Source organism: Mchenga conophoros, linkage group LG3, assembly GCF_057382185.1.
Source record: "Mchenga conophoros isolate Kocher_MC1m ecotype Shallow Benthic linkage group LG3, M_conophoros_male_GT1.1, whole genome shotgun sequence".
Taxonomy (NCBI): Eukaryota; Metazoa; Chordata; class Actinopteri; order Cichliformes; family Cichlidae; genus Mchenga; species Mchenga conophoros.
In genome coordinates, this window is record NC_140528.1 from 75,407,821 (window position 1) to 75,467,088 (window position 59,268).

Sequence of the window (59,268 nt, forward strand, 5' to 3'; positions counted from 1 at the left end):
TGCTTTTGAAATGGATTGAATCGCTACAATCCTTTTAAAAACAGGACTTACCATTTAATATGGTCAGCGTCCTAGGTAGGTGAATTTCCTCAGAAGCCCGTTGTAATCTAGAGAAGCTCACCTTATATTTGCTCTCAATTAAAGTATTTTATAGCGCTTTTACTTCCAATCTTGCAGGCCTGCTTTTAAATCATCAACACACAAAATCTGCATCACTTTCAATAGAATCAATAATTTTATTTTTCTTCTATAATCCCAAACTTCAGGTACTGGAATGAAATAACTCAAATCTATGTAAACTATTTACATACCATTTTAAAGGTGAAAGCTGTCAGCGTGATTTGTTGTGACAATATTTTTTTGTGTTGCAACTCACTTTTCTCCTGTGTTTAAGATGAGCAGGGTTAAGAGTTCTGTCTACTTGTGGGGTCTCTGGTTTCTACCTTCGCTGTCAAACCTGCATATAATCAAACTCATCACTGACTGGACCTGAGGACCATCAGAAACCTCTAATATCTCTAAAATTTAGAGTCATTCTCCTCACATACAAGGTCTTGAATAAACAGGTCTCATCTTATATTAAAGACCTCATAACACATTACCACCATAAAAAAACCCACCTGTGCATTGAATCATTAGTTGCTATTATTGAACTCTGGCTCTTTCCCATAGGGTCTTTTATCCTCTGCTCTTTTCTTTTTCTCCTCACCCCTAACATCTTGCAGGAGATTGCTGCCTGTCCCTGAGCAAGACTCTGCTGGAGGGTTCTTCCTGTTAAAAGGGAAAACACTGCCACTGAGTTTTTTTCTTTAATATTTTAGGGTCAATATAAATTACACATTATGGAGAAATACAAAACTAGATAAAAGATCTCTTCATCTGGTTTAAAGAATAACGAAGTAATGTAATCTATTTATCTGTATCTAACAAAGCTCTTATTTTCTCCAGATCTTTCACTGGCCTGCTAAAGATGCAACTAGAGCTATTTCTTAGCTTTAACCAATGACTTTATAGTAAATAGTGTGGCTCAACATGTTACAGTACTGAAAATTCTACAACAGCTTGTGCATCTTGCTCCGTGCAGACAGATGCAATGAAGTAAAAAATCATCTCACCCTGAGCAGGGACTTCTCATTATCAGCGCTGCGGTGCGTTCACGGTACATTGGTAAACTCAAAACTCAACACACAGTAACATTTAAAATAAAATAAAAATAAAATACCATTGCCAATAAAATAACCCTGGGTTACACTCAGGAAAGCAAGCCTGAGCTCTGCGTGATCCGCTAATGATGCTACTACTGAGAGTAAAGTCTGGCTACACAAATACGTGAAATGTATAAAAGCCATTAATACAGGAAACCAGTAAAGGTACACAGCAAAATCTCCAGTGTTAAATTAACACTAGAGAGTGTCTATATGGGTCCACACCTCTGAGTGTTAAATACAACACTGTTGAGTGTTAAATTAACACTTTTGACAGTGTTATATGTTTAAAAGTAACCCAGTCAGTTTTGAAGATTAACAATGGCTAACACTAAGCAGTGCTGGTTTTCTAACACTGGAATATTTCTAACATTTTGAGTTATTTTCCAGTGGACCCATATAGACACTCTCTAGTGTTAATTTAACACTGGAGATTTTGCTGTGTATAAATATAGATGGAACATGATGCTTATGAATGTACATCATGGACAAATAACGCCAGTATTATGGCTTTCATAATAAAGATGTCTGTGCTATTGACACGCAGATGTGGTTAGCCCAATTCAATGCAAAAATATGAATGCTGCAAATTACCATAAAAAATAAATGAATAAATAAATGATGAAAACATTCACAACAAGAATAATAATAATAATAATAATAATAATATCATTTATATGATAAACATCAGCATAAACTTTCTGGTGAGGGCATACTTGCATTTCACAAGAATGTGAGCAGGTTATTAGTCTGTCATCTTATTGCTGAAGAATAGAAACAATAACAGTAGTAGGTAAATGTCTTTATTGTGTGGCAGTTTGCAGTTTACATAAACATTGTTTCCACTTCTATATTTAAGTAATGGCAGAAAAATAAGTAACTTCTGGAAATGTATTCTTAAAAGTTGTCATCAGCACATATGAGTCTGCGCACAATGGTAGCTGATAGTGAAATGTTTTTTCTTTTTTTTATATCAGACAGTAAAGAAGAATGACAGCTCTAAAAAAAGTTAAACTGAAGTTAAGAGAAGCTGTACTATATGAAATAGAAACTAACCACAGATATAAAAGATGCATTATTAGAGAAAGATCAAATGACTGACATGGGATTTACAATTCAGCTTGCTTTTCCTCGAGCACTTCAATAATTCTTTTCAGTTGTCCCAGTTTCTTTTCACTTTCCTCTATTTTCTCACCCAACTCCTCATTCTCCCTGTCAGTGTTAGCCTTACTTTCCTTGACGGAATTCTTAATGTTCTCCATAAATGTATCAACTCGAGGAAAACCATCAGGTAAAACTTTTGCAGATTTCTTCACCAGTGCGATCAACGGGTCCATAAGGCTCAAGTATTCACTCAACAGTTCAGAACCGAAGTTCACTCCTTCCTCACGCTCAGCCTGATGGGATAAAATGTAACAGTTTCATATTACAGGAATGCAGTTTACTATGTTGTAACGTTATACTGGTCACATATATCCACAAGTTGCTCATAGCGGTTCTCTGAACATGCACTGACCTTCAGTCTGTCCATTTGTTGTTTTATGTTCTGATAGTTTTCTTTGAGTTGTTTCTGAAAATCCAGCATATACAGTTATTAAAAGAATTTAAATTACACCAGCAACTTTGTTTGTGGTGACTCGCAAAATTACTGAAGCTTAAGAAAAAACAATTTACCAGCTGGTCCTTGTCTATCAGTGCACTTGAAAGGCAAACCAGAGACAGCAGGGTGAAGATGAGGAACAAGCCTTTGGTGGTGCTGCAAACAGTCACTGATGCCATTGCTGTTCTTAGTAACTCTGTCTCTAAGTCAAAGTTGTACAGCGTTAAAATTTGAATGGAAGGTTTACAAACTGCAGCTGACTGTCTTCATTATCCAGTGGAGTTATCATTCAAAAAAGTGCAACTTTAAGGATTCACAAAGAATCACAACTGAAAAACTCAAATTACAAATCAATCCGAAACATTTTAATTTCTACATTAAAAAAAATGTGAAGTCTGTATAAACCATGTTACAGTGATTTACTTACCTGTGATGTCAAAAGAAGCTGATGAAGGAAGAAATGAAAATACGGCACATCACAAAGTTCTTTTATACATGCTTGTGGTTACACCTCCCATTTTGCGCAACTGTTTGTGTGTGTGTGTGTGTGTGTGTGTGTGTGTGTGTGTGTGTCACTGTCAGTGTAAAAAGTGGGATAATGGGTATTACACATCCTGTGTGTGGCATTCTTTCATTTCATGAGAAACTTTACTTATTGCTTGTTTTTGTTTTTTTTACAGGAAAATGAAACTACATTTACAGGAAAACAAGATTCACAAAGGTGAGGATTTATGGCCTTGGCAACTCTCATTGTGTGAGTGCTTGTTTCTTTTGCTCTCCTCCACTCGTTGCCATCTGGTGTGAGTGTGGCTGTGAATGACAGGTGTAGCAGCCCTTGGCATCAAGAACAATAGAAGAGTCTCTAACGGGTGCAGCCATTTATTTCCTCACCAAACACGGCTCATTCTCTGGACATCGTTGAGCACCGTGAAAACTATAAAATAAGAAAAAATTGATACCTGTACAGTCCCCTTGAACCTTAACAATAAGCAATATCAACAAATGCGCTTAAACTAAATCAGGTAAATTTAAAGAAAAAAATTTAAGTAATTCTGAGATTTACAGTCACTGCTTAAATAAAGCAAAAAAAAAAGGCTGCTTAATCGGCATCAAGGTGTTTCACAGTTAAGTAAAAGTATAACATCAGATCACATTGCATCACTGTCAGAGTATTTTTGCTTTCTAAGATTTTATTATTCATATAATGATCAGCTAAGAGTGTTTATATTTCTGTTCTGTACTCAACCAGCTGCATATTTTAATTGCTGGCTCCCTACTTTATAACGGAAACTGCTTGCCTTCACATTATCAGTCTTTGCCTTCACATTGTCACTGTTTGCCTTCACACTAGCAGGAAACCGCCACCCACGAGTAAGAAACAACCTTGTAGAGAACACGAAGTTTTTTGATAAACCACACCTGTTTTTTTGACAGAATAGGCATGTTCTTACAAATTATTCGCTAAAGTTTCAAAATTTATAGTGTGTATTGCATTGTTACGAATTTGTTTCCAAATCAACAAAATAAAATAATCACTACCCACCCAGCCACATACATGACTGACAGCACTGATTTGCATGTGCAGGAAGACAGTGAAAACTGAGATATAGAGCACATCTATAGTAACAACTAATAAGCCAAACCCTGTAGACAACAGCTAAAGTTACAGGATTGTGAAGCTGAATTAAATATGTGGACACCGCTAAGTTGATGAGCATGTTACACATTTTCTTTTATTTTTTATTTATTTGTTTTTAGAGCAGAAGCTGCATAAAAGCCAACACATGCAGCTGTCTGTGAGCTCAGTTTTCCCTCACATGTCTGCTCTGTTTCAGTAGCAGCATTTTTCTTTTTGGGTCCTGACTCATGTATGTTTTCGGTTTTGTTTGATTATTTTATTTTGTTGATTTGGAAACAAATTCGTGACAATACTTGTTTAAAATATGTAAGATGTGTGAGATGTGTGAATTCTTTGAAAAACTAGAAATTATCTAAAAATGCCTCAAGTGAGAATGTAATGTTCCATCTATAGAGAAGAAAAAAAAAAATCTTGCTGGAAGTGATCACCTTGCCAAAACAATTGGCACTGTGCACATGTGGAGCACATCAAAAAGACAATTATATTGTCACAAAAGGAAATAATTTTGCAGAACAAGCAGCAAAACAGGCTGCAAACAATCGGCAGAGCTACTAGAAACCAACTACTGCCTACAAATACCACTTGATGTACTAAAAACCGAACAACAAGCTGCAACAATCACTGAACAAAACAAGTGGCTGAAATGTGGAGTAAACTGAAAGATGACTTAATGGTCTGTGATGGAAAACCTATATTAACAGAGTCATTACACAGGACAGCGGTTGTAGTGACACATGAGGTAAACACCTGTGTCAACAGGAGGGAGATATAGTATAGATAAACAATGCAATACACACTATAAATTTTGAAACTTTAGCGAATAATTTGTAAGAACATGCCTATTCTGTCAAAAAAACAAAAAACAAAAAAAACAACACAACTCACAAGGAAACTTAAGACCTAAGAGAGGCTAGTTTTCCATACAATCCACATGGATTTTATTGAACTTAACGAATGCCAAGCATCAAGATATGCTCTAGTAATTATAGATGTATTTTCAAAATGGCCAGAAATCTATCCAGTAAAAAAGAGCAGATGCAATATCAGTGGCAAAGTGTTTATGCAATCACTTCATCCCCACATATGGCATTCCCAGTCTGATAAGGTCAGACAATGGAACACATTTTGTTAATGACATCATCAGCAAAGTCTCTGAAGCTCTAGGATTTAGCATCAAACATCACTGTGCATATCACCCACAAAGCGCAGGATTAGTGGAAAGAACTAACGGCACAATAAAACAGAGATTAAGAAAATGCATGGAAGAAACAGGAAGACCATGGCCTGAATGTCTAGGCCTAGTAAAGATGTGGATGAGAATAACACAAGGTTCTCAGAAACTTACACCTTTTGAAATCATCCACGGGAGAGCGTTTCCATTGCCAATTACCAGTGAACCTATTAATAAATCAATAAGGGAAACTACCCTAGCAGAATGGATGACTAAACTGTTTGAAAATAAAGAGATTGTGTTAAACAACCAACTGCCGAGTGATTTCTCTCCAGTGTCTTGCAGGTTACAACCAGGTGATTGGATCCTGATCAAAGTACTCCAGAGAAAGAATTGGAGTTCACCAAGGTGGGAGGGCCCATACCAAGTCCTACTTACCACACCCACCGCCTGCAAAATAGCAGAAAGACCATCTTGGATCCACCACAGCCACTGTAAAAAAGTGAGTGACAATCCAGACGCTTAGACGCCGGCTCCCCTGGCTTCTAGGTGATCTATTGGTGAAGGGAAGGGCTGATTGGGTATATCCCGCCCTTTTTTACTTCTCGCCAATAGTCTACTCACCAGAAGTCTAGGTGTGCCTGGTCATCATGAAGACACTTGTCCTCCTAGTGGCCAGCATTGCGCTCCTAGTGAGCCTACTAACACTCACCCAGATGAGAGGAAATAAACAACACCACCTGCAAAAAAGATGGACACATGATAATTCGCATCTACGTGACCTGAACCAAGACCATAACCACCCATGGATGAACAACGCGTGGTATAGATATGTGTATGATAGAACACGCACCGACAACAGCACGGAATGCTATGTATGTTCACATATGCCAACAACAGCCGTACACGCAACAATATATGGAAAGGCACCTGAACTTGACGAAGCGATGTGTGTGTTCAACAAAGCAACAACTGGCAATTGCACACGCAGAGATTTGATGGCAACAGGACTGACCCTAAAAGGTCAAAGCACAAAGAAAGAAGACCTAATTCCATGGTGTAGTGACACAGACGTCAAACGTGTCACGAAACCACTTTCACAACGACGTATCCTAATTGAACAGACAACCCCTTGTGCCTACAATCTGACGAACTGGAACTACACCTGCAACGAAAAACATTGGGTAAACGTCAAAGCCAACAACACAAAAAACAAATCATTCGCCATAGTTTTGCCGCCGGACATACAGCACCCAATGTGTTTCAACTTCTCCGATGGAAACAGGAAACTTGGACGAAACCGCAACTGCACACAGACACTTGACCTGACCCAATCCAAAGGAATACACACCTTCAAAAATTGAACTTTCTGGGTCCAGGGAGCCGCTTGGGCCTGCGGGCCTAAAACCTACTTCATGCTCCCACCGAACTCCACCGGTCTGTGTGCACCAGTACTAATTTCAGACCACACCTTCAAGATCACAGCAGAGACACACACGTCAAGAGCAAAACGTGAAGTTGCTGAAGTCACTGAAGTAATGCCACATGACTCAATCTATGGATCAGATGTGCCCAAAAACTTCAAACTATGGACTGATGGTCAGAAAGTCCTCCACTCCTTGTTCCCTTGGGTAGGAGTTGGGAAAAACATGCTGAGGATCGAGACACATGACTATCGATTTGGACTGTTCCTAAATGCTTCAATGAAAATCAACAAAGCGCAAAATGAAGAAATCGACGCAATACGCATTGTAGTGATGCAACACAGAGTCGCACTAGACATGATTATAGCTGAAAAAGGAGGTTTGTGTGTATTGTTTGACACTACATGTTGTACATACATCCCAGACAACATACACTCACAAAACATGACCGACGCTTTGAACACCTTGAGAAAGATTGAAGATGCTGAACAACAAGACTATGTCACAAGCACTGATGATTGGTTGACATGGTTACTAGGTGGTTCATGGAAGTCCCTTCTGATTAAAGGACTTGTTGGAATAGCATGTTTGCTTTTACTGTTATGTGTTTTCACAACATGTGTAGTACCCTGTCTGAAGAAAATGGTATCAAACATGGTGACAACTTCTATCAATGCTTATGTGATGACGTCTCAAATGGAAGAAATTTTGAAAGATGATCCATACAGTAATGTTTAGTTTAATTGAACACAGGACTGTTTTATGACGTTCAAACCGAAAATGTTTAGACAAGAGGTTATGAACTGACAAAAATAACAGTACTGTCATGTAAGAAATCTAAACAACAGGAGGGAATGTCAGAGTATTTTTGCTTTCTAAGATTTTATTATTCATATAATGATCAGCTAAGAGTGTTTATATTTCTGTTCTGTACTCAACCAGCTGCATATTTTAATTGCTGGCTCCCTACTTTATAACGGAAACTGCTTGCCTTCACATTATCAGTCTTTGCCTTCACATTGTCACTGTTTGCCTTCACACTAGCAGGAAACCGCCACCCACGAGTAAGAAACAACCTTGTAGAGAACACGAAGTTTTTTGATAAACCACACCTGTTTTCTTGACAAGATAAGGATGATATTTCCTTTTTTGTATGCTTCATGATGTGTATAAATAAAGCCAGACTGCACCAAGGAGGTGTGTGAGTCTCTCCCTGAGTCTCTCACCCGTGCACGTTTAAAACTGCTCTAAGTGTCTGAGTGATATTTCATTGCATCTGAGTACTTTGATAATAGAATATCTTTAACAATCACATACCTCAGTCCACTTGCCAAGGGTGCAAACTCCCGTGAACATGTAAACATTCGTCCTGTTTCTCATGGGGCGCTGCTAGCTTGAGCGACACACGTCTAAGTTATAAAGGGTTCAGAAAGTGTGCTTCTTAAACTAAAAAGGAAAAAATATTCCCATGTACCTAGGGAACCTGTTCTGCCGTCATCCATTGGGGGCACACTGCACAGTTTGCCTGCCACCCGGGGGTAAGCAGAACTATTTCTTTACTTAGATGCTATTTTTGGTGGGACAATCTGGAGAAAGATGTGAGGAACTATCTCACGGCCTATTCCATCTGCGCCCGGAGAAAGAGTAGCACATCTCGAGCTGCCACGTTGCTGAAACCGTCTACCCACATTCAAGTAAGACGGTCATCCTCTTGGTTATAGACAGATCCCCGAAGGCTGCCCGCTTCATTGCTCTCAATAAACTTCCCACTGCTTCTGAAACTGCTAAAATCTTAGTAAACCATGTTTTCAGACTCCGCAGAATCCGTACAGAAATAGTTTCTGACAGGGGGCCTCAATTTGTCCCCCAAGCCTGGAAGGTTTTTTCCTGCTCTTCCTTAGGAGCCAAAGTCTGCCTGAGCTGTGGATTCAACTTCCAAACCAATGGGCACACAGAGAGGCTTAGACAAGAGCTTGAGGCCGCCCTGCAGCCCCAACCTATAACCCTTCCACTTGGCCTACTCAGTTGCCCTGGATTGGTTGCTGACAACTTTTTAACCTCTTTGGCTACAGGTCAGTCTCCGTTAAAAGCTTCTGTGGATTATGAACCATCTTTGTTCTCTTCTACAGAGTTAGATCTCACAGTGCGTTCTGTACAACTCCAATGTCAGCAGGTTTGTACATCCTCGCACCGCTTATGATAGAATATAAATTGCACTAAATGTGGACGTACATGGTGACGAAGGCCAACTGACATTAAATTTGCCAGTGCACCCACATGCAGGCATTGCTGCACAACTAGAGCATATTTAAGAATTATATCTTTTTAAAGTAATCACATTTTATATTAAATATAACAGAACACTGACCTTTGGTATTGAATCTAAAGAAGACATTTCTCCTGAAAATTAAGGTAGGACAGAAATCACTGGTGATATGATTTAAACAAATAAAAATGAAATCACATTTGTTAGAGCAAGCTACTATAAGTTCACAAAAACAAAAGCGAGGAAAACAGGGCTATTTACACACACACACACACACACACACACACACACACACACACACACACACACACACACACACACACACACACACACACACACAGATAGGAAGAGGGGAAATGGATATAAATGCAGACAATCACAAGGGGAAGACAAAAGTCAACCGAAGACACAAAAGATGACCATCAAAATAAAGACAGGGGAAAATCCAATGTATAACTACTAACCATGAACACAAGAAACTCACACTGAACAGGAAAACATGACTTTGGCTAGTGTTAAAATTAAAACCTTGACAAACCCACTGTGCATATAAAAGAAAATAACAAAAGACAGATTTAAGGAATGTGAAGCATTTTATTAAGAATTCAAGGTAAATAACGACATTGCATGCGCTAAACTTTGTGGAAATGAAGTTCGCGTTTTCCTGTAAAACAAAAGTGAATATTACCACTTCTAGAGAACATAGGCACACAGACACACCCACAGACAAGCCAAGTCACGCACAGGTAAGCTGTGTCATGGGGAAGGGGGGAGGGGACACTAGAAGCATATAAAGCATTTTGTGGTGTGAGCCCTTTGTATTATCATTCATCAGTTCCCCTGTAGCAGGTGGAAAAACCCCAGCAACACTGTACTATAAGAGGATATTGCAGGTAGATTTTTATACAACATTTCCACTCAAATTAAAACATTTCACTTTAAAGATTTAAGAAGGAAATTTATAAATGTACTTTATGCTTTGTTTGTTTTTTTCCCAGAACAGTGATGGCAGCTGTGAACTTATCCAGAAGCAAAGGAGTGACTGGTGTCACAACCATCAGGGGTTTGTTCATCATTTTCACCCTGTTGGTTCTGGTCAACCTTTCAAGTTCACTGATAAAGAAGGACCAACTGGTAAAATGATTGTGATATATTTATATCTATATTTTTTGATCTGCCAGTTGTAGTTTCATTTTGTTACACTGTTTGCCTTCACATGTTTCACATGGCTGCTTGTGGACATTCTCTATCTGGATTTGCAGGAAGAACTGAAAGAAAACATTCAGAAGTTACAACAAGCAGCAGTGACAAGGAAGGTGAGTCTGTCTCTGTCCATGTTGTTAGCGTGAATGAGTAATGTGAAATATCTATCACTGCTAATATAAATATTTATAAATCTATTAAACAACCAAAGCTCCCCCCCCAAAAAAAAAAAAAATGAATATAAAAGTATTTTTACACATTTGTCTCGTTTCATTTTCTCCTCCAGGATAATCTCAAGTTAGACAGATTCTATATCCCACTATTCTATGATGATTTTATGCACTTAATGGACATTTTGTCTGAAACTCTAAATACAACAATGGGAGATTTTCCACCAGTGTTGGGTTTAATGAATGACGTGTACATAGACAAATACCTTGAGACGACAGCTGGAGAAATCCAGGACTATGAAGAGAAACTAAATGTTGTGATGGAGCGGCTAACACACCTAGAGAAACATAAAGATGAATTGTAACACATTAGTCTACAGCTGTCTCTTATATTGTGTGTATTGTGTTTGTAAATCTTCTCCTTTGTACCGTGCAGTTTCAGTTTCAGTTTTTGCCTTGAGAGTGGCCTTGATATTTTAAATTGTTGAATAAAGCTAACTGTAAACTTGTGTTTGACCTGAAAAAATAACTTGTCAAGTTTTTTTTTCCTCTCATTATCTTCATTATAAAAAAGTTGTAATGAAAGTACAAACCAATGATGATGGGGATTTTGTGTGTGAAGTAGTTGATAGTTATTATCGATTTATATAAAATACTTTAATGTGAATAAAAATTGTTAATAAAACTGTTATCCTTTGCTTTTTTTTTTTTTTTTCCCCTTTTTCCCAGAAGGAAGTACAGCAACTGTGGCTGATTGGTGTCCATTGTTTGCTGACTCACAAAATTTAAATTCTATAACCCACAAAGTAGAGAATATCAATCAGCTGTTCAGCTGCTTTTGACTAACTCGTTAATATACTCTATATTTTATATATCCTCTCTTTCACTGCCATTCTGAAATAAAAGGGCCAGGCTATGTTTTCTAGTTATACCTCAATGAGGTGATGAGGATACAATGAGCTATCTGGTCAAGTTCCCTTTAATGCTACCAGACTAAAAGCACAGGAATATTCCAGACTAAATCTTTGATTTTTATGAAACATCAACCACCAAAGATGTAGATTTCTTTGTCAAGTACAATTAGTAAAATGAACTATTTTAAAGGATATCTGAAGAATCATTGTCTGCGAATAAAGACATTAAAGTTGTTATAAATGCATATTTTTAAAAACTGTGAAATTCACAAGAAAAGACGACAGCTGTGGCTGATGCTGAAATTGGCAGTGTGCAAACCTACAACACATGCAATCATTATCAAATGATAACATGTGAGAAACACAGAAACACAAGTTTTTGCATCTATTTGATGCAAAAACTTGTACTTCTTATACTTTTGTTTTCAGTGTTTGCATCACATTATGAACACTAGTATCTCCATAGATAGTTACCAGGTTATAAATATATTACTTCATGCTAATGTTGCAATATAAGTAGTGTCCATTTTAGTGTTAAGATATACTATTGATCATATGATAAAGATTATTTGAATATTAAATGAAAAACTGAAAACTGGAATTATTGGAAAAGTGGAATATGAACTGGTCTCATTTTTAACAAAAGTGATGCTGGCTCTAACACTGGATTACATTCGCTTTCCGTTCATTTGTATAGTCTTTTACAATGTGTAAAAAAACATTTATTTGTCCTTATAAGCAGTCCATGTGTTAAGCAAACCCAGTCTCAGGGCAGTTTGTAAAATAATCCCAGGAAAACCATCTAGATTTTCCTGTTCATGTACACAAACGGTACAGTGAGTAACATGCCTAAACTCCTCCCTTTTCTGCCACATGCTTCTGTCGTGGCTGCTGTTAATATATGGAATATTCTTCAGCTGTTTAACAGTCTGATGAGCCTTAATTTCCATAAAGTGGATCATATTACATCTGTGAAATGAAAGAGAAAGCACAGCTCACTTAAAGTATTTGTAGTGTTTGAGTCCCTTGTATTTTCAGTCTACACCTGTACCGTGCAGCCGCTCTTTCTCCTTTCAGCAGGCAGGTAAGATCAGCAAAACTGCATCATAAGATGGTTTATAGTTAATACTTTTTATACAATATATTAATAACATAAAACAGGAAACATAGATTTAATTCTTCATTCATCATTTCATTTATTTACTGTCATTTTCTCTCCAGAAGTTTTTATTTCACCAGTGATGGCAGCAGCAGGCGTCTCCAAAAGCAGAGGACTGACTGGTGTCAGAAACACCAAAGCTGTAATCATCTTCTTGCTGCTGTCCCTGGTTTATGAGGCAAATTCACAGACAACTGAGGAATATTTGAATGTAAAATTAAAGTCACTATAAGTTACTATAACTTTTTCCTTCACTTACAGTTGTTAATATGTAGTTCTTAGGCAACTGATGCATCCTGTTTTTTCAAATTTCAGAAAATCAAGGCCACCTTAGGAGAAGCTGATGAAAAACTACAGTTTCTTCAGTCTATCCAGGAACTAATAAAGACATCATCATTTTCAGAGGATTTTCCACCACTGATGGATTTCACAAATAACTTGATTCACTTCATTGAGAAATCCAAGATGCTGTTAGAAAGAAAGGAAAAAGAATTTGAAAGAAATGAAGGACAACCTAAAACTCAATGGAAGCAGAACTTTTAGCTATGCTTTAGACTTTGGTATCATTGTTTTTCATTGTTGTTACTATTTTGATTAAAGAGCTGGATGGGACATGTATTTGTTTTGCTTTTACCTTTCCTGAACTGTGATTTGTTTTCTTTGCTGAAACTCTGCAACATTATGTTTTGTCCACTTACGTTGTTTTTTAAACACAGAGGTGCTGTCAGCAATACTGGCATGACATGTTGACAGTAAAAGACAAATATCATTCCCATGTTTTGCAAATAGATTTTGCATTTTTGTCTTTGTATTGGATTCTAGTGATGTCTTTGCCCCAGACATGGAGGCCACTGTATAGGCATGCATCTGCCTCTACTCTTGCACCATTGAAAATTGTTGTGTTGATCATTCAAGTTTATAGAACTCACTTCATATCTTTTGTTAGTTTTTATGGATCTTCAGCATGGTAATGGGGGCTAGCCCCAAATACTTTTTCTAGTTTGTATAAATAATTACATACTAATTGCTCTTTTTGCTTGTGTACTTTTTTTTTAATTTTATGATATATATATATATATATATATATATATATATATATATATATATATATTACATATTATGCTATGACTGGGAAATTGTTCTTATGTGTATTAGTTATACAAGTGTCTGTATTGGTAATGTACCATCCATGAACCAATAAATTCCTGCATACAAAGATGTTTTTGTTTCAAGTGGTGATGTAATTTGATAAAGGTCTTCAGTGTGCATCAAATCACAATATTAACCTGTCTGGACCAGATATCATCATCATATTTGTTCATCAGTTTTATTTTGCAAGCTGGAGATGCACCTCGCAAATGGAGGGCGCCTTTACTCCCCGCAAATGGGCAATAGAAAACCGATCACTGCCCATGCAATCCCCAAAATGAGCTGGCATGATGTCAGGGCAGCATGGGTGGCAGCAACTTTTTTTTGCCGATGCCATGATGCCGCCCCCACCACGATGCCGCAATGGGCAACCGCCCATGTTGTGATGTCAACCTAAAAGCTCACTAGAGCATGGAGTAGAAAAAATTGTTCAGAATATGCAGAGACAAGAGCTCTCCTCCTCCACATTTACAGTATCACCAGCGGCGTGCAGCAGGCATCCTGCTGAACTGATCTGAGCCAGAGATCAAGGCAGAGAAGGTAGGGGATGGAAAGATTGAGGCAGAGAAAGAGAGAAGAGAACAGAGAAGAAAAAAAGAAAAAAAAAGAAAAAAGAAAAAGATTTTTTTTTTATTATAATATGCTATTTCACAACAATAACTGATGGGTTTCTATTCTTATAAACAGGACTAGACAAACACTACTTTGTTGAAAACAAAAGTGAAAGGGCTGCTCACATTCACGAGATGCAAATGAGTTAAGAGACACTGTATATAAAGCATCTGTGGCATGTCATCTCATTTTAGTTTCATTCTCCACCTGTACGGTACAGCAGCTCTTCTTACGTTCGCACAGCAGGTAAGAGGAGTCATCATGCACAAAAATATGATTTATTTTGATTAATATTTACAGAATAAGTTTAAATCAACGTGGAAAAGCATGTTGACTCTCTCTCTCTCTCTCTCTCTCTCTCTCTCTCTCTCTCTCTCTCTCTCTCTATATATATATATATATATATATATATATATATATATATATATATATATATATATATATATATATATATTCAGTTACTTATTAACTCCAAATGTCTATGACATCTCAACTTTTTTAAGCAGGGAGTTTGTTCCAGTTCTAAGAGCAATGGCAGCAGCAGCCTTTTCCAGAACCAGGGGGCCAGCTATAGCCAACAAAGGCTTATTACTCATCTTCTCTCTGCTGTGCCTTGTTTCAGTCGCAAGTTCCCTCTATACCCAAGGCCAGGTGATGAATTGACTTTTGCTGAATTCCCTTCTATGACTCAACAATTACACACTTATGTGTATATGTACAGTCTAAGTCATCACAATTAGCTGCTGAATTTTTTTCTTTATTTGCAATGGGTCACACAGATGATGCTTGAGCAGATGAAGAGAGTCATAAAAGAAGCAGACAGATGGAAGGTGGGTCAGTCAGTCTCCAAGTTTTAAAATCTGCTGTGTGTAGGCAGAAAAGAAGGGTTAAAAAAATACCTTAATAAATCCATTTTACTTTACACCATCTACAGTGATATATGGCAAGTCTTGCAAGTATAGCAAATGCATTACATACAGTGTAGAATAATATGGTAAATTTAAATGTTTTTATTGTTTTCTGTTAGGCAGAAGACAAATATAGAAAGGAAACAATCACAAAACTATTTGATCTTTCAAGTTCACTGACCCACAAGGACCAACTGGTAAATTAATATTTAATAATTGCTGTGGTTTTCATTGTGTTCTTCAGCAGCTGTCACACTCACCGTGCTCTCCTTTTTTCTGGAAAATATTCAGGAACTATTCCAGGAAACCCTATGCAGCGCTGTAAAACAAGAGGAAACGCTGAAGGTGGGTCTGTCAGTTACTCACATGTTGACTGAGAAAGTCTTTAATTCATAAAACTAATAACTCGAAGCCTACAGTAACATCAGCATACCTTCAGGCATCTGATACACTGCAAATGGACAACAAATGGAATGAAATGTTATATCATTTGTGCTAAAATGTTTATTTTTCTCATTCAGGCAGGATACAAGTACAAAATGGCAGCAACAGTATTGGATGAACTGTTTGAGAAATACATCCGTCAGTGGGAACTGGATATGTTATCAGCTGATTATCCACCAGTGAAGGAAGTAATTAAGGTTGGTTTGCACTTTATGAAGAACTTCCGAACTTACATGGACAAGAAGATGACTTTGCTACAAGAATAGAGAACAGGAAAGAAACTGGGTGTGATGGGGAGCTTCATAAAACTGTAGAAGAAACAACAAATTGAACTGCTTACATTTCTGTCTCTATGTCTGTTCTAGTTTGCGCATATTTAGTTTTTATGAAAACCATTTTTTGTTGTTTCTAAATCATAAAAACATACATTACATTCAAGTTATACATATGTGACTTCTTTATATTAATTTGGCACAAAGTTGTAGTAAACTGGGGAGTTCTTTTGTTTTACTGATCTTGGCCAGTGATTCTTTTATTTAGACATTATACGTTTCTATGCATTCTAAATAAATGTGCTATGTAAAGAATTTTTCTTGTGCTTCCTTTGTCAAACCCTAAAGTAAAAACGAAAAAAAATCAGAGATGATATATGTAGAAACTGTATCATAATCCCCTATTTACTTATAACAAAGATGATGACAGGGTTTTTTGCTTCCTATGTTTTGATCATAAGTCCTTCAGGTCAAGCATAAATGATGGAATCATTAATCCATTTTTAGATATTTGTTTATATGTCCAAAGTATTTAGATAATCAAATATTTCTTCATTTTATTTTTATCTATTTATTTACTCACTTTCCTGCTATTTTACCTCTGTCCAGCCCAACAGTGGGTAATGGGTGTTATTAGTGGAAATCAGCCAATAGATATCGGCCTGTAGTGGCCTTCTACAGCTGCTAGTTTGTTCTGAAGGTTGTTATGACTCATTCAGATTGAGGATCACTAAGAAGAGCATGGAAAGACTCCAGAATCTACTCTCACTGGTTTCCCCAGCAGAATTTGCTTTCCCTGCGGTGGGTTCATGCACTGGGCAGGGAGAGCAGATCCAGTTGACTCCATTACAATCGACAAGAGTCTGGTCACCAGTCTGTTGCAGGGCTAACACATGTACACAGACAACTGTTCGCACTCTCTCCCTGCAACAAAACATTACCTGTCCTTTTATTAACTGCAAATATTAGCTTCTTCATGACTAATTCATTTGCTAGTTAATTAAGTTACGAGTAAAATGATTATTCGCAGATTCACAGTAAATATCCTGATTAGCTTCAATGCATCTATAATAAATATGTAATTTAAGTTTGTTGTTGTTTAACACAGATTTCAGAGGAGCATTGTTGCTTCATCCTTAATAGTTTAAAGAAGAACTGAATTAGAAATCAAAGGTCCTTAAAAGTTTTTTCTGCTCCCAGACCCTCGAAGACAAATTTCACCCATGAGAGCTGACAGGATACGATTTTTAAAAAAAGTGACATTATTAGAAACAAAGGTGAGCAACAATACTTAATATGTGCTTTTAACATAACTGTCATTTACATAGTGGTCTTGTATTTGTTAAACATTTTCCAGGATGGTATCTGGCAGTTTCTTCCACAGAAGAATCCAGAGAAGTTTCATTCATCACTGTGGGACTGGTTTCACCTAAAAAGCTCATTTCATTCATTCCCCATACGTTCATTTATGGAAATGTTTCAGAGAGACTGATTTCTCTACCAGAGGGTGAACCAGTGTGTTTCCATAGATTACCTCTTTATGAATGTACTTCTTAACCCTTTCACACATAGCAGTCACTACAGTAGACAGCTATTCAAAGGCTGTTTTCTTGTATTTGTGTCAGTGTTGATGGTATATGTCAAGAGATGTATTCTTAAACACTTTTTCAGTTGAGAATCAGAGAGGAGAAACACAGTTTTACTTGTATACAAGGGCAGCACAGAGCACTCGCACTGAGAGTGAGGGCTCTGAGACTCGCAGCTCTGTGACTGACTCTGTGACTGCCCTGGTCTTTATTTATACATCAGTGGGTGTTTGTTCCTTACATTGGAATGTGGATGTGTATATGTATTTGTGTGTGTGTGTGTGTGTGTGTGTGTGTGTGTGTGTGTGTGTGTGTGTGTGTGTGTGCCAAAGTGTGACCCCATAAACGACTTCCCTAAACCTGCTGGTCTGGAAAATCCAACAGTTCATCTAAATGTATAAAAGGCACTTAGACTAAAACTGACACAGCTACGTTTATCCTACCGTAAAACAATAAAAGAAGGTACGACCTTTCCCATGCTCCTAGGATGTGGGGGTGAATGCCAGAACACCCTGGAATGTTACAGACCTCCTAGGATGAGACATTCTTTCAATATACCACCAACTATATACTTCTAAACACAAATGATTACATGCAGTATCCTACCACAAGTAAACTTATATTATTAAAAGATTATACTGACTACTAAGTACAATTTTCTATTGACAGTATACTTGCACATAAACCACTACATTGGACACTGATGTGTCACTCCATACCCTGCCACCCACTGGTCAGCCAGTGTTGTCCACCTAAGTGGACATGTAAAAAACTCTTTGAAAAGTACATGTTAAAAAAAAGTTCAAAAATCTTGTTTTCATGCCTAAAGATGAATAAAAATACTTAAGAAAAAAAAATTTGATTGAGGTTGTCATAATTCATATGTGAAAGGGTTAAAGGAAGACAAGTGTTTGTCCTCTGTTGTTCCTAAGGTACAGTGAATGATATTAAGGGGAAGAGGTCAACACTGGGGGGAGGGGGGGGGGACACAAGAAGCAGAAGTGCTTTCAAGAAGCAGCCACAGTGAGGACACAGCCACCTTACACTGAGGTCAGAGCTCAGAATTTTAAAAAGCATCTGAAACAGCTCAGGTTGGAAAGAAGCCTTTTATTCTAGCTGTTGTTAGGGCTCAAACCCTGGTGCAACCCTGAATTGTATAAGAGGAAGAGGATGGATGAATGGTATTCCAATTATGTAATCTGATAATTTACAAACTGAAATTATCTAATCAGAATGTAAGTAAGGATTATACAAATGAGAAAGCAGACAGAGGTGTGACATAAATATAAATGTATTATCTGACATACGAGGACAGCTACAAGTAGTCTGAAAAACAGTTTGCAGGTCTGTCAGCATGAGACATTCTCACATAGAAGACATTGTTAGTCTCTAATTCATTTGACCATAATTGGGTCATAATTAGACCAGCATTTCTCAGATATTATGCTGTACTGTACAATCTTACTGACACAGGATTGAAGCTGCATGATGCAAATAAAATGACTAAATCCTCCATTTTATGGTTTATTGGTTTCAAACCAGCAGAAAAAGAATTCAGAAGAAGTCGCAGAAGAAATATATGAGGCCGTGTAGTGAAATGTTTTTTTTTTCTTGTTATCATAAGACATTTGGAGTGATGGCTTCTACAACTTTGGTTGTGCATAAACTAAAGCTTACAGTCTAAGAAGTCAGAGTGTTGATATTAATGTAAACACAAAAGGATAAGATTAAAACAGCAACTGCATTTGTAGTGACTCTCAAAATTTCTGAAGGTTAAGAAAAAAAAAAAAATCACTTTACCAGTTGGTTCTCATCTATGTTGAATGTACCAGTTGGTCCTTGTCTACCAGGGCACTTGAAAGACAAACCAGACACAGCAGGGTGAACATGAGGAACAGGCCTTTGGTGGTGCTGGAAACAGTCACTGCTGCCATCGCTGTTCTGTCTCTAAGAAGAAAATGTACATTGTAAAGCATGAAGAGTTGAATGGGAAATGTACAAACTCCAGCTGAACATCTTTAAATTCCAGCGGAGTTATTTTAAAAAAAAAAAGAAAAAAAGAAAAAAGAGTATAAAATCAATGCATTACATTGCATCACAAAGGAAATAATTAAAATAGAACTGAATCTAAAATGTCACATCACAATGTCCTTTTACACACATACTTATTTTTCCACCTCCCCTTTTGCTCAGCTTAACGCTGCTGTGTGTTTGTTTCCTGGTTTCCTGGTGTGCAGAAACAGTCACACTTACCTGAGCTTATTGTTGTAACTCAGCTTTCACTTTTGTTTCACAGATATTTCCCTGATCCTGCCAATATTGAAACTAAATGATTTGTGTCATATGCTTACCTTGATATATATATAGCTGGTTATCTTCTGTGTAGCGATGAAAATGTATGCAGTGTTTTCTTACAGTACTGCCTAAGGGAAACAAGTTTAATGTGAACAGAATTGTTCCCAGCACAGAATTCTTTGAAACTCAATGACTAACTTTTGTACATGAAGCAGACTCCCAACTTACATTTACAAACTGAAATTTGTCAGATAGATATGATTCAAACCAGTGCAGTGCATTTCCTTAAACTGGGAACAGTGTCTTCCAGTGTCTGTGGTAAAATAGTGCTCAGATCTTTTGTGTGTGTTTTTGGGTGGGTTGTTTGCAGGTGTGTTGCACTGTGTTTGTATGTGTGTAGATGCAGTAAAACTTTCATCTTAGCTTAACTTTGAAGCTCAGGCTTTCATATTTGTTTTACAAATAACTTCATTTGCCTGTTTGTCTTTACAGGAACATGCACAGTGTCGCTGTGAGACAGATGCAAATGCCTTAATGACAACATGAGGAGAAAAAAAGTGAAGCACTGCAGAGTGCACTAAATTCTAAATGCAATCTTTAAATATATTTTAAAACTGAACAATTTTGTTTATCTTTACATCATTTGTAAATGGGTCAGGTAAATTTTAGTTAATCCACTTTTGTGGCTGACTGCTGGGGATATGGCAAAAAAAGTTGTATATTTTGAGATAGATATTCTGACAACAAACAGTAGCAGTAGCAGGTTAATGTTTTTATTATGTGTCAGGTCATACAAACATTTTTTCCACCGCAGAAATTAAGTAATGGTTGAAAAAAAAAATCGAAATTCTGTAAATGTATTCCCTGAACATTATCTTTAACACATAAAATCCTCTGGGCAATGATAGCTAACAGTAAAATCCTAGTTTATGTAAAATTGTAAAGAAGGGGGACACTTCAAAAAAGTTAAACCAAACTTAAACAAGTACTATATGATAAGGGAACTAAACAGATGCAACATTAGAGAAAAAGGAAATCACTGAGACGGAAGTTACAATTCAGCTTGCAGTTCCTCAAGGAATTCAATAAATTCATTCTGTTTTTGTAGTTTCTTTACATTTTCTTCTATTTCCCCTCCCAACTGCTCTTTCACCCTATCAATGTAAGCCTCAATTTTCTTCAACATCTCTGTATTGAAGTCCGTTAGTTGTTTGATCTCAGTCACTTGTTGTTTGAACTCAGTCTGATGGGAGAACATTTAATTAATTTCATAACATTCCACAAATTCAGTTTACTCTTGCCACATTATATTTTGTCATACATGTACTCGAGTCACTTATTACAGCTCCTAATGCACCAGTATTCTTAGACAATGTTTGACAGGTATGTGAGAAACATGTACCGACCTTCAGTTTTTCTAGCTGCTCGTGTGATTTCTGATAGTTTTCTTTGAATTTTTCCTGAAATTCCAAAGTAAACATTGTTTATGTTTTTTCTTTGTTTGTTTGTTTTGGTAACGGTATGAACAGTGAAAGGTGGTGGATTGGCCAGATACTGGCCAAAATGCTGGGTGAAAAATCCAGGCAATGACAAACAAGGTTTTGTAAGGAAGAGCTTTTATGGCCGTGGCAACACTCAGTGTTGACTGCCTTCGTCTTTTGTTTCCCTCCTCTTTTACTTCAGACCTGTCTCTTTCTTCCCAATTCTACTGTCCGTTGAGAATGTGTGTGTGAATCACAGTGGTCACAGTATTTTTTAGGTCTTCTGAGTGCGTGACATTCCAACTCAATCAACCAGTTACTGACAGGTAACCCTCAGGCTAACAGGGAATGCAGTAACTCATTTGGTTTTGTTACAGTTTTTTCTGAATGCTTAAACCCTAACTGTGATTCTTATAGCACAATTTCTGAAACTATTAATACTTATAGCAAAACCATTCTGTTAGGGGTGAACAGTTATCAAACACTCAGGTGAAGAAATGACACTCAGACAGTTCAACAGTTAACGTGCACGGGTGAGAGCTCAGAGAGAGTCACAACCCTACACTTGTCTTGCATCTTTATTTATACACTTCAGTAAAGTGATGTCACATGGCAAAGGAAAGATAAAACAGGAACTTAGCTACACGCTCTTCACTCGTGGGGAGAGAACATGTAGTTGCTGGAACTTAATCTAACAACAACAGCTTGTTTTCACAACTCATTGTGGTGTTGTGATGTGATTGTTCAGAGAGTTCATGATAGAAAGACATTTGCATAAGCAGAAATATCAAACACTTATCAGTATATCACTCAGTTGCATTTCATGACAATAAAACTTAAAAATCCCTTAACACATTCACTGAGTTTGCAAAACTAAAAGCACAAACACTGCTTTGAACTTAGTTTACCATTTTGTAACACACACTTTGCAAACCTGTAGCTACAATCCACTGCACAGCACTCTTTTGCCTAACTGTAAACACAAAAGGAAAAGATTAAAACAGCAACTGCATTTGTAGTGACTCTCAAAATTTCTGAAGGTTAAGAAAAAAAAAAAATCACTTTACCAGTTGGTTCTCATCTATGTTGAATGTACCAGTTGGTCCTTGTCTACCAGGGCACTTGAAAGACAAACCAGACACAGCAGGGTGAACATGAGGAACAGGCCTTTGGTGGTACTGGAAACAGTCACTGCTGCCATCGCTGTTCTGTCTCTAAGAAGAAAATGTACATTGTAAAGCATGAAGAGTTGAATGGGAAATGTACAAACTCCAGCTGAACATCTTTAAATTCCAGCGGAGTTATTTCAAAAAAAAAAGAAAAAAGAAAAAAGAGTATAAAATCAATGCGTTACATTGCATCACAAAGGAAATAATTAAAATAGAACTGAATCTAAAATGTCACATCACAATGTCCTTTTACACACATACTTATTTTTCCACCTCCCCTTTTGCTCAGCTTAACGCTGCACATTTTTTGTAACTATTGGCTAATTTTGCAAAACTCTACACACAAATAAAAAAACCTGTCACCCAATTATCAAAACATTTTAGTTCTCTTGCAAAAGCGAACACAGCTAGATTAACCCCTCACACCTTTGTAAAAATGGTGTTTTCGTATCAAACAGTACACACAAGCCATCATCTACTAAGCACACAATGCGCCAACTGCACACTGATGGTATGAATACAAAACACATCTGCCAGTTGCTTTCTCTGTGTACAGATGTCAATTTGAGGTCACACCTTTGTCATAGTGTCATGTAAACATACAAGGATCCAAACGTCAAGTATTGGTGTTCATTCACACTCATCAAAACCAAGACAAAGTCAGAACACAAAATAGGAATTCCACAAATAAAAGGAAAAAAAAAGACAATCAGCCTACATCATGTCGTCTTTCTGGGTCCGGCCACAAAATTTCGTCCACATCGCATGCGACATCCTTCAGTCCAAGGCACCGGGGAAAATATCTCCTTGCATGCCGTATCCAGGCCTGACATGATGCCTGGTCAATATCTCCACATGCCTCCTCCATTGCCTGTAAAAGGGCTACCTGTTGATGAGGATGACGGTCATACACTTTCCAGCACCAGGCAGAGAAGAACTCCTCAATGGGATTCAAGAATGGAGAGTATGGAGGGAGGTTGAGTGCCATGAAGGATGGATGGTCTGTAAACCAGTTGCGGACCAAAGCAGCCCTATGGAAACTAACATTGTCCCATATGATGACATATCGGGTCTGCTCTGGTCTCTGAACAGTGAGCATGTCATGCAAGGTGTCCAGGAATGCAATAATGTGTACAGTGTTGTATGGGCCTATGGTTGCATGATGGTGAACAACACCATTTTGGCTTATAGCTGCACACATGGTTATGTTACCACCACGTTGTCCTGGGACATTGATGATGGCACGGTGTCCAATAATGTTCCTGCCACGTCTCCTGGTTTTACTGAGGTTAAAACCGGCCTCATCTACAAAAAGTAGCCCATGTCCCATTGCATCTGCTTGTAGTTCCATCACTCTCTGGACAAGACAAAACAAATGCAACACATCAGGCCCATGCACAGCACTACAGTATGCACTTCCAAATTCAGAACCAATGACACTAGCTTACCTGCACATAGTCATATCGCAGTTGCTTTACACGTTCTGTGTTCCTCTCGAAAGGAACTCTGTAAATTTGCTTCATTCTTATTCTGTGGCGCGCAAGTACACGACTTAGTGCAGAAATGCTTGCACTGTGTATATTTTGAAAGATGGTGTCATCATCCATTATGCGCTGCTGTATTTCACGCAGTCTTATTGCATTATTGGCAATCACCATGTTCACTATATGGGTCTCCTGCTCTGGAGTGAACATTCTGCCTCTGCCCCCAACATCTGGACGTCTAGCAATTCTGTAAAGTAACAATTTCAGTATTTTTGCATGTATGGTACTGTTGTGTTTCTCATTAGAGTATGGCAGTGCTACAAAGTACTTACCGATTCTCATTTCGGAATGTCCTAATGATGCTTGCCACAGTGTAGCGGCTCAGTTTAGGCTGAACACGTTGGCCAGCTTCCCTCAGGGTCATCCCATGGTTGATGACATGGTCCACTATTGTAGCTCTGGTGTCATCAGTTATTCTGTTTCGTACTCTTCTTACCCTTCCTCTTTCCCCTCCTCATCCTCTTCTTGCTCCTCCACGTCCTCTTCCTCCGACTTCTTCACCTCCACATCCTCTTGCTCGGCCTCCTCTGATTCTCACTCTTCTCGCTCTTACTGCTCCTTCCATTGTACTCCACATAGACAGCTTACCTGTGGCCTGTTTATAGTGCTTAGGCTGATTGCAAAGTGGACTACTTATCTAAAACAGTTTTGACATGTGAAAGTGTGCCAGACAGTTGGCAAATTAGTGTTAATGATAGCCACACATGTGTATACTTTTGCTAGGAGTGTGTTGGAAATTTGGTAATTGAGTGTTGTGCAGTGAATTGTGCCTACAGTTTTGCAAAGTGTGTGTTACAAAATTGCAAACTGAGTGCAAAGCAGTTTTTGTGCTTTTAGTTTTGCAAACTCAGTGAGTGGTTTTGCTGTAAGTCTGAATAGTTTTAGAAATTGTGCTACAGGAATCACAGTTAGGGTTTAGGCATTCGGAAAAAACTGTAAGCCCTGTGGTGGTGACTATTTCATTTATCCCCCCCCCTTTCCTCCTGTAAAGACATTCTCTATGCAGTTGCCTGAACTAGAGTCCAGAGACCACCAGCTTACATCAATTATGACACAAAGGAACTAGTCACAAAAAGTGACATAACTAATTTTTATTGGGTGAAACTAGTAAGATGATAAAATATGCAATGTATTGACTACACTGGGCTGAGACAACGTATATAACAAAAGGAACAAAAATAAATATCCCTCACCACTGATAACCTAGAGGGCTCTATTATTGACTAATTTTGGGATGAGTGTAAGAAAATGTTTAGCTCTACACTTTTGGGAACATTAAGCAATGAGCTGCTTATTTATTTTATTGGTTTAAGAAACCCACTTTTCAGAACCCAGTAAATTGTTAAACTAGTTATTTTTGTTGACTTAGATTACGTTTTGTTCTCTGATTAGACTCTTGCCTCCACAACCTGAAACCCCGTAAGCAATAGAAAATGGATGGATGGATCTAATCCATGTCTTTCCTTCCTTCTTCTTCTTTTGCTACGTACTTCTACACATTACTCTGTTTTCTCACTCACTCTAGCCTACACTGAGAGTCTGCTCAGTGCTGCAGGACAGCTAAACAGAACAGAGCAGCAAGGAGGGGTTGAGGCCAAGTGCACCTGCATGAGAGGAGAGGTGTTTTTGCATAGACATGTCTCCTTTCCGGTGAACGTGAGCAACAAACCTAACCCCTATTAGCTTCATGGTTTACCAGGATGTAAAAGGTGCATTGTTAATGCACCTGCGCTTTTGCAAATATGCAAAGTCAACATGTCTGCCTGTAAAGAGGTCTATTGTTTAAGATGACTGGCAGAGCAGAAAAGAAGTATAGTGTCTTTATTTTGTATTTTTTGCAATAAATAGTGTTTATATTTCTCAAATTATGTCACTGGATGCTGTCAGTATATTAACACATCTGACAGTGTAAGTCATAGTCATAGTAAAAAACTATTTTATGTCAAGCAGGTAAAAGGGCAGTCCTATTCAAAATTATTGAGACACAGTACTCAAGTACTGAATGAGAGAAATTACAGAGAAATTATTCCCAGAGGAATTCAATGAAAGCCTAATAAAGGCCTACTTCTCAGTTTCTTTTCAGTGTGTGAAATTTCTTGATCAAATTCTTTATTTACCCTGGCTACATCAATCTTGATTTTCTCTAAGAAGACATTAACTTTCTGCATAAAATGTGCCCTCTGGGGTAATGCCGGAAGATGTTACAAGTACCAGGTTGCGGCAACCATGGACAGCTATACATGTGTCGTGAAAACACGGACACAGGAAATGTCCCATATGGAAAAGATATATATAATTCTTATAAAGTTTGTATCTGTCTTGTATGAAACTTATATGAAAAGCATATAAGAGTGAAAACACATATAAGATCCCTTGAAAAATTATATAATGAAACTTGTATGTTTTGGATACTTACTAAAACAATGTATGAAAGTAATGAGAAAGTGGCCACTTTCATGAGTAAATCATGTAAGCCTTATATGATTTACTCATGAAAGTGGCCACTTTCATGAGTAATCACATATAAGTTTTTACTATTTCTTTTCCATATGGGGTGGCTTGTTGCTGAATACCACTTCACACTTTATATGCTGTACTATTAAAAACTCACTTATAAAATGAAAGCTAGCTAGATGCTAAAGTACTGCAACTGCAACATATGGACACGTGCAGTTGTTCCAGTGCTGTGGTGAAAAAAGAAAAAAAAAAAACATCGGCCCACTGACTACAGCGCAGTTTTTTTCTTTTATCTCTTTTTACGTGACATGCCCTGGTGATTAGTACATGAGATATGTTACTGTTTCGGCTCAAACTGGTTTGATGTCTGAACGGTTATAGTGATGTAAAATAATAACTCTAAAACATAAGTGCAATAAGCATGGTTTGTAAATGTAAGGAGTGAAAAGTAAATAGATTTCTTTGTGTGTTTGCATCTGTGTGTGTGTGCTGTTGGGTGTGCTGCAGTGTGGTCTGTGTGCAGAGGCATTAACACTTAGCTATCTCAGGCTTTCATTTTTGTTTCACAGATTTTAGCCTATTTCACAAGAAGATGCACACACATCTTCATGTGAAAAAAAGTGTAGAAAAAAGGAAAAAAGGAGGAAAAAAGTGTACAAAACATACTACAAAACCCCCTCAAACTTTTAAATATTTCAAATGTGCACAAACATTTCTGCTCACCTTTTGCATAATATGTAAATTGCTTTGGATGACAGCTGGGGATGATGCATAAAAGATAAAAAGTTGTTGAATGTACAGTATATTGCACGAGATGCAGAAATTAGAAAACATTTTCTGTTTACTAAAAAAATGTGTCCATACTTTAAGCAGTAAAACAGACTGACGCTGACAGTGTAAAAAGTGGGATAATGGGTATACCACATGCTGTGCGTGGCATTCTTTCATTTCATGAAAAACTTTACTCACTGCTTGTTTCTCTTTCCTGTAAACAAACCACATTTACAGGAAAACAAGATTCACATGTGTTTGAGGTCCTGTTTCTGCTCCAGATATGTTCCCAACAACCCTGCTTTTGATCAGCTCATTACCCTCTGTGTATTTAAGGACTGTTTCTACAGTCAGACTGACAAACTGTCAGATTGTACAGCTGATTATGCAGACCATTTTCACAGCTAGCAGCACATCAAGACTTTCACTCCAGTTAAAATATTCCTGCACCTGTTCCTCTCTTGTCCTCCGTCTTAGGAAACCCTTGGTGTTTCAGCTGTTACCTCCTCGCTGTCTCCTCTTGATTCATAACATTTTTAGATTTTATATTAGATCTCCTCTTGATTCATCCCTTGGAAAAAGACAATTCTACATCAGATTCCGTGTTCAGTTTGACATCTGAAAGGAATTCTCCCAACCAATCACCACTTCACTGATTAATCCTCTACCTTGGCTGCATAGGGGCTCATTTGATCATTCGACTCATTCAGTTTTGTTAATAAAAACTGTAAATCTGTTCTTAGCCTTAGCCTGTGTGCTTTTGGGACTCCAGTTCGAGTATAATTATGATAAAATGACTTAACTAAAGACAGGGCCCAGGGGACACTGTGGCAATAAATCAGCTTTTAGGAAATCAAGGAATTCTATTAGAGCAATGAAAGCTGCACTGAGATCCACAGAAAAAAAGAAAAAAAAAAAAACCTAAAAACTGACAGCTAAGTGTAAGTAAGCATAAGCAACATCCTGCAACAGTTTAAATCTTCACCTTCACCTGCTGCAGCTATATTTTTGGAAGGGTTTGAAGCTATTCTCACAGGTTTTCTGGTGAGCTACATCACTACTGCTTTGTCCTGTGAGACTTATTTATGTTCAGCACTGAGGGATCCAAGGTATAATACATTGTGGGGCAGCGGGATTGGTTGGTACGTGGATGAATTATATTTTGTTTGAGTTTGAGGAAGGGAGCTTAAGAAAGTTGCATTCTGAGAAAGCCATTAAATGAGTGCTAAATGTATATTTGTTTTTTGTTTTTTTTACCGTGGCTGAGTCTTCCAATTTCAAAGAGGCTTTCAGAGGCATTTTTGAAGCTGAGACTTAGTATGATGACACAAATCTTTGGGGAGTAATTCTACACAGAAACTGCCAGGTGGCTAAGTTGGGACTCATTAGCAGATGTATTGTCGATCTCTTTTACACCTCTCCGGGTGTACTTGTTCTTGAATGATAAATGAGTAAAACCCTGCACTGTATTGACTAACGTTATCCAAATATTTAGATTTTTTTCTTTTTTTTTTACCTTTGTAAAAATGTCAAATAACAATAGACTTTGACATTTGTTATGTCTTTCATGAAAGATTATGTGGGGGCATCATCACAGTGAAAAATAAATCACTGATTAGTTTTGCTCTAAAACCTGTCAAACTGTTTGCTAAGTTTGAGATATGCAGATATCATCATTTAACACACCCTGTTTGACACACTGAATACTTAGCTATACCTGCCGGTATAACAGCCACCCCATTCAGCTTGTCAACCTTTGGTTAATCATGTACTCACATGATTAACTGTCACAACCGCTTTGTTTTTTTGACCTGAGTGACAGTTTCATTTTCCTATCAATACAATCTCAAAGAACATCGTATCCCCATCTATTTAGTGCACGGGGGAAATAAGCACTTAGATTAAGCTGAGAAATGTGAGATCTGTGCCTTTTTTGGGATATATTGAGAGTGTGCAAAAGACTTGCAATTTGTTAATTATTCTGTGCTTTTCAAGACACTAAAGCAGAAAAGTATAAGGAGGCATGGTTACAGGTGAAGTGCTAGAAATGTAGTTGTCCTAGTGTGCCAAATGTGCTAGTTACTATGAGTACTACAAATGTTTGTGTTCAGTTGCTTTCAAAACAAAAGCATTTGTGACTCTAACAAATGAAAATGGGGAAACTCACTAACAATCTACAAAAAAACTTTGGTTTAGTTCTTCATGTATTTTCATAGTTGAGATTTCAAAAGAGGAAAACACAAGTGCATTAATCACAGCAGAAATCCCCAAAACTATTTGATTTTGAGGAGGTGCTTTTGGATGTACACCACATTAAAAAACGCACTGTTTGATTTAACTATGAAAAAGTATTTTGATTTTGAATAAACATTGTTCAGAAGTTTATGGTACATCAACACATTTACTACCACTCCATTCAAGACTAAATCAGCTACAAGGTAGAAAAACTATTTCTGTAACTACCAAACACACTTAAAACGACTCTGAACATAAAGCATGGATTTCCTTGTTATCCTGACAGCATGTACACTATTGATGTGTCATGCGCAAAAACATCAGCCGATGTTTTGTAGTGAATCAGAAGAGACAACTCCCATTGAGTGAGAGCCTGCTCCCCACTTTTTTTAACGAGGTTTGTTGTGTTGCCACAGTATTTAACTGGCTTCCCACATACATCGCACACAGAATAATTTCTATGTTGAAAGTAAAGGCAGTTATGATCTGTGAACCAGTCAAGATTGTGTGTTTTGTGGTCTAATGTTTTGTGCCTCGGGTTTTGGTACGTAGCACGCACATGAATGAGAGGCGGAAGGCGATTGTAGTTCCTGTTAACAGGGTATTGCCGACTATCCCGCTAATTGCAGAGTTTAAAACCAAATTTAATCAAATTAAATATTGATATTTTCATAAGGGAATTGATCCTGCAACATGAAATGCTGGTATTGGAATATTTCAGGATCGCCCGTCACGTCACTACCCCTCAGTCAGTAAGTGAGATGGTGAGGAGGAGAGTGCAAGTGCATCGCAAAAACACATAAATATTACTGACACGTGTAAACGAAGCAGCATCTGACTGCAATTTAAGAGCCATTAGGGAGCCAAAAGAGCCAGCTCTTCTTTGGGAGCCGTGCCACAAGAACCGGCTCTCTGGAAAGAGCTGAACTTCCCATCACTAATGCACACAAAAACACAATGTCTCTGCGAAAAGCAGATATGTCACAGATTCATCACTCCAACCAGAATTCACTGACAAGCAGAGACTTTACATGTCTGTGTACATGCTGTCAGGTTATGGGAATCCATGATTTTTTGTTTATATCTTTTTGCTTACAGTTTTTTCTGATTGCTTAAGCACATTTTTTGTAACTATTGGCTAATTTTGCAAAACTCTTCACACAAATAAGAAAACCTGTCACCCAATAATCAAAACATTGTAGTTCTCTTGCAAAAGCAAACACAGCTAGATTAACTCTTCACACCTTCGTAAAAATGGTGTTTCCGTATCAAACAGTACACACAAGCCATCATCTACTAAGCACACAATGCGCCAACTGCACACTGATGGTATGAATACAAAACACATCTGGCTTTTGCTTTCTCTGTGCACAAGGTAGGCTATGTCAGTTTGAGCTCATACTTCTGTCATAGATCCATAAGCATAGAGGGATCCAAACTTCAAGTACTGGTGTTTATTCAAACACATCAAAACAAACACAAGTGTTTATTTCCAAGTATAGGATTATTTGCAATCGCCATAATGACTATATGGGTTACTTGGTCTGCAGTGAACATGCTTCCTCTGCCCCCAGCATCTGGTCATCTAGCAATTCTGTAAAGTAACAATTTCAGTATTTTTACATCAATGGTATTGGTGTGTTTCTCATTGGCATATGGCAGTGCTACAAATCTTTGTGCGAAGTGACTGTACTAACCGATTCTCATTTCAAGATGTCCCTATGGTACTTGCTACAGTGTAGCGGCTCGAGTTAGGCTGGACCCGTTGGCCAGCTACCCTCAGGGTCATTCCACGGTTGATGACATGGTCCACTATTGTAGCTCTGATGTCATCAGCAATTCTATTTCTTACTCTTCCTACCCTTCCTCTCCCCCCTCCTCATCTTCCTCTCCCCCCTCCTTGTCTTCCTCTTGCTCCTCCTTGTCCTTGTCGTCCTCTTCATCCTACTTCTTCACCTCCACGTCCTCTTCTTCGGCCTCCTCTACTTCTCACTCTTTCTGCTCCCTCCATTGTACTCCGCACACACAGCTTACCTGTATTATAGTGCTTAGGCTGATTGCAAAGTGAACTAATTATCTAAAGAAGTTTTCACATGTGAAAGTGTGCCAGACAGTTGGCAAATTAGTGTTAATGATAGCCATACATGTGTATACTTTTGCTAGGAGTGTGTTGGAAATTTGGTAATTGAGTGTTGTGCAGTGAATTGTGCCTACAGTTTTGCAAAGTGTGTTTTACAAAATTGCAAACTGAGTGCAAAGCAGTTTTTGTGCTTTTAGTTTTGCAAACTCAGTGAGTGGTTTTGCTATAAGTCTGAATAGTTTTAGAGATTGTGCTACAGGAATCACAGTTAGGGTTTAAGCAATCAGAAAAAACTGTAATTGGAGTTCCATTGAAAATTAAAGAGAAAAGCTGCACACTTCAATCAGCAGCAAACTAGTTATCTTCCATCCGGACAAGCAAAGCAAGCAGTGCTTGCCTTGTCAAATCTAAAAATATACATAAAAAATAATCTACCAAAGTAAATCAATATTTCTCTCAGACAGCTGTCATAAAGCTTCTCCCTGTTTGTATCCATTCTTTATTTTGCTGCCATCTTTTGGCAGCAGTTGGCAATTGTTGCAAATTGCTGCTGGCTCCGAGTTCTGTAACAACATTTGCCTTATTGTGGAAACACAGATAGTGTTAGCGAGTAAAAAAACTTAAGTGATTGAGTTTCATTTTACTAACCACCTAGAACAATATGTGTGATGTCGGGAAGAAAGAGTGTGAAGAAGTTGTTAATGTTTTTTTTTAAAAACATGTTAGTAAAGAAAGCTGTGACGATGATTGAGAAGGTGCTCTAATAAACATGGAAGTTATTTTTAACTTTGACATGTTATGCATAATTTTCCAATTTTGGTCCATACATTGACCAAAAGAATTACTAGAATAAAAACTGCACGTCTAACTGAGCACTTGTATTGAGGTAGTCAGATATGACAAAGCTCACAGAATACTGACTGAGATCACAAGAGGGCGCCAAACCATAAGAACCAAACAAACATTAGACGCATTCAACCTACACACAATGTTTGAAGTTTGTCATGTATTGAAAAAAGCCAAGGTTTTCATAATCATTAATTGTCTTATTAACCACAGCTTGGACAACATTAAAGTATTGTGAATGTCAAGTTAAGCAGAGTCAACAATAAAATAAATTATTGTATCTTCAATCGTATTTATTATCATAAATTGTGAAAAGGAATGGACCTAAATGTATCACCCTCATCAGCTCTGAGACCCTTTTTACAGACAGTATGCCTACCATATTTCAGGGCTACATATGCAGAAATGGTAAATATGTGTACATATCAAAACATAATAAAAATCTTCTGGTTGTGTCAGGTTTTAAAATAAGGTAAATCAAAGTCCTCAAACCAACTGTCAAGCACGATGGTGGAGGGGTGTTTCTTTAGGCTTGATTTTGAAGCCACAGGACCTGGCCACCCCAGAGTTGACCATGAATTCCTCTAAAGGATCCCAGAAGCCATCTATCTGATTGGGTCATGCAACAGGACACTGATCCAAAGCACACCAGCAAAGCTACAACAGAATGGCTGAAAAGAAAATCAAGATGTTTCTATTTCCCAGGGAAAGTCCAGATCTTAACCGAATTTAGATGCTGCGGTTGGACTTCAAGAGAATGAATACCCAGAAAATCCAATGAACTGGAGCATTGTTGTAAAAAGTTGCTGTCGAGCTTAAATACTTTTAAATAATTTTTTCCTCATGTGTTCGTATCCTCCTTGTTGTAGAAAATATTTTTTAACACATCAATTTCTGTTGACTGTATTGTGTATATTGTAGCCCGACACTTAAATGAGTTGCAGTTCTCTCAATGTGCAGTGTATCACATCACTAAAAACATTCTAATAGGAAATCCAATTTTTTGAGTTCACAGTTTAGTTCTTTGTTTATCGCCTGTATGTGTGACCAAACTTTATTGAAAACGTGATCAACATGAGACCTAATGACTCACCATTTCTTTTGCTTCTTTCTCATGTTCTTTGTTTTTCTGAAATTTGAAGAAAGAGGACATGTTTTACTTGCTTGAGTTTTACATACTACAAATAACAATAAATGTATGTTGTAAAGTTCCAACCATTAAAGAGCCTATGGTGACTTGCAGTGACTGTAACTGTTAAGATAAGATAAGATAGAACTTTATTAATCCCTCGGGTGGGTTCCTCTGGGAAATTCGATTTCCAAAAAAGCACAGCACCGACAGAAGTTACAGAGTTATACACACACACATATATATAAATACAGAGACAATATAAATAAAATATACGAAGGGGATAAATAGAATAAATAGGAATAAAAATAAAAATACAAGTGAATTGCACATTTCAAGTATTGAGTCTATTGCACCGTTGACTATTTACAAAAGTATTGCACAAAAGGTATTGTACAGTGAGGTGAAGAGGCACTACAGCTTAGTTGTTCCCTCCTTTGTCCTCCTGTTTCCCCTCCCTCTCCCCTCCAGAGAGGAGTTAAACAGTCTGATGGCGTGTGGGACAAAGGAGTTTTTAAGTCTGTTAGTTCTTGTCTTTGGGAGAAGCAACCTGTCACTGAACAGACTCTTCTGGTTGTTAATGGCCGTGTGCAGAGGATGCCTGGCATTGTCCATAATGTCCATCAGTTTCTTTAATGTCCTTTTCTCTGCCACTGTCACCAGAGTGTCCAATTCAATTCAATTCAATTCAATTTTATTTATATAGCGCCAAATCACAACAAAAGTCGCCTCAAGGCGCTTCATAGATACAGAGAAAAACCCAACAATCATATGACCCCCTATGAGCAAGCACTTTGGCGACAGTGGGAAGGAAAAACTCCCTTTTAACAGGAAGAAACCTCCGGCAGAACCAGGCTCAGGGAGGGGCGGCCATCTGCTGCGACCGGTTGGGGTGAGAGAAGGAAGACAGGATAAAGACATGCTGTGGAAGAGAGACAGAGGTTAATAACAGATATGATTCAATGCAGAGAGGTCTATTAATACATAGTGAGTGAGAAAGGTGACTGGAAAGGAAAAACTCAATGCATCATGGGAATCCCCCGGCAGCCTACATCTATTGCAGCATAACAAAGGGAGGATTCAGGGTCACCTGGTCCAGCCCTAACTATATGCTTTAGAAAAAAGGAAAGTTTTAAGCCTAATCTTAAAAGTAGAGATAGTGTCTGTCTCCCGAATCCAAACTGGAAGCTGGTTCCACAGAAGAGGGGCCTGAAAACTGAAGGCTCTCCCTCCCATTCTACTTTTAAATACTCTAGGAACAACAAGTAGGCCTGCAGAGCGAGAGCGGAGCGCTCTAATAGGGTGATATGGTACTACAAGGTCATTAAGATAAGATGGGGCCTGATTATTTAAGACCTTGTATGTGAGGAGTAGGATTTTGAATTCAATTCTGGATTTAACAGGAAGCCAATGAAGGGAAGCCAAAACAGGAGAAATATGCTCTCTCTTTCTAGTCCCTGTCAGGACTCTTGCTGCAGCATTTTGGATTAGCTGAAGGCTTTTCAGTGAGTTTTTTGGACATCCTGATAATAATGAATTACAGTAGTCCAGCCTGGAAGTAATAAATGCATGAACTAGTTTTTCAGCGTCACTCTGAGACAGGATATTTCTAATTTTAGAGATGTTGCGCAAATGGAAGAAAGCAGTCTTACATACTTCTACGTCCAGCTTCATGCCGACCACAGAGCTAGCCCTCCTGATCAGTTTCTCCAGCCTGGATGAGTCCTTCTTTGCTGTGCTGCTCCCCCAGCACACCACAGCATAGAAAAGTACTCCAGCAACCACCGACTGGTAAAACATCCTCAGGAGCTTCCTGCAGATGTTAAAAGACCTCAGCCTCCTGAGGAAGTACAGTCGGCTTTGGGCTTTTTTATACAGGTGCTCTGTGTTGCATGACCAGTCCAGTTTATTGTCCACCCACAGCCCGAGGTACTTGTACTTGTTGACCACCTCCACCTCCTCCCCCTCTATCTGAACCGGCAGTGGACCTGCTCTAGACCTCCCGAAGTCCACAACCAGTTCCTTAGTCTTTGAGGTGTTGAGTTGCAGGTGGTTTGTGTGACTCCATGCGACAAAGTTCCTCACCAGACTTCTGTACTCCTCTTCCTGATCATCCCAGATACACCCCATGATGGCTGTGTCGTCTGCAAACTTCTGAATGTGGCATAATTCAGAGTTGTAGCAGAAGTCAGAGGTGTACAGGGTGAAGAGAAGAGGGGACAGCACAGTTCCCTGTGGTGCTCCTGTGCTGCTGACCACTGTGTCAGACGTGATGTCCTTCAGCCTGGCGTACTGTGGTCTGTCGGTGAGGTAGTCGGAGATCCAAGCCACCAGGCAGGGGTCCACCTCCATCCTGTTCAGTTTTTCTTGAAGCATACAGGGCCGGATGGTATTAAAGGCACTGGAAAAGTCAAGAAATAGGATCCTGACCGTGCCTTTTCCCCCATCCAGGTGTGAGTGGGCTCTGTGTAGGAGGTACAGGATGGCATCCTCCACAGGATGTTACTGTAATTGTTTTTACAAATAAATATGTATCTTGCTATATCATATATCGTCACACTGTGACAGTTCACATATTGTCATAGTTATCCACATGATCTTTGGTTTTCTTTATTTCTCCTGGGTGGCTACACGTTAGCTTTTCAACCAAGCAAGCCAGCAACCTTGTAAGGCCCCCCAGATACTTTGGTAAATATTTTATATTGACATGAATACAGATAACTTTCACTTCAATACAAATAGAATGTTTAAGCAGCTCCACATTCTTGTTCTCTTTCCATAACCCATTTGGGATACACGGAGCACACCTACACAGCCAAAGGGATACATGCAATCTCCACATCTGCATATCAAATGTTAAAAGAAAAAAATTGGATGAATATGTTATTTTCTTCTTGCACTGCTACAATCAGTTCAAGTGCAGGCGAAGGAAAATGGTTGAGAAGTGGATACATGGACATTACTAGCAATGTATGATGGTAAAATGTAAACTGCGTCAAGATAGGAACAATCTTTATAATATTGCTACCACAACTTCAGCTGTTTGAAAACATGTACACAGACAGAATGCTAACAAAAAGCTAGCCAGTCCAGAATTATGTAGTGGAGTGCATGTTGACTCCAGCTCAGCAACTATAGGTTGATCTACAGCAGGTAACAAAGGGATTAACAGGCAGTCACACTTGTAGCTTTGTACCCTCCATTTTCACCTGCACTTGTTTCTACAGCACAATCACTATGACAGTTGCTTAGAAGATGCTTTCTTGTTTTTTGATCTTATTTTCATAAATCTAAACAACTTAAACAATGATTGTATCCTCGTGAGCATAAGGATTTGTGTTGATGTGTAAAAATGATAATTATTAGCATATATTTAACACTATGTAAATATACTAGTGCTGTCAAAATTAACGCTTTAACGTGAATGAATCCGCCATATATATATATGAACACCCAGCACGCCCCTGCGGGCGGTTTATCCTTCAAGCTCGGGTCCTCTACCAGGGGCCTGGAAGCTTGAGGGTCCTGTGCAGTATCTTAGCTGTTCCCAGGACTGCGCTCTTCTGGACAGAGATCTTCAATGTTGTTCCCGGGATCTGCCGGAGCCACTCGCCTAGCTTGGGAGTCACCGCACCTAGTGCTCCGATTACTACGGGGACCACCGTTACCTTCACCCTCCACATCCTCTCGAGCTCTTCTCTGAGCCCTTGGTATTTCTCCAGCTTCTCGTGTTCCTTCTTCCTGATATTGCTGTCATTCAGAACCGCTACATCAATCACTACGGCCGAAGTGATTGAGTTGGTCTACCATCACTATGTCCGGTTGGTTAGCCACCACCATTTTGTCCGTCTGTATCTGGAAGTCTCACAGGATCTTAGCTCGGTCATTCTCCACCACCCTTGGGGGCGTCTCCCATTTTGAAAAAAAAAAAAAAAAAAAAAAAAAAAAAAAAAAAAAAAATATATATATATATATATATATATATATATATATATATATATATGAATGCTTTCAGTATCCTCTTCTTATTTTTATTATTTTCTACTAAAACTTGAACACAAATATATGGTTGGTCTTTTTATTTTGTAAAATCTAGTGTTGGTGTAGATCAGGGGTGTCAAACTCAAATACACAGTGGGCCAAAATTCAAAACTGGAATAAAGTCGCGGGCTAACATTAATATTTATTAAAATATATTTATTCCTCCAGATATAAGAATGACTCTTTTCTTATGGACTCAAACACGTTTTGCTGAAAAACTGAATATGGAACAAGCAAAGCTTAATACTAAACAATATATATATTAGCTGTATAATACCAGTAGGCCAGCTCTAATAGTAATTTGGTATGGCTTCGCGGGCCAAATGTAATTAGGCTGCGGGCCAAATTTGGCCCGCGGGCCAGAGTTTGACACCTATGGTGTAGATCATTATCTTGTCTTTGAGTGTGTTACTTTTAACCAATAAGTTGGAAATTCCCTCAACACTAATTGTAAAAAAATGCATTTATACATTCATTATTTTTATTAGATATGAAGGATTTATAACACGCAGTCAGGGCACTGACAGAGTCAACAAGACTGTTGATATCAATCATCTGTGTTATACATTAGTAGCAGAGGACATAGCAGTAATACATTATTACATTATGTACATTTTAGGTTGAAGACTGATATGTAATACTCAAATGTTTTTTTTTTTATATTTTAGTATTTTTAGGCTACTGTTTAGTGTTAATGAGTTTATTGTTATTCTGCTGTCTTGCTTTGAGTCTTGCCTCCCCCTTCTGAATATCCTGATTATTTACACCTCTGTCCTATTCTCAAAGCTGTGTCCACTTCCATAATTAGCCTCAGCATTGTGTGTGTGTGTGTGTGTGTGTGTGTGTGTGTGTGTGTGTGTGTGTGTGGTTGCTGCTGGTTGCAGTGGGACACTGTGTTACCTCTAGCAGTAAGGAATCACCATTATGTTATTATTACACAAAGATAACCAGAGTAAATACGAAATGCTGTTTCTAAATAAAACCTTCACTTCTTAATGGAAAAAAAAAAAGCTATCCAAACCTTCCTGCCCCTGTGTGAAAAAGTAACCGCCCCTAAGCCTTACTGTTGTGCCACCCTTGGCAGAAATAACTGCAAACAAGCTTTTATTTCTTTCACGTCACATCACACTGCTCTCAAGGAAGGGATATACACTACCGGTCAAAAGTCCAGTCCGGACACACCTTCTTATTTAATGATTTTTTTAAATTTTGCTTTCTATACTGTAGATACATACTGAAGACATCAATTATATGAAGCAATGTATATGTCACGTCCGGTGTGGCAGACATGTGGAATATATTAGGACCCAAAATGCGGCAGCTCTAATGCAGGTGAGTATTTATTAAACAAAAGGAAATACAAACAACAATGGCACTGGGAGTATAAAACTAGAACCTGAATTGGGTAAAACTAACAAAACAAACCAGAAACGAAGATGCAGGGAGGTCCGGGGAAATACATACGGAGAGACGCAGGGAGACCGAGGGGAAACAACACAGACGAACCAGCAACGAGGACACGGTAACACACACTATAAATACACATGCCAGGAATCAGGGGATGGGAAACAGGAGGGGAACACACCTGGAATACATGATAACTGACTAGGCAGGGGAAACGTAAACAGAACACACTGACATAAGACAGAGCCCTTCAAAGTAAAACAGGAAACACATACACGTAATGACACAGACTCAGAGACGCGGACTAAACACAGAGACTTACTACACTAAGGGAATGCACAAGCAGGGAAGACATCAACCAGAGGGAACACCACTAAATGCTAGAAAATACAAAACTATCAAAAGTAAAAGTACATAACCAAAAACACTGGAGACGGTGGCGCTGCAGGTGATGGCGTGGAAGCCGGAGACGGTGGCGCCGGAGCGGTCCCTCGGACCCTCCAGCGGAGACAGGAGACGATGAGGGCACTGCAGGCGAGGATGATGAGGGCGCTGCAGGCGAGGATGATGAGGGCGCTCCAGCTGGAGACGGTGGCGCTACAGGCGACGGCGTGGAAGCCGGAGTCCCTCGGACCCTCCAGCAGAGACACGAGACGAAGGCCGGAGCAGTCCCATGGACCACCCAGCAGAAGCCATCACAAAGCCAGCAGGCATGGAGTCCACTAGCTGACATAAAGGCGACTGGCAATGCACTGAGCTCTGGCTCTGCCCAGGCAACGCTGACATGGTGCAGTTCTCAGGTGGCTGCTTAAACTTCAGGGGTCCAGAATCAACTGGGGACTGAGACCTAGCCTCTGGGGAAGCCCTGGAGTGGCAAACTGTGCCAATGGCGGCTAAACCATGAAAAACACCTTGAGTAGAAATAAGTCGTTCTCCCTGTATGGAGTGAATGAGTGAAACTGGCGATACTGGAAGCTGAACTACAGGCGACACTGGAGGTGCAGGGGCCTGGACTACAGGCGACACTGGAGGCGCTGGGGCCTGAACTACAGGCGACACTGGAGGCGCTGGGGCCTGAACTACAGGCGACACTGGAGACGCTGGAGCGTGAACTACAGGCAACACTGGAGGTGCTGGGGACTGAACTGAAAGTGACACTGGAGGCACTGGAGACTGAACTGAAAGTGACACTGGAGGCTCTGGAGACTGAACTGAAAGTGATACTGGAGGCTCTGGAGACTGAACTGAAAGTGACACTGGCGACTGAAATGAGGGTGACACTGGAGACTGAAATGAGGGTGACACTGGAGACACTGGAGACTGAACTGAAAGTGGCACTGGAGACACTGGAGACTGAACTACAGGTGTCCCTGGGGGAACAGGAGACTGAGTGGAGAGCGATTGAGCTGCTGACACTGGTGACAGAGCTAAGAGTGGCTGCTGGGCAGCTAACTGAGCTGAGAGCGGCTGCAGGGCAGCTAACTGAGCTGAGAGCGGCTGCAGGGCAGCTAACTGAGCTGAGAGCGGCTGCAGGGCAGCTAACTGAGCTGAGAGCGGCTGCTGGGCAGCTAACTGAGCTGAGAGCGGCTGCTGGGCAGGCGATAAGCTGTTCACATAATCATCTGCCGCACAGAACACAGCCCCTGAATGAATAGTCACACAGTCCGAAAACGGAAAAGAGTCCTCACTCACCACAGCCGGCGAATTGGAAGTCCGAACGTCCGGCTGTGGGGTGCCGCACCGGTGGCGCGATCGACGTTTCCTCCCCGCAGACGGCTCCGACGGGCAAGATCACATCCGGTGAGTCGGGCAGCGAGGCAGGAGTGGCTGAGAGAAGGTGAGGTGTGTGCCGGAGAAAAGCCTCCATGGTCGGAGGAAGCGACTTCAGAAGCCATGGTAGGCAAGTAGCCGGCTTTCCACGGTGCGGCGAAGCTCCTCCGGAGGGTTCTCTAGCCAAAGCCCAAGGAGAATCTCCACATTATACGTAATGTTGTCCCGGAGCTCCTTGGTTTACTGCCGCTGGGTCCATGGTGGCTGGTTCGTACTGTCACGTCCGGTGTGGCAGGCATGTGGAATATATTAGGACCCAAAATGCGGCAGCTCAGGTGCAGGTGAGTATTTATTAAACAAAAGGAAATACAAACCACAATGGCACTGGGAACATAAAACTAGAACCTAAACTGGGTAAAACTAACAAAACAGAAACAAAGATGCAGGGAGGTCCGGGGAAATACATACGGAGAGTCGCAGGGAGACCGAGGGGAAACAACACAGACGAACCAGCAACGAGGACACGGTAACACACTATAAATACACACGCCAGGAATCAGGGGATGGGAAACAGGAGGGGAACACACCTGGAATACATGATAACTGACGAGGCAGGGGAAACGTAAACAGAACACACTGACATAAGACAGAGCCCTTCAAAGTAAAACAGGAAACACATACACGTAATGACACAGACTCAGAGACACGGACTAAACACAGAGACCTACTACACTAAGGGAATGCACAAGCAGGGAAGACACCAGCCAGAGGGAACACCACTAAACGCTAGAAAATACAAAACTATCAAAAGTAAAAGTACATAACCAAAAACACTGGGTCACCGACCCAGGACCATGACAGTATATGGAATTATGTAGCAAAGAACAATTCGATAAATAACTCTAAATATGCCTTATATTTTAAAATTCCTCAAAGTAGCCAGCCAAGTAGTTTTGTTGACAGCGCTGCAAACCCTTGACCTCCTCTCAATAGAGGTGGAAATCACAATACATCCCACGATACAATATTATCACAATACTTAACGCACGATACGATATTATTGCAATTTTTTAAAATATTTTGTTATATTCAGATTCTGTACATGAAGGTAAACTTTATCAATATTCATTTTATCTAATATCAAAGTCTCGCACTCAGTCTTTCTCTCATTTCAGTCAGTTTTATTGTTGACAAACTGAACGGTTTGTATTACAGTCTAGTCCAACTTAACTGAATGCAACCATCTGGTACAATTATAGCTATTCTGAACTATGCAATTTGTGAAAACTATGCAGCTCCTTCAGCAACTGAAGAATTTGAAAGTAAATTAAAACAAAATATAATTTTACATTAAATAAAATTTTTTTAAACATAATTAAAATAAAACATGTCTTAGATTAAAATAAGTAAACTGTCATGTTTATTGCTGGCAAAAAAAAGTTAAACACATTTGGACAGTGAAGGAGTGTCAGGATTCTTACTCAGAAAAAGGATCAACATGCTCTGAAGTCAGAGCACAAAAACCTTTTTTGTAATAAAATATTGATTTCTGCTGTCCCTGTATCAATACATTATTAGAAAATACAAAATATCACGATACTACACAGTATCAATTTTTCCCCCACCCCTACCTCTCAATGCGCTGCTTGATGTAGGCACCTGAAATGTTTTTTGTGATACTCTTTGTTAGACTCGTAGAAATGATCAGGAAGGAAGGACGTGGATACGTGTTTAATTGTGAACAGCAGAACATAACAACCTTAAACTCTTTTTCCCTTACTTGCACATGTTTTGCTGTTATAGGTTGGTCAACCCTTGTCCTGGCCTCATTGCACTAGTTGCCTATGTCTTTTAGAGTTCATTTTAAAATTCTTATGTTTATTTTTAAATGTCTTCACAGACTTGCCCTCCCTTACCTCTCTGAGCTTCTTTATCCCTACACACCCAGTCGGTGTGTAGGGATGAATCCTGGAATCCTGGAAGTACCAAGATCCAGGAGGAAGCTCAGAGGTGACAGGGCCTTGTCTATTGTTGCTCCTAAATTATGGAATAACTTGCTCTTGCATGTTAGACAGGCCCCTTCACTGTCCACTTTTAAAACAAGTCTTTGTAAATTGTAAAAAGGTTGTAAATTATTTGAATCCTAGACAAAGCATATCTGTGAACTAGGGTGTAGATCTATTAGGTTATGTTGTTGTGGTTCTCGGGTTGGGGGATGTGTGTTCATACTGGAGGACAAGAAAAGTTCAAAGCCATCAGGTGCTCAGTTTAGAAAAAAAGAGAAAAGAAGAAGAAAAGAAACGAGCAAAAGATACTGGAAAGCAGATGTGTCATTGGATAATGGCAGGTCATGTGTCCTGAAACAATCAGAATCAGAATACTTCATTAACCCCTAAGAAAATTATGTGGGTTACAGTTGCTCCAAGAAGAAATGGTAAAAATAGTAACAGTAACAGACTAAACTACAAACAATACATTATGTTACAGATTTTCCACATTTAAGAAATAGCACCAATATATATAGATCACTCAATTATAAATATCAAGGATTAACAGAGGTGATTATAAATATATATCAAGAACATTGACAAGAATATTACGGAGTAGAAAAGAGTGTGTGTAAAAAGGGTCTAACTATTGCAGTGTTTACAGTGTGTTAGATGGAGGAGTTGTAAGGGGAAATGGCCACAGGCAGGAATGATTTCCTGTGTCGTTCAGTGGTGCTTTTGGTAATCTCAGTCTCTCACTGAACGTGCTCCCGCGACTAGCCAGTCCGTCATGGAGTGGGTGGGAGGTATTTTCCATGATTTTCCTTATCTTGGACAACATCTGCCTCTCAGACACCACCCCAAGGAAGTCCAGCTCCACCCCCAACACATTACTGGCCTTGTGGATCAGTTTATTTAGTCTTGGCATCTGTGACCCTCAAACTGCTGCCACAGCATTCAACAGCATAGAGGATAGCACTGATCACAACAGAGATACAACAAGATAACATTAATTAGTAGGGATAGTGAAAACGTCAGTTTACTTTTGTTAGCCACTTGGCTATGAGAATAAACAGTGGACACTGATGTAGCTTACTGAATCTTTTGGACTGTGTTCAGCACAATATTAATTAGTCATTGTCAGTTGTTGATTTGTCCTATTCTCATTGTCTGATGAATTATGATGGCTGTTTGTAAGCCGTTTGCATACTATGCATACTCTCTCTCTCTTCATATATATATCTATATATCTATGTGTGTGTGTTTATGTTTATCTGGTTAAATTCAGTATGGTTCCAACAACAGTTTTTACAGTACAATATATTTTATATGTATGTACAATGGGTGTGGGGTGGAGGGTACCGGGGGAACAGGGTGGGGGGGGTGCCAGTGGGGGTGTTCGCCCAGGGCACCAAACAGGCTAAGACCGCCACTGTACACAGCTGACAGTCATATTTGACAGCTGTTAGAATTCTTATTATGGTAAGAACCAATCACATCAGTAAAAAGAATCATTACTTTAAGAACTGAAGGTCAGTCAGTCTGGAAAATTGCTAAAACTCTGAGTTAGTTCCCAAGTGCAGTCGCAAAAACTATCAAGCGCTATGACAGAACTGGCTGACATGAGGACCACCCAGGAAAGGAAGACCAAGAGTCACCTCTGCTGCTGAGGATACATTTATCATTCACCAGCCTCAGAAATCACAAGTTAACAGCAGCTCAGATTAGAGCCCAGATAAATGCCACACAGAGTTCCAGTAGCAGACACATCTCTACATCAACTGTTCAGAGGAATCAGGCCTTTGTGGTCAAATAGCTGCTAAGACACCACTACTAAGGAAAAGTAACAAGCAGAAGAGATTTGTTTGGGCCAAGAAACACAAGGAATGGACATTAGACCGGTGGAAATCTGTGCTTTAATCTAATGACTCCAAATTTGCGATTGTTGGTTCCACTCACTGTGTCTTTGTGCGATGCAGAAAAGGGGAATAGATGGTCTCTACATGCATGGTTCCCACCGTGAAGCATGGAGGAGGTGTGAAGGTGTGGTGGTGCTTTGCTGGTGACACTGTTGGAGATTTATTTAAAACTGAATGCAGACTGAACCTGCATGGCTACCACAGCATCCTGCAGCGACATGCCATCCTATCCAGTTTGCTTTTAGTTGGACCATCATTTATTTTTCAACAGGAACTGGGAACTTCTTCAAGACTGTGGGAAAACCATTTCAGGTGATGACCTCATGAAGCTCATAGAGACAATGCCAAGAGTGTGCAAAGCAGTAATCAAAGCAAAGGGAGGCTATTTTGAACAATCTAAAATATAAAACATGTTTTGAGTCAAAACTATGAATAAACACATATGGAATTATGTAGTAAATAAAAAAATTGTAATAATGCCTTAAGTGAGAATCTACAATGTAAACAGTCATGAAAATAAAGAAAAACCATTATATGAGAAGGTGTGTCCACAGTTTTGACTTGTAGTGCATATGTCTGACTACTCTTTCTGGACTTTAATTTCGCGTAATACCATCAATCCACAGACACTAGCCACTTTTATTGTTGGGACTCAGACCACTGGTGCTGGAATTCTTGACAGACAAGCCTCAGTCTGTGGAAATTCCCAGTGTCTTGTCCTCCATCATCATACTCAATATTAGCTCTCTGCATGGGTGTGTATTGAGCACACCATACTCACCACTCAAAACAATATTCACAAATGTTTAGATTGAGATTTTCATAAATATGTTTATGTATTATTCAAATTTCAACCTCTTTAATCAGTGATTACAATGGCTCAGTTCATCCATACATTAAACTTTCAATGACATAAAGCCAGAGACTTAGTCAGTACCTTCGTGTTGAACTAAATAACTTAATCCATTAATCATTCATATATTTCATGAATTATGTCATAATTATGAGATAATGACCACATTAAAAATGACCATGTTATGCTAAATTTATGGAAAAAAGGCCATTATAAACAATATAATTATATTTCTTGAATTGTAATTGTTTGATACTGATTGGACTTTCATGACAGAACTGTACCGTTCAAGTTTATAAGAACCAAGTAGCCACAACCGCTTTATTTCCCCATAAATGTCACATTTTGCGCAGTTACAAATCCTTTATTGACATAAATCACTAAGAATTTTTATTACCTAAATTAATATATGTTAATATGTAATGGTATACACTGTAGCAGTATTTTCCTAATCAGAAAAACGCTTCTAAGTAAATAAGTAAATTAAACATCAACAAACACACACACTCACACAATGTACTATTTGTGTTTATGTGTTTAATATACTTGTGTAATGTGATCAAAACATTTTTGTTTTGTTTTGATCACATTAGATAATATGATCAAAATATTATATTATCAAAATATTATTATTACAACTTGCCAGTAGACCTGTTCATGTCTGTGATTGGTTATATGCTGCCAACACCAGATCATACATGTGGAAGCACAAGCTAGATTTGGAAACCTCAGGTTTAGCTTCAGAACAGAAAACTGATCATACACTACGAAGGTTCGCCGTTTTCTGATCTCTTTGTGAGTTAAACACAGCCTAAACAAGTGCAACACTGGAACCTAAATAACTGCAACAAACTGACAAGTTGTGCTGCCTACACAAGGATCCAGGTTTCAGTACTGCAGTCATTATTCCATCAAGACTGAAGAGCTCAACTGTGCTCTTGCTTCGGCCTCACACCAGGAGTGAAGCTTTTCACTTTATAATATCACTCAGGGAACATTATAGGACAAGATCTTACGCAGTTAAGAAGTATACAATTAGAGAAAGTCACAAAAACAATTCAGATTATGTCCTTTCACAAATACATGATATACGTTACATAGGTCAACAAATGAAAAGAGAAACAAGTTCAATTTATTGTTTCTCTTACAATTTTCTGAAGCTCATCATTTACTCCTGTCATTTACTCCTTTCTCTATTCTTGCAGCAAATCCAGCTTCTTGACTATGTAAGTTTTGGTTTTTTTTAACATGTGAAATGTAATGTCAACCATTTCCTGGAGTGGTGGAGAATCATATGATAATAGCATTGCTTCTACCAATTGAGGAAAAAGTTCCTTCATTTCTTCATTGAATTGTTTTGAGGCCATTGTCACTCTGTACTTGGATTCTTCCTAAAGGAGAAAAATAAAACTTTTCACATATAGTATTTCTACTCATATTATAGACTTTCTGAGAATAAACTGGAGACTGACTGACCCACCTTCAGTCTGTCTTCCTGTTCTATCGCTGTTTGAAGGGTTTCCTTGAATATTTCCTGAAAGGAAAGGAACAGAACATAGTGCATGTGTTACAGAATATAAACAACAGAAAAGGAACATAAATCAAACAGGAAGGTAATATTTATGTTACAATATATATATATTCAATATTAAGAAATTGGTAGATTTTAATTTACCAGTTTTTCCTTGTTATCCAGTGAACTTGCGAGATCAAATATTTTTGTGATTTCAGCTGTTCTATACACGCCATCTTCCTAATGGAAAGAAAAATAGTACAATTAAATTTACCCGACTATACTGAGTAGTGTAGTAAGTACAGAGAAATACCGTACTTGTATGACTTTTGCATAATCTGATATTACTGTGTTGTTGTCGTTGCAACATATATTTGTCCAGGACCAACATTGCAACTGACCAATGGCATTGTCTGAGCATTCAGTTAACAGTAGCCAAGAAGGTAATGGTAAGGGTAAAGGTAGATAAAAATAAAAATTATCACAAGCAAAAAATAACCCCACAAATAACCTAAATTTGATGGCTTCATAATATGTTTATTAATAATTAATAAAGAAAATACTTTTAATAATGTTTTTTTTTCTGTCAACACACATAACAGACTTTTAAAGCCTTGTGAGAAACTTGCAAACTGACCCACCTTGTGTTTGTCAACTTCTTCGCTTACTCTTTTCAGTATTTGCTGAAACTTGAGAGAACAACAGTGGCTTTTATAACCCATTACAAAAAGGGAGCAATTCCAACATTTAATGAGCTCTTAATTACTGGAAGAATTTACATGTATGTGCAAATAATCCTGTAATTACTACCACATCAAGAGATTGACAAAGGAGGAATTTACCACTTGGTCCTTGGCCCAGATTGCCATGAAAATAAGGCACAGAAGAGATAAGATGAACAGAATTATAAAGACAAACAAGCACTTGATGAATCTGAAGCAAGTTCGCCCTCTTGTTCTGGTAGCTGCTTCTGCCATCACTGTTAGAATTAAAAGAACCCATTAGGTTAAGACACCATGTCAATAACATTAATAAGAAACTGACACACACACATACGGCAACAAATTTTAATGTTACACTTTGCAAACATCATATTTTATGTTACTGATCTTACCTGTTTGGGAATGGACGACGATCTGATGTTCTGTGCTGGTAAATAATGAAAACACAATGAGGTGGCGTGTTTGAAAGGTTCTCTATACTCTGTTGTCCTTTCACTTTCTTTCATCTCACGTGCATTAGCTGCAGTTTTACTTTCATTTTGACTGAACTAACCTTTTTCTGGTCCACTTTATAGGAATAGAGACCCATTAGTTATTGGTCCCAGATTTTCAGCAGCTTGCAAACAATAAGTTTTATAACATTTTAGTTTTAGTAAATAATATATGTACATTAGTAGATAGTTTGTCTACTTAGATGATGAGTTTTTATAGTAGTAAAATTATTAATTTCTAAATCAAAAACAACAAAACAGCCTACAAAACAATAACTATTAAGATCATATAAAACTTTATGTATTATTACATATTTGTTCATGAATTTTGCTCATTCTATTTTCCAGGGTGTCACTGATGAGTTACAAGTCAAATAAGATCTGTTGTTTTGGTAGCTGCTTCTGCCATCACTGTTAGGATTAAAAGAATCTATTAGGTTAAGAAAACACCATGTCAATAACATAAATAAGAAACTGACACATACACACACTGGAACAAATTTTAATGTTACACTTTGCAAGCATCATATTTTATGTTACTGATCTTACCTGCTTTGCGACGATCTGATGTGTTGTACTAGTCAGAAGTGGTTAGCGGACCCAGACTCGGACCCCTCGGTACAGTAGATCAGTGCTATTGTTTACTGTGAAGAAATGAGTAAACAACAATCCACAGTGCAAATCTTGCTTCGTGGCACTCCCTTTTCCCGTGGTGTGTGGCAATGCGTCAGTGTACAATAAATTCCCCAAACTCCGTGAATCTCTCCTCCAGTCTCTCCGTCTCGCCCTTCCTCCTGAAGACAGCAAACACAAACACAGTTAGCTCAGCTCAGCTCGCTAGCAATTACCCAACAATACGCTTGTAGTGATGGGAATTCCAGCTCTTTTTAGAGAACCGGCTCTTTCGGCTCGCCTATCCAAAAAAAGAAAACCCTAACCTGGCTCTTTCGACTTTGTTGCTTTAATTAATTTATTATCAACAGCAATATAAAATTGTGCAGACAATGAATTACTAATGTAAAAAAAGTTTTTTATTTATTTATGTTTATTATATACTTTTACTCATTCACTCCACATAAAATGTATAAAATAAATTATAAAGTACAAAAAACACAAAATACACATAAAATACAAAAAACAACTATTTACATTTCTACTTTTAACTATTTTAACTAATTTAATTCAGCCTTTTCCTTTTAAACAAATTTCAAGGAAAACAACACAAAACACTGCAAACCACAACACAATAAAATATAAATCAATATGCAAAACAAAAAAGAAGATGCACGTTCTCTGTCACATAGGCGTGGGATGATTTTTGGGAGAGTGTTTTCCTGCTTGTAATTGCATACATAGGATTCAGTGCATGAATAAACTTTCTGAATCCTTTAACACCCACAGCTGAAATAGTTTGAAATCAAGTGCAATCATCTTTGCCAGGTCTTCATCAATTGAGTTCTGTCTTGCTGGGGTCACAGACCTCTGCAAAAACTAATAGAGCTCTGGTTTGGTATAGGTGGTGGTGGTGATATAGCGCAAGATGCTGTAGATGCAGCAGCAGCAACAGTTGCAATAGGCATCTTTATTACTATCAAACTCAACTGACTGCGTTTTATCTTCCCAATGCACTGATGGGTGGACAGTTCTCAGGTGCCTGTGCAGGCTGTTTGTGGAGCCGGCTCTATATGATAACCTTTTCTTGCAGACTGTACATTCTGCCTATGTATTGTCAATAAAATTGAAATGGTTCCAGATTTTGCTTCTTTTCTTGGTGTCAATCATTTTCTTTACTATAACTTTCTAATGTGATGATGTTGTCTCTTGTTGTTGCCCCTGGCTCTCTTTCTCTCCCTCTCCCTCCTGCTCTGTTTCTGTGGTACTGCGAGTGGGCAAACATAAGGCTGTGTTTGCGACCCTCTGCTCAGCGCAAACACAAGACTCACGTGCGGTGTGAAGCAAAAAAAAGTAAGAAAGAGAGAGGGTGAGAGAAAGAAAAAAAAAAGGAAACACGGAGCCGGCTCCCGTTGTTCACTTCAAAATCTGTCCCTAAGAGCCGTTTTGTTTGCGACAGACACATAACTATATGCTTGAGTCACTACCAGGGTTGGTGCGATACTCCAGCGCTGACCATCACTCAACCCTGGCTTAAGTAGTCTTATTAGAGTCTAATTAAAAACAGCTGAAGTGCCCGAATCAGCTGTCGGAGGGACAGCTCTCACGAGGAGGAGCTTCCGGGTCGGAGGTCACTCAGCAGAGTGTTGCTCAGAAAGAGCAACCTCTGCAAACCACAAGAGGAGACTGCTACACATGTGCGAAAGGCATCTACTTCCGCTCGAAGCATTTTACGATAGTTACGGGTCAGATTATCTGGTAAGACATTAACAGTATCTCTTAAAACGTTTGCAATAATGAAACATTTCAATATAATGTAGACAAAAAGGGGAAAAAAAAGATAGTTACGGATTAGGTCTACTCGTACTATCCGTACCGCGCATGTGCAGATGTTCTCTTCTTCTTCTGTTTTGTTTAATGGCAGTTAAACAAAACAGAAGACTCCCCAGTGTACGAGGATACCGCCACTTGCTGACTGAGCGAAATAGCCCTATTGTAAACTGAATTACAAATCGTGTTTGTATATGCGTGTTATATTTGATTAATGATAGTCGAGTGTGTTTATGCTTCTCTGTGTGGAAAGGATTGATTGGAATTGTGATGATGATGTCCACTATCCCTGTCAATTTTCAGTAAACACTTAATCTGGCTGATGAATCTTCACGTTATTTGGAGCTGTGTTTCTGATTTTTTCCAAAAGACAACATCATCACATTAGAAAGATATAGTAAAGAAAATGATTGACACCAAGAAAAGAAGCAAAATCTGGAACCATTTCAATTTTATTGACAATACATAGGCAGAATGTACAGTCTGCAAGAAAAGGTTATCATATAGAGCCGGCTCCACAAACAGCCTGCACAGGCACCTGAGAACTGTCCACCCATCAGTGCATTGGGAAGATAAAACGCAGTCAGTTGAGTGTGATAGTAATTCTGCTGCCCTCAGGTGAATGTATGGCTATTCACCCTATGCAGCGAGCTTAACATAAGAGGAGATGGTTCCAGGAACAACAAGACACATCGCTTTGTCTTTGTGTCTTTAACTGAAGACCGTTTTTTCCTCTTTTAATTTGTAAGACTGTGAACATACAGTAAAATAATACGTAAGCATAAGTATTGACATATTTTGTAACCAAAAACAAGTTAGCAACATAGCTTTTCTTATGCTTTACATTCACCATAAACATCTTTCCTTTATACGTTCAAATAACCTTTTAAGTAACATGAAAGTGACAAATCATACAGAAAATAAAGCTAGACATTGCTTACTTACAGATTATGGCTCAACAAACTCCCCAACGATGTAAACTGGGCTTAAAGTTGTGCAGCTTGTTTTCTGCTCCATGCATTTTCTCCAGTGTTGCCAACTCCTCAGTAAGGAAAATTGCTATTGGTTGTCCTAAAAGTCGCTAGAAGTCGCTAAATGACGTCATCGCCTAATTTGCATAATTGGTCATGCTAATCTAATTGTAACCTATGTTGTTGCAGAGAGAAATAACATCGTGGAAGAGACATAAAGTGAGTAAAAAACGTCCTAAATGCATTTAGAGTTTATTTAGAACTACAAATTAAATTTCTTTTAGCAATTATTGTTTTTTTTAATGTCACAATTCCAACCCTGCTCCTTTACCCGGGCTTGGACCGGCAAAAGTGACCCGAAATAGGCGCTCTGGTGGAGTTACTTTGTGTGTGTGTGTGTGTTTATAAGTAGTTTTAAACCTTGTGATCCACAAAACAGCATAAGAGTAAAAGAAGAACTGACTGCGTTACAGCACCCGCTGCTTGTTGAGAGTAAAAGCGATACGCGCTTTCACGTCTTTTTTTAAGGGGTCTGAAAACTCGCTAAATATAGCGACAAAGTCGCTGAGTTGGCAACACTGATTTTCTCACACTGCCTGCGTGAACTTTGCCTGCTGCTTACAACACATCACCAAAGGGGGTTGTGTAGTGCACACCAAATAACTAAAGAAGAAACCACAAACTGAAGGGGTAATACTGCCCACTATTGGGAAACCTGAGAAATGCACCAGCCAAAGAAACCCAGTAAAGCAACAACAGAGGGGCAGAATAGTAATAAAGATGCCAGTGTGTCTACTACATCTCCAACTGTTGCTGCTGCTGCATCTACAGCATCATGCAGTATACTAGTGATGCGCGAATCATGAACAAATCTTTCAATACTCGAGAATCACTTTACTGACTCATGAATCATGATTCACAAGCCCAACTGACTCACTGACTCATCCCTGTTGCTGTTAGCAGCAATATACCTAGCTTATAATTAAAATTGTGGAGAAAAACACAACATCCAGTATCTTAACAAAAAAACTTCTGCTCTGAACTGGAAGAAAATACCCTGAGTAGAAGCTCACATCAAGACAATAGCTCCTTGGTTCACAGTAGCATCGCTCTGCTAACATGCTAACAGCACATTTGAGCTACTCACTCCCTCCGTTCTGTACTGAATCATAGAGCAAACGAATCACTCAATCACTCACTGGCCCTTTCGCAATTCTAAGTACGCAAGTACGTACTCGCGTTCTCGGCGAGAACGGACTTACCGAGAACACGAGCACGGACTCGCGATTTGTATAATTGGAACACCAACGTACTTGATGATGTCACAAGTCCGGAGTTTTTACTGCCGTCCCCTCTTAATTTAACTGTAAGAAATATGTTATGAAGCTTAACTTTAATCACAGCCAAACTGATTTACTCAGGAACAAATAAAACACTGAAATAAACCTAACATTAACATTTAGAAGTGATCATGTTTAACCTCAATAGCGAAATCTCTATTAATAAAAATAGTGTACTTGTATGTCTTAATAAAAACAAGCAGGTGAGATGTTAGAACACTTTTATTTTTATTTTAGTGGACACTCAATACAATAGACAGCTGCTGGGGTTTGGGGTTTGTTTAACCTGAGTAGTTGAAAACGATGTGCCGGGAGTCCGCTGTTCTCGTCGGCTCTAGTGATCCTCGCCCTCGCTATCTGCTGTGGAGCTGGTGGGTCACATACGTCTCCGAAAATGTCGGAGCACGTTTGGAAATATATGATATCTTGATAAATCGAGCAGATATTTGAAGCTTACACAGCTACATTCTCGCTTGAAAATAACTTAAAAGTTTATTTTGTGACCCAGAAACAGTAATATTTAAAAGTTTTTAGCCCCGCTTGTCCACCATTGCCATGTTTGAGTTTTGGACGAGTTTTGCTGCACCCCTTTTACTAGAACTTCCTTTAAAACTATGAATTATTTTTGGAGGTTTGAAAACTTGTAGTGAATACATTCATACAATTTAAATACAACTATCACAATATTTGAAAATATAAATAATGTAAATGTAAAATAAAATAATACAAAATAAAAACATTTACTTTATGTTGATATTCTGTTAGTTATGTCAACGACAGACAAAACTAATGACAGACATCTTGACCTGGCATAGGTTCAATTGTCCTGGTAAGGCATGAAAGTGAACTGCTCCCAAACAGAATATTTTTTCTGAAATCTCTACACCATAAATACATTCCTGTTTTTGTCTTTTCTATATGTCAGCTATGAAAATGGTCTATACATGAATAACTAAGTTTTGTCTTCTATATTAGATAATAGAAACTGGTATAAATTATAGGGTTTGTCTTCTTTTTAAGAAATTGTTAAGATATTCTGTACATGATTAGATAAATGCATCTGTTCTGTGAATAAATGAAGGTTTCTTTAAATTGTCTTACACATCTTTGAAAGACTGAAATCCGCAACAGATTGCAAATCTAAATCTATGTTAGCTTAAGCAATCTGATCAGACCACTGAGGCTTGAGGGGAAAGCAAGAAGAAAGAAGAGAAAGAAATTAAAAGAATCAAAGAGAGTAAAAGGAGACAGAGTAGAAAGAAAAAAATAATGACATGTAAATAACAGGGTGAAGGGTTACAAATATGTAGAATTGCAATATTTTGTGTAGCAAAATTACATAAATTCAGTGACACTAGATATCAATATTTGATTAAATAACTTCAAGTACCGTCAACTTCAACTACTCTGTGAAAACAACAAACAGACTCTTCTCATACACCACCATCCTGAGATAGCAGATGAGAGATGATAGCAGACTGACTCAAACCTATGGCACACACAATGTGAGTGGTCCTCCAGTGCTGGCTCATCCTTACTCTCTTTTCTGTTCTGATCTTCAATCCCCCCCCCCCCCCCCCCCCCCCCCCCCCCCGGCGTGTGTGTGTCTGTTACAGTGGCAGAAATCGTTGAAATAGTTTCAACATGGAAAACAAGTGACATACAATAACTCAAAGCACAGGGTTTCACATGTGGTTTGGAAAAATAAACTTTTTAAAAAACTCTACTAGTATAAGTTAACTTTAGAATGCACTAAATGATAAATGCATTGTTTAGATATTTCAAAAGTGGACAAGCAATTTGGGTGGCACGGTGGTTAGCACTGTTGCTGCACAGCAAGAAGGTCCTGAGTTCAATTCCACCATCAAGCTCGGGTCTTTCTGTGTGGAATTTGCATGTTCTCCTTGTGTTTGTGTGGGATTACTCCAGCTTCCTCTCACTGTGCAAAGATGTGTGCTTAGTGAGGATAGGTTAATTGTTTAATCTAAATTGAAAGTGAGTGCAAATAGTTGTCTGTCTTTGTGTGTTCGACTGGTGACCTGTCCAGGGTGTACCCTGACTCTTGCCCTATGACAGCTGGGATAGGCTCCAGCAACCCTGAACAGGATAAGTGGAAGTGAATGGATGAATGGACAATTTGGATTATATGTTACATAATTTGTAAATAGATTACATGCATTTTAGTTGCTAGGGATATTACATAAAAGAAAAAGTTGTTTATTTTTGCGAGAGATACAGTGTCTCACAAATGTGACACAAGCCTTTGCATTTTTTTGAGTTTTTTTAGTCTGTTTCTTATTGCTGAATCATGAACTCTGACATGAGACGTGTGAAGTTTGTTTCTTTAGATCATGGCACGATGCGGTACTTTTTGGGATCTTTTAGCCTGCTTCACTTTATCAGAGTAGTACTGTTCAAATGATTTCTTGATTCAACTGGTCTGCCAGCAATCAGGCCTGAGTATGTTTAGTGAAACTAAACTAATTTAATCACAGTTAAATCACGATTTAACAAGACGGGCAATTACTTTTTCACACAGGACCAGGCTGGTTTGGATTACTTTTCTTCCTTAATTAAAGGAGTCATCATTTAAATCATTTGACCATTTATTTAAGTGGCATTTGTCTAATTTTTTTTTTTGATGATCTGAAACAGCTACAGTTAAGTGTGACAAATATTCTAATGTGCTAAAACACTAGTAAATGAGGAAGGGGACAAACACTTTTTTACACCACTGTAGATATTTTGACAACAAACAATACTAAAATTCGGTATATGTCTTTATTATGTGTCAGTTTATATAAACATTGCTTCCACTTCTGAAAACAAGACATGTCAGAAAAAGATGGGAGTACCACAGATGTTTTCTGATAGGTTTCTCTGGGTTGTTCCTGAAAATCCAAAGTGACCATTGAGATGGTTATTGTTCAATAGATGTATGGCTGAAGTTATAAAATAGTGCATAATGTAACAAATACTAATGATATTAGTGTTATTATGAAACACTGTTTTCTGTTACATTGCTGCTTTGGTGCACAAATGGCCTACACCATTTCTGTCTGAAATATAACAGTTTTGTGTTGTTGTTTTGCTTATTTTTGTACTGTTTCTTTTGTTATAATCAGATAGAAATGTCAAAAAGTCTGAATAACATATAAAGAAATGAAAAAAACCCAACACATTTCATAAGAAAATGTATTTGTGGTCACTCGCAAAGTCTGTTGACTTGCAAATTACTTCAATAAAGTCACTCAAGATTAAGCAAAAACTAGTTGGTCCTTAAGTGTAAAATTGCTGACTGAGCAATGTTGAATGTACCAGTTGGTCCTTGTCTATCAGGGCACTTGAAAGGCAAACCAGACACAGCAGGGTGAACATGAGAAACAGGCCTTTGGTGGTGCGGGAAACAGTCACTCCACTGCTTGAGGCTAAAGCTGCTGCTGCCATCACTGTTCTGTTTAAGTCTGTTTCTAAAAAGAAAATGTACAAGTGTTAGGAAAAAGAGGTGAATAATACGTTTCCAGACTGGAGAGTTTTAAATTCTAGCTTCATTATTATTTTAAATCAAAAGATTTAAAACATCAAGATGTTTGAAGAACACACAAATTACAAAGAAATGCTGAAACTACTGAACTGCAACACATTTTGTAAAATTTTCAAATCATTTTCTAAAAGTCTTAAAATAAACTATGAGATGATCAGTTTTAATTTTCAGACTTACCTGTAACGTGAAAAGAATCTGGTGAATGAATAAATGACCAGAGCTCCTTTGTCCTTTTAAATATACACTGCTGTTTCCACCTCCCATTTCCTCCATGTGTGTGGGTGTGTTAAGGTGTGTTCCAGTGTTGTTCGTATTATGTCAACTGAAGTGATAAAACTATTATTTTTGCTTGCGTTTTTACGTCAGGCTTTCACTTTTGTTTCACAGATATTTGCCTGTTTTACTTCACAGGAATTCTGTGTGAAAATGCAAAACACGAATGCTTAAAAAACACCCTAGCCCATTTACTGCTGCCACATCATCTGAAGAATCAACTTATTGTTGAAGCTGAGAAATTTATTTGACACATGATGGTGGTGAAATTGCTTTCAAAAAGTTTTTTGTTTTGTAAATGTAAGGAGTAGAACATACAGAGATTTATTTTGAAATGAGGGGAGTAAAAGTAAAAAGTTGCTAAAAAAATAACTACTCAATTACAGACAAAATATTTGTACTTTGTTACTTCTTACCTCTGCCTGTCAGTAATGAGTTATTTTAAACATACACATCACATAAGTTTTAATATAATACATAGAAATAGAGCTACACATACTTACAAATAATTAAATTAAAAAATCAGCAGCTTTTTTTGGTTTTTGTTGTAAATCACAGTATTTGTTGACTCGAATATTAGTGCAAAATCACTCAAGAAGGAATGTAATACATTTTTAAAAAATGAAGAGGTGGCATCACAATATGCTTTAATAGATTACACTGGCACTCCAATACTGGCTCTCCTGTGTGTGTGCTTGGGTAATTTGTTTCTAGGTGTGTTGCACTGTGTTTTCTCGTATCTATAAGACTTCTTCCATATTTGCCTTTGAAGCTCAGGGTTTCACATTTGATTAACAAATAACTTTAAAAACCAATAACTAGGTGTGTGTGTAGGTGTGTGTGTGTCACAGTCAGTTTCCTAGTATTTGTGTGTAATGTTTGGGAAATAATTACTGTTCATCATTGTTTAATTCATATATCTACTAAATCATTGGGAAGTAATTATATAGAGTGCCTCACTCACAGAAAAGGCAATCACTGGAGTAAAGTTATGTGAGTGTTTTGAAGTATATCTTATAATCAAACTCCCATTGAAAAATATTATAACACTTGAAATAAGTTACACACATGTTGGTATACCTCATATAATTCATCCCACGTTTAGGTTTGTTATGAGCATGTGTAATTAAAGCAGCATGTTTGTAAATACTTTGTAAGAAGCAGTGAAATGTCTGTCTGCATCCTTGAATTCAAAGTCAAGCGAGAGGACAACAAAGCCCACAGAAAAATTTTAATAGAATAACAAAGGCAAGTCAGTTTTATTTGTATAGCACACTTTCAGCACAAGGCAATTCAAGGTGCTTTACATGATTAAAATAAAACACATAAAACACCATAAAAGTAAAATACAAGAAAACATTTACAAAAAAGCATTTACAATAAAACAATAATCAAGACAATAATTTATATGAAAAAATTAAAACAAACAGGTAGAGAGCCATAATAGGATCAGTAACTCATAAGCAAGTCTAAATAATGAGTTTTAATTTTAGACTTAAAAGAGTTCAGTGTTTCTGCAGCTTTGCATTCTCCCGACAAAATCCCAGAGTTGTGATAGAAGGAACATAGATGCAAGCAGGGAACGAGGATGGTGGCAGTGAAGGACATAGTGCCACCTAGGGGTGAACAAGCTGCCAAGATCAAACACACCATGGGCAAAGTCATGGATGCAAGGATTAAATAATGTTAGACCAGGGGCCCGTTCTTCGTACCTCGCTAAGTAAGCTGGATTTGATTGTTGACGATTTCGTGTGATCCTGGATCGTTCAGTTCCCCGAAGCTCATCCGGGACTTGCTGTCATAGCAACAGAGCCGTAAGCGTAAACCTGCTCGGGAGCAGGTTTACTTTATGTAAACAGGATTAGATCGCGGCCACGCAGGTATGTCTGCTTCATTTATATGAAAGCAACAGCGATATTCCACCACTGTTTCACCATAAATAAATATTATCAATGTAACTAAAGATAATGCAGCACTTGATCCTTTTATTGATTTCACACAGATACATACAGGTCATATCCTAAAAAAGGGAAATGTACTATTAACATTCTATTACATGTATTTGATTATTTCAGATGTAATTCATATTTTAGAGTAGTAATAGTAAATTACTTTGTGCAATCAAGATGGGAGACCACGGCTATAAAAGCGAAGGTGGATTTGGGAAGCCTGTCGCAGCCATGTCCTGTCCGTTTACGCGAGCCACCCATTGCGGAAGGTGCAAGATTGATAAGGAGAGTCCTCAGAATTCAGCGTATATTGCGGGAT

The 59,268-nt window shown here is 38.4% G+C and overlaps 5 protein-coding genes and 1 pseudogene across 9 annotated transcripts; 3 read left to right on the forward strand and 3 right to left on the reverse strand.

The window, feature by feature from the left end:
- Positions 1-1,992: 1,992 nt before the first annotated feature.
- Positions 1,993-3,254, reverse strand: LOC146580498 (uncharacterized). The gene is made up of 4 exons (XM_085267258.1): positions 3,233-3,254; positions 2,880-3,005; positions 2,722-2,775; positions 1,993-2,602 (listed from the first exon to the last, which is right to left on the reverse strand). Exons 2-4 carry the CDS (start codon positions 2,982-2,984, stop codon positions 2,315-2,317), a joined length of 447 nt encoding a protein of 148 aa, XP_085123384.1. The 5' UTR covers positions 2,985-3,005; positions 3,233-3,254; the 3' UTR covers positions 1,993-2,314.
- Positions 3,255-4,409: 1,155 nt separating this feature from the next.
- Positions 4,410-8,285, forward strand: LOC146580499 (uncharacterized). The gene is made up of 2 exons (XM_085267257.1): positions 4,410-6,966; positions 7,087-8,285. The coding sequence occupies exons 1-2, from the start codon at positions 6,266-6,268 to the stop codon at positions 7,775-7,777; spliced, it is 1,392 nt and encodes a 463-aa protein (XP_085123383.1). The 5' UTR covers positions 4,410-6,265; the 3' UTR covers positions 7,778-8,285.
- A 700-nt stretch (positions 8,286-8,985) lies between these two features.
- Positions 8,986-11,363, forward strand: LOC146580500 (uncharacterized). 2 transcript variants are annotated; one of them, XM_085269606.1, is made up of 4 exons: positions 8,986-9,111; positions 10,304-10,439; positions 10,568-10,621; positions 10,795-11,363. In XM_085269606.1, the coding sequence occupies exons 2-4, from the start codon at positions 10,311-10,313 to the stop codon at positions 11,041-11,043; spliced, it is 432 nt and encodes a 143-aa protein (XP_085125732.1). In that variant the 5' UTR covers positions 8,986-9,111; positions 10,304-10,310; the 3' UTR covers positions 11,044-11,363. The 2 variants fall into 2 exon arrangements, with proteins under 2 accessions (XP_085125732.1, XP_085125731.1); XM_085269605.1 differs by lacking the exon at positions 8,986-9,111 and adding an exon at positions 10,132-10,198.
- A 3,235-nt stretch (positions 11,364-14,598) lies between these two features.
- Positions 14,599-16,416, forward strand: LOC146580501 (uncharacterized). 3 transcript variants are annotated; one of them, XM_085269608.1, is made up of 6 exons: positions 14,599-14,758; positions 15,016-15,163; positions 15,292-15,342; positions 15,540-15,617; positions 15,712-15,765; positions 15,942-16,416. In XM_085269608.1, exons 2-6 carry the CDS (start codon positions 15,044-15,046, stop codon positions 16,128-16,130), a joined length of 492 nt encoding a protein of 163 aa, XP_085125734.1. In that variant the 5' UTR covers positions 14,599-14,758; positions 15,016-15,043; the 3' UTR covers positions 16,131-16,416. The 3 variants fall into 3 exon arrangements, with proteins under 3 accessions (XP_085125734.1, XP_085125735.1, XP_085125733.1); XM_085269609.1 differs by having other exon boundaries at positions 15,019-15,163; XM_085269607.1 differs by having other exon boundaries at positions 14,737-14,758; positions 14,971-15,163.
- A 3,097-nt stretch (positions 16,417-19,513) lies between these two features.
- On the reverse strand, positions 19,514-24,190 carry LOC146580502 (uncharacterized; annotated as a pseudogene).
- A 21,851-nt stretch (positions 24,191-46,041) lies between these two features.
- Positions 46,042-49,214, reverse strand: LOC146580503 (uncharacterized). 2 transcript variants are annotated; one of them, XM_085269611.1, is made up of 7 exons: positions 48,980-49,214; positions 48,332-48,366; positions 48,060-48,196; positions 47,859-47,906; positions 47,380-47,457; positions 47,185-47,238; positions 46,042-47,095 (listed from the first exon to the last, which is right to left on the reverse strand). In XM_085269611.1, exons 3-7 carry the CDS (start codon positions 48,192-48,194, stop codon positions 46,898-46,900), a joined length of 513 nt encoding a protein of 170 aa, XP_085125737.1. In that variant the 5' UTR covers positions 48,195-48,196; positions 48,332-48,366; positions 48,980-49,214; the 3' UTR covers positions 46,042-46,897. The 2 variants fall into 2 exon arrangements, with proteins under 2 accessions (XP_085125737.1, XP_085125736.1); XM_085269610.1 differs by lacking the exon at positions 48,980-49,214 and having other exon boundaries at positions 48,332-48,429.
- Positions 49,215-59,268: the final 10,054 nt, after the last annotated feature.

Excerpts from the sequence above, each read along its gene's own strand:
- LOC146580498 (XM_085267258.1), bottom strand. The coding sequence starts at position 2,984 with ATGGCATCAGTGACTGTTTGCAGCACCACCAAAGGCTTGTTCCTCATC. Across the intron at positions 2,776-2,879 it reads TGATAGACAAGGACCAGCTG|AAACAACTCAAAGAAAACTA; the intron begins GTAAATTGTTTT and ends CTGGATTTTCAG. Across the intron at positions 2,603-2,721 it reads AACAAATGGACAGACTGAAG|GCTGAGCGTGAGGAAGGAGT; the intron begins GTCAGTGCATGT and ends TTATCCCATCAG.
- LOC146580499 (XM_085267257.1), top strand. The coding sequence starts at position 6,266 with ATGAAGACACTTGTCCTCCTAGTGGCCAGCATTGCGCTCCTAGTGAGC. Across the intron at positions 6,967-7,086 it reads CAATCCAAAGGAATACACAC|CTTCAAGATCACAGCAGAGA; the intron begins CTTCAAAAATTG and ends TTCAGACCACAC.
- LOC146580500 (XM_085269606.1), top strand. The coding sequence starts at position 10,311 with ATGGCAGCTGTGAACTTATCCAGAAGCAAAGGAGTGACTGGTGTCACA. Across the intron at positions 10,440-10,567 it reads TGATAAAGAAGGACCAACTG|GAAGAACTGAAAGAAAACAT; the intron begins GTAAAATGATTG and ends CTGGATTTGCAG. Across the intron at positions 10,622-10,794 it reads AAGCAGCAGTGACAAGGAAG|GATAATCTCAAGTTAGACAG; the intron begins GTGAGTCTGTCT and ends TTTCTCCTCCAG.
- LOC146580501 (XM_085269608.1), top strand. The coding sequence starts at position 15,044 with ATGGCAGCAGCAGCCTTTTCCAGAACCAGGGGGCCAGCTATAGCCAAC. Across the intron at positions 15,164-15,291 it reads CCCTCTATACCCAAGGCCAG|ATGATGCTTGAGCAGATGAA; the intron begins GTGATGAATTGA and ends TGGGTCACACAG. Across the intron at positions 15,343-15,539 it reads AAGAAGCAGACAGATGGAAG|GCAGAAGACAAATATAGAAA; the intron begins GTGGGTCAGTCA and ends GTTTTCTGTTAG.
- LOC146580503 (XM_085269611.1), bottom strand. The coding sequence starts at position 48,194 with ATGGCAGAAGCAGCTACCAGAACAAGAGGGCGAACTTGCTTCAGATTC. Across the intron at positions 47,239-47,379 it reads TGGATAACAAGGAAAAACTG|GAAATATTCAAGGAAACCCT; the intron begins GTAAATTAAAAT and ends CTTTCCTTTCAG. Across the intron at positions 47,096-47,184 it reads AACAGGAAGACAGACTGAAG|GAAGAATCCAAGTACAGAGT; the intron begins GTGGGTCAGTCA and ends TTTCTCCTTTAG.